This window comes from Gouania willdenowi, chromosome 24, assembly GCF_900634775.1.
Source record: "Gouania willdenowi chromosome 24, fGouWil2.1, whole genome shotgun sequence".
In the NCBI taxonomy this organism is placed as follows: Eukaryota; Metazoa; Chordata; class Actinopteri; order Blenniiformes; family Gobiesocidae; genus Gouania; species Gouania willdenowi.
In genome coordinates this window covers 9,683,123-9,755,062 of record NC_041066.1, presented here as the reverse complement: position 1 = coordinate 9,755,062, position 71,940 = coordinate 9,683,123, and the positions used below count along the sequence as shown (strand labels likewise).

General features: G+C 38.9%; 4 protein-coding genes across 6 annotated transcripts; all 4 read right to left on the bottom strand.

The window, feature by feature from the left end:
- Positions 1–22,086: 22,086 nt before the first annotated feature.
- LOC114458062 (uncharacterized) lies at positions 22,087–26,452 on the bottom strand. Its single transcript, XM_028440306.1, has 8 exons — positions 26,389–26,452; positions 23,549–23,575; positions 23,301–23,472; positions 23,117–23,226; positions 22,833–23,004; positions 22,649–22,758; positions 22,368–22,536; positions 22,087–22,194 (listed from the first exon to the last, which is right to left on the bottom strand). The coding sequence occupies exons 1-8, from the start codon at positions 26,450–26,452 to the stop codon at positions 22,101–22,103; spliced, it is 918 nt and encodes a 305-aa protein (XP_028296107.1). The 3' UTR covers positions 22,087–22,100.
- A 2,236-nt stretch (positions 26,453–28,688) lies between these two features.
- LOC114457704 (mucin-5AC-like) lies at positions 28,689–36,803 on the bottom strand. 3 transcript variants are annotated; one of them, XM_028439728.1, is made up of 15 exons: positions 36,728–36,803; positions 36,605–36,637; positions 36,370–36,442; positions 31,519–31,533; positions 31,403–31,423; positions 31,126–31,297; positions 30,942–31,051; positions 30,616–30,787; positions 30,432–30,541; positions 30,148–30,319; positions 29,964–30,073; positions 29,680–29,851; positions 29,496–29,605; positions 29,166–29,340; positions 28,689–28,987 (listed from the first exon to the last, which is right to left on the bottom strand). In XM_028439728.1, exons 2-15 carry the CDS (start codon positions 36,614–36,616, stop codon positions 28,894–28,896), a joined length of 1,518 nt encoding a protein of 505 aa, XP_028295529.1. In that variant the 5' UTR covers positions 36,617–36,637; positions 36,728–36,803; the 3' UTR covers positions 28,689–28,893. The 3 variants fall into 3 exon arrangements, with proteins under 3 accessions (XP_028295529.1, XP_028295531.1, XP_028295532.1); XM_028439730.1 differs by lacking the exon at positions 31,403–31,423; XM_028439731.1 differs by lacking the exon at positions 28,689–28,987 and having other exon boundaries at positions 29,185–29,340; positions 29,525–29,605.
- A 10,329-nt stretch (positions 36,804–47,132) lies between these two features.
- LOC114458061 (cartilage intermediate layer protein 2-like) lies at positions 47,133–51,393 on the bottom strand. The gene is made up of 5 exons (XM_028440305.1): positions 51,384–51,393; positions 48,972–49,143; positions 48,759–48,868; positions 48,153–48,330; positions 47,133–47,226 (listed from the first exon to the last, which is right to left on the bottom strand). Exons 1-5 carry the CDS (start codon positions 51,391–51,393, stop codon positions 47,133–47,135), a joined length of 564 nt encoding a protein of 187 aa, XP_028296106.1.
- Positions 51,394–54,609: 3,216 nt separating this feature from the next.
- LOC114458058 (cartilage intermediate layer protein 2-like) lies at positions 54,610–58,661 on the bottom strand. The gene is made up of 5 exons (XM_028440303.1): positions 58,589–58,661; positions 55,873–56,044; positions 55,652–55,755; positions 55,271–55,451; positions 54,610–54,703 (listed from the first exon to the last, which is right to left on the bottom strand). The coding sequence occupies exons 1-5, from the start codon at positions 58,659–58,661 to the stop codon at positions 54,610–54,612; spliced, it is 624 nt and encodes a 207-aa protein (XP_028296104.1).
- Positions 58,662–71,940: the final 13,279 nt, after the last annotated feature.

The window sequence follows — 71,940 nt, the reverse complement described above, 5'->3', positions numbered from 1 at the left end:
AGAGATTCCTTGCTTTTATAGAGTGATGCTGCAATGTGCTAACTTGCAGGACTACAAATGAAAACTAGCCTATTGGCTAACTCTGGCATATTCTACTGTTGAGCTGTTATGTTAATATGCACTGTCCTTGTAAATAAATCAAATCTCTTTCTTGACGGGATATTCTTTACCTTCAGGGTAGGAGTATGTCTGTATTTTCACAAACTCCAACTGAACAAGACCCTCAGCCGTCACATACACACTAAACACTAAGAAAAAAAACATATGGACTTAACTGTGGACCTTGTGGTACTCCGCAAATAACCCAAAAAATCCATCATTAAAGCTGCTAGGGACAATAATTTGTTTAGCAAATAAAGAAATCAACATATTCAAGATATTTTGCTTGAAAACAAAAGATCTAAAAGGTTAAAATAGCCATTCGAAAATTTTTGATCTCCACTGTAAATTATTGCTTATTGGCAGTGATGGAAAAGTTTCATGCATTCCACTGTTGGATGTAGAGTCCTTCATTCTTTCAGTGATTTCTTGTGTTTGTCCCCAAAAACTCTGCCAAAGTGACTTCCCAACACTTTTCTGGTGTTTTCACGGACTGAAAGTTGTGGTAAAACTATGGTGAATGTTTATTTTTGGAGTTCACACTGAAAGATCTGAATCTGGCCAAAAATTGAATATCTCATAGATTGAGGTGATAATGGGAATATTTGGAAACAAACTGGAACAAAAATGGTGTCAAGAGAATCAGTTTCCTTTTTGGCTAGCAAAGAAACCACAGTAAGAATGAAGTAAAAACATTTTTATGCCTCCATCTATGTGACTTTACATCCCACAATGCAATGCGCAAAACTTTTGCAATCTTGTCAGTGAGAAAGTCTTTAAAGTGGTGGTGACCCAAGCAAACTTTCTAGTGGCATTTTGAACCTTGTACATCTTTTTTCTCGGACAAATGATCTTTGATTTAGGCCAACACTCTTATCTTAGCTTTAACAAATTATGTATCAATCTTTTTTTTCTCTTTTCATTTTTTTTCCCTTACATGTACCAATGATTAAAAATAGATACAACAAATAGTGAAGCTTTTTTTTTTAGAAATGTACAGTATCTTCATTGTAAACAGAACTTATTCATCCAACGTCTCGCTTCAACAAATAAACACGTTTTTGTACAGGGATACTGTATTTCAAATTCCATTTTTCGATTCATCATGTATCTGAAAGCACAACATCGGAGACATACACATATACTTCTAATTCATTCCAGCCTTTAGAAAAGAACTAAAAGGAGAAAAAATATTTCCCATTGCAGGAGAAGACGTTCTGCACAGCCCCGGCACATTGTGGACAATAGAGCGTCACGCTGACTCAAAGAACATGATTTTAAGGAAGTCTGCGGCAAAATGTCCTCCCACAGAGCCCATTTCCCCTCGTGTCCTTAGTTCACACAGAGCAGCGTTCATACATCTGACAGGCTGTGCTGTCAATGGGAGCTTAGAGTCTGCCTTCTCCCTCTCAGCCAGCTGCTCCTTTCCTCCTTCCTCGCCCTCCTCCTCTTCCTCTTGCTCCTCTATTCATCTGGCTAGAGATGAAGGTGAATCACCACATCCTAACCTGATCGGCTCCCTGCATCATCGCCAACACAGCTGGAGGGCATTCTGCGATCGATTGACTTCAGGATCTGATGTAGTTTGGACGTTGATGCTTTCATTCACCATCTGTGAGCCTTCAAAACTCTTTGCGTGTGTATTTGGTCTGTGTGGTAGGGATTGCTTTTAAATGTATACCAAAATAATAATATGTATAAAAACTTTTTTTTTTCTTCTTATAAATTCACAGATATGCCCTTTAGCAAGAGACACATCCAACAAATGGCAATTATTGGCCAAACTACGTCATTAAATTACAGAACAGATGCTCCCTGGCTTTCAAAACAAACCGCTGACAGGTTTGCTTCTGTCTAATAGAGCCAAACAGTCATTTTAATGCGTCTATAAAGATAAATTGTGACACTTTTACTTCACTCGGGATGGTGCATTTTTCTAGCAATCAGAAATAAAAGAGCAAACACTTCATGTGAATAAATAATCAATGGTCTACAATAAAAGAAAATGAACAGTTTCCAGCATGGTGCGTATATAACACTTGCTTTTAGCTACAGTGTGAATGTTTCACAGATGGGAGAGTGTGAGGTTTTTTTTTTTTTTTTTTTTTTAACTTTCTTTGGTTAAAATTACATTTTTTTTGGTTTTTCCCATTAATTCATTATTTTAACAAAAGAAGAGGGATTTGGATTTAATCCCACCATTTTGGACCATGCTGTACATGTGCACGCAATGGACAGATATCAGGTAAATAACTATATTTTAGGCTTAGATTGAACACATTTCTATTTTAAAAGAGGGCACTGCGCTAACCCCCATCAAGTGCCAAATCTCTTCTATGCCAGATATTGGCAGTTATCTGGATCAGTGATCCTTATCATGGTACTATGATCATTCACACTTTAAAGACTTGGAAGAAATGTAATAACTGTATCGTTATTAACGGAGCATCCCAATTTTATTGAAAAAATCTGAGTGAAAAACTCAATCTGGATCCAAGTTGGATTCAGGTTGTTATTGAGGAACCAACCTGATATTGCTGAGTCAATTTTCATAAATATCATTATTAAGAACTGAGATTTGAATTTTTTGAATTGTCGTCAATGATGAGAGATAGGGATTTTTTGTTTTTTTGAAACTGATCCACTATCATTATATTGAATCTTTGGTTATAATTTGGTCAAAATCCATTTAGTATTTTTGACATAATCCTGCTAATGGACAAACGATTAAATATTACATTCTGGTGAAAACATTACCTCGTTTGTGGAGATAAAAAATTAGGGCTGAACGATTTTGGAAAATAATCCAATTGCGATTTTTTTACTCAATATGGCGACTAAACAATTTAAGATGTATTTAAACTTTAAATAAATATAAAATACAAATTTTAATGCACAGATTACAACAATAAAGCAAACAAATCTGTGGCTTTACCTCTTCAACAGGTCTAACTCACGTCACGTTTCATGAAACATGTAAACATGTGGACTGCACTTCTTAAACGCTCTCTGAACTTAACAGGACAGTACAAGACAGGACAAGTGAAAAATAAAAATAAGAAATTGCAGCCTTTGCGATTAGAAAATCGCGTTTTATGATGTTGCGATAATATCGCAATTTATCGTTCAGCCCTAGTAAAAAATGCCTTTGTCTTTGGGGGAAGACATTGTACACACGGCTTGTCGATGCTAATCTGTTTACATGTTTTCGCAGCACACACTTCAATCCTCTCTGTCTCTTTCTGCAGAAGCCATCAGAAAACAGTAATAAAAGAGCACAACACAGAGTGGGCTGCGAGTGAACTGCTCTGAGGCAAACTAATCTATCTTTACTCTGTATCTGCCGGCCTCAACACTCACTGTTTTTCTTCTCACTCACACTTTACACCGACTCTCTCTCTCTCTCTACTCTAACAAATTTGTTTTTCTTACACCTCTCTGAGGCTTCGGATTCTCCTTTTTTGTCTTTTGTATGAGAAGAAATGCAAGATGAATAGCTTCCTTTAGAACAGTGATTCCCAATCCTTTTTTGTCCCGTGTACCCCCTTTACATTTTTGTCAAATCATGTGTACCCCCCTTCATATCATAAGTACCGCCTCCTTATTTGCATATACTTTTTCAGGGCTTTCCTAAAACCCTTAAATGTGCTTCACAAGGCTTAATCTACAATTTAAAAACAGTGAGTGTAACTTAAAATGGAAATTATTATTATTTTTTAAATATAATGCAACTTTTAAGTGATTACTTCAAAGATAAATAAATATGGTCTCTTTTGTAAAATGTAGCTAATTTTCTCCTATAGTCAGAACAGAAGTGTAATAAAATGGCCTCTTCAGCTTAAAATACTCCTGTTTCAATAAATTACAAGAAAATATAGTATTTTATTGGGCAATTACTACTACTAAAGGAAGGATTTTTTTTTTTTAATTATTTGTTAAATATTTCTAAGAACCCCTTGCAATGGCTCCTGTACTCTTATGGGTACACGTACCCCTGTTTGGAAACCACTGCTTTAGAATAAATAAAGGGGAAACCTAAGTGATAATATTACAGATTACAATTAAGAAACAAACTAAAATAGAGAAACAAAAAAAAAAACACAGTTCCAACATGTTTTCAGTTTGATTAGCGAGATTACAACGCTGTGCTTTAAAAGCTACAATTGGCTACAACTGTCCTCCCTGCAAACAACTGCAAACTGCCTCTTCGATGTGAATAATCTTTTCAAGCGCCGCTAGTAAATCTCTGAAAAGCTGATTTAATGCAACGCACAACGGGAAAACTAATTTCATACCTCACAGATATTTGCCATTTGAAAATGGCAAGAAACGTGCGCCCTGAATTAATCACCAGTGTGTCTTTTGTAACTGAGGCATGACATCGAGACCTTCAAAGACCCGGGACTGTAAACACGTTTGGAAATCCATCTCGATAGCTCTCTGCTTCAAACCCATGTGTGGTGCTGCATGCTAATGTGAGACATATCTCCTCTTTGTTCTTGAAACCCACGGTGGATATTTTTAAACCATGGAAATCATTTGCCAGCAAAGATAGTTTCATAATTCCGTAAACTATGCTGGAGCCGAGTGAAAGAAGATTTCAAGCAGCTTTGTGCCCATTTAAATGTGTGTTTTATTTATTTATTTATTTTCTCTGTTAAATTTGCTGGCATCGGGCCAGGGAACAGGGTGTTATCCATAATTCCAGCAATCCTAAACTAAACTCCAGCTGGGTGATAATTCAGGCTGGCAAAGAGAAACGCAAGTCAATTTACCAACATCCCTAAATACCTTCCACTCTACATGAGGCAAACTCAAAGCCAGCGGGCCAAATTCACTCATTCCTATACTATGTATCTGTGTCGGCTTCTCAACAAGAAACAATGGGTCATATAAATTTGTAAGCTAAAAAAAAAAAAGCTTTGACTTTATTACAAAACTGTGTTTTAGACTCGTAACACATAAGATAAATAAGTCTCACTTTTAAATGACAAATGACCCAAACACCCATAAAATGTCAGAAAAACACACAAAAGGACAATAAATGTACACAAAACGAACAAAAAAAAACCCACGAAAAAACAACAAAAACACACAAATGACTGAAAACCCATGAAAAAATGACAACAAAAACACACAAAATGACAACAAAGATACGGAAAATAATCTCAAAATACACAAAAGGACAATAAATATACACAAAACGAACAAAAAATCCCACAAAAAAACAACAGAAACACACAAATGACTGAAAACCCATGAAAAAATGACAACAAAAACACACAAAATGACAACAAAGATACGGAAAATAATCTCAAAATACACAAAAGGACCCGCAAAACGTATTCAACAACAAAAAAGGAATCCACAAAAAACACAACAGAAACACAAAAACCAACAAAAAATGACATGAAAAAACACAAAACAAAAACAAAAATTCACAAAATGACTCAAAAACCAGTAAAAGGACAGTATTTAATACAAGAACAAACAAAACAACAACAAAAAGACTCCAAAAACACACAAAAGGTCAACAAAAACTACTCAAAAAGCTGAATTCTTTTCAGTCCAATGACAGCAAATTTTGATTTAGTTTTAGTAAGAGTTTTTACTAAAATTCAACTTAGTTTTAGTCAAAATGTAGTCATCAGGACTATTTCAGTTATAGTCTATAGTTTTAGTGAACTAAATAGCATCTTAATCAACAAAATCTGGTAGAGATATAGTCGACTAAATCATAAAGTGTAAGAGTTGATGTGTTTCTTAAAAACAGCGTACTTTATATAGCGAGTTGAATGAAGTCAATGAGATTCTTGGGATTGTTTCCTTGTTTCATTTTGTTTTGTTGCTGCTTTTCTGAAAGACACATAATGAAGTATTTTTTCATATATCTAATTATAATATTTGACATTAAACCCCTGGGGTCGGATAACTTCTCTTTACGACGGTAGAATAGCATTTGTGGTGTGCACATTGATGCAGCAATAAGGTGGCAACAGCGCTGGTGGCTCAAAAAAGGTATGAAGACACTGATGTATTTTTTTTTTTTTTTTTTAATATTGAGTTATCAAAACTTTAACACCACAGCATCGTAGATTGAATGATGTTGGATACGTGAAAGTCCACAACAATAAGCAGTATTTGTGGAACAGCATTTTAGTAAAAGGTTAAACAAATATCCTTTTAACCATGGATGATTACAAGCTACGAAAATACAACTACATCAGCTCGTCATCGTGAGAGACATGTTGACTTTTTAACCATAAGTATTTCCACATTTGTCCGCTTCGGGGGGAATATACGTAAAAGAGCATCTCTGAGTCTATAATGCTTTCAGCAGCAGTCAACAGCCTGGGGACACATGGCATCTGCCAATGCAGTTTGCAGATGCTGTTGATAGTGTTATCACTCACGCTCAGCGACACAGACCAACAGTAGGGGAAATTACCAATTTCTACTGTGTTAGGGAGTTCTCTTTGGTCTTTACTTTTAGAATTTATGGAATTTAATAGAAACTTGTTGGCAAAAATGTGTCATTTCGAACGAGATAACTAGTTTTACGTGTTAGTGTCTATACATTAAATCTATTTATCAAAAATCCTTATGCTTTGAGAGAAGTTGTGCGTCACACCAGGCCTATGACATCACAACCTTCTTGTGCGGCCAACTACCAACTACAGGCATTAAAGACAATTTATTTATTCAATCAATGCATAAATCCCTGATGTTCATCTATCGCAACGTCTTTCATTCTTTAAAGCTTTTAAAAATATTCAGACCCATTAAACCATTGTCCACAGACTGCCTAACCTTGGATTTCCTCCAAAACAGCCCAATCAATAATTCAAATACTAGTGTTATAATTGATCTGAGTTACAGGGAGTTTGAAAAACACTAAAATATTTACAGCATTTAATAATATGTCGCTGTACAGACTACGAGGGAACGCCCATGCACTAGGTCTGTGGCTGATTTATAGCAAAATCTTTGGACGGTCTGATTGAAAATAAGCTATTGAATAACATATCCAACCATGTGTAAAGTGCATATTGTCTTTTTCTTTGTTTCTCATTTCATCAAAACAGGCTGAGAGACAGGAATAACCTTTTGCACTGGTTGTCTGAGTCCCTGAGCTGTGTCTGAACACAATATAAGGTTTCTCAAAGGGTAAGTGTTAAGTTATCATATAAAGTGCGTTCTTTCTTTTTTTTTTTTTGGTTTTTTTTAAATTACACCCAGTCTGTGATGCACCGGGTATGATTCTGTATCCTAATAGATCGCAACGTTGTAGCATTGGTAATGAAATAAATCACTTTAGTGTGTAACGTAGAACAGCATATTTGCCTGCAGCCGGTGGCCCAAACACTTGTTTTGTTTTTTTCTCTCCCATCTCATCCTTTCACTCAAGCACTTGTCGTTCTGCACAGCAAAGACTGATGCAGCGAGCACAAAAGGCTGACTGTGCTCTGGTGTTACAATGTAAGCATGTGTGTAAAGGTCTGAGGCTGACAGGAGAACAGTGGCTGCAACAATGTGAGCCATCTGTCTGTGCTGAGGGGAACTCAGGGGTGGGAAGGAATAGATAGACCCCAGGGGGCTGGGGTGGGGTGGGGGGGGGGGGAACTGACCTCCTCATTTAGCCAGCCTCCTGCAGGAGAACCAGCTGGGATTATCTGCTGAGTAAGCACATCCTGCAGGAAGGGAAGGGCTCTGGATGAAGACCAATAAGCACCATAGTCTCTTGAGCCAAATTATCTTGCGCACACCCACACGCTCACGCACACACACACACACACACACACACACACGCCTATTACTGCAGATTCCTTTACACCAGACATAGGCAACTGGTGGCCCTCGGGAACAAGCACTTAAACACAAAATGACCACAAAAACAACAACATATATAAAAGGACTTCAGAGACACACAAAATGCCAACAAAGTTACCCGACCTGACAGAAAAATACACAAAATGACACAAAAATAACAACAAAAACACACACAATGACTCAAAAAACACACAAAAAGATAACAAAAAGTCACCATATTGACGAGAAAATAGGCAAAAAGAATTCAAAAACACACAAAATGGCTAAAAAATAAAAATAAAAACGCCAAGAAAACCCACACAAAAGGAAACAAAGACAAAACCCTTTGTTTTTTTTCCTGTATTAAAGCTTAAATTGGTGTTTATTCTAAATTCTAACATGAATCTTGAAAATAAAATCCTGCTTTTCCATCCATTGAACCTGCCTTTTATTCTATTAAATTTAGCAGTAGTGATATATATATATATATATATATATATATATATATATATATATATATATATATATATATATATATATATATATACAGTAAACTACAGACCACATTTTAGTTGTCTCCTAATTTTAGTCAACTGAACGCTATTTACATTTTAGTCGACTACAATTTATAGAAGAGTTTTTGCATTTGGTCTGATCAATGCGTAGTTAGACCACATGATCACACAAGTTCTGATTGGATTTGGTCCCATTTAGTTTTTATTAGCTGACGAAAATACCAATATATTTTGATACAGTTTTTGTTCACATGTGATTTTTTTTTTTTTTTTCATTCTTCATAGTCTCACCACTGTGTAAAACAAAACTGTGATGAACATTTTTTAGTGAACAAAATGAACGGTGCTCGGCTGTCACAACACAAAACTATTAAAACCCAAATTACCAACCATTATACATCAAGCAATAAACAGCAGACCCCTTGACAGAGCATGTCGCACTAAAACTGGCAAAAACAAAAGCACTAAAGTGGGATCAGAAGGTGAATAACGTGCTTTTTGTTCAGCAACAGGCAGCCACACTGTCAGACAACCAAGCTGCTGTCCAAGGTGCTGAAAGATTGGTTCAGTGGCCTGTTTAGTCGCTCGGTTGGCTGCTTTGTATAGACTACAAATGGACTCCTGACTTATTATAGTCTCTTTCTTTTTGTTTTTTTCCAGCTGGTTTGGCTCTGTCACTGCCTCCACCAGAAGAGGAAGGAAAATACCAAGCATGAAGTTTACCTCAGAGCAAAAGATCTCCGTGACATGAATCACATCTTATCTCGGTTGATTACATCTGTCTGACTACCCAACGCCACTAGCCTTGCAGTGGCAGGCTGGCTGCACAGGCCACATGTACAGTAATAGAGAGGAAAGTACAACAAGTCCAAGTTGGATCCTGTTTTTATTCAGAGTTGGAGCTTTGTTTAAAGCCTGTCATCTATAATTGCTCTACTTTATTATTTTTCTTGGAGATGTTGCCACCGTGTGCAAACTTTTCATATATCACTGGGACTTGCTGTCCCCTCAGGATTACGTCTGCCAGACAACGTGTGAGACAGGAAATCGCTCATTGGGCTGAGGATGTGGCAGGAAGACAAGCACATCCCGTTGCCATAGCGGCGGCTGCTGCGGACGCTGCCTGACTTTTAAAGAGGACCCTCAGGGGAATTGGGGAATTGTAAGAATGTGTTGTCAACACTTGATGACATCCCCTGTCAGGGAGGGGGGTAGGTGTGTGGGGAGGGGGGTCTCCTGTCACTCCAAGATGTTCTTGTTAAAAGCAATTGAGAGCGACAGAAGCAGCCATTGTGAGAGGGGTCTCATTAAGTATGAAAGTCCCTGATTTTGACACAGAAAAGCACTTTTGGTGTTTCCATGATGCAACAATGCACTGAAGAGAAAACAGTGACAAAGCTGCATTTAATCACAATTAAAAATAATGGGCAAATATACTCACACTCACCCCCATCACTCACACGTTTGCCTCTGTACTCTCTTCTGCACCTGGAGCAACAATAACTTTTACATGTCAACCTGTAGAGTTTATTTTGTTTTAGAACAGATAATCTTTTTTTTTTATTTCCATTTACAATAAGTACAGCATGCTTTTTCACCTTGACGTCCTACTACAACTAGTAAAAGTACCGTAACTAATGAATTTATTTTTTCTATAGAGTGCATTCATACATATTTTATATTCAAAAATATATTTGCTTAAATATTTGGTAGTTTATTAATTGTCAACATGGATTTTTGTAGGAAAATAAGGTGACATTAATGTACTTTAATGTCAATGGGTGGGAAAAAAACTGTCTGGTGGTGTTTACACACAGGATGTAAAATAACTCATTATGTTGGAAATAAATTGTGAGTGAACTGTTGCTTCTGGCTTTATGTGCGTGAGTTTTAGTCCCAGAGAGTTACAGAGGTTTGTAGGTTAAGAGGAATAAAATAATCTGAATTCCTTATTCAAATCTAGCCCAAAAACCCACAATAAACCCAGTGATCTAACAGGACTGTACACATGAAACTATGGACTAACTCGTCTTCCACCAACAATGACTATAGGGCATTTTTGAAATATAAACACATATACAGTATACAATCCTTACCGAATCTTAATACGTGTGGCATCCCGCGAGTGGAACCAAGAAACAGCAGCAGAAACGGGATCAGCCTAAGGTTGGACCTGAAAACGAGACTGGTTATCATCAGATGATGGGAGGTAATCTTCATGTTGTTTAAAAAAAAAAAAAGGAATGCACAGCGGTTAATCCCCCCCACGGTGCGCAGGTTCGATTCCCCCGGGATTCTTCTACTAGTGCTGGGCGAATTGGGGTGAAGGCGGCCCTGGATGCGCAGGATCACGGCATGGTCACTTGCGCTTTGCCTAATTCCATTAGCAGTCCAGGCATGATCCTCCTTCTTCTTCTCCTTCTTCTTCACTGCGCCAGGAAAGAGCAATCCGCTGGGTCGAGGGACGGCGGGACGTCCATGTCGAAGAGGATCCAGCAGTAGCAGGGAGGGGGCACAGCCCGGGCATGAGCTGGAGGTGAGACACCGGAGAGAGGCTGGGGTTACAGCAGCGATACGCAGCCACCTATGAGGCACGATGGGCTGCCTGAGCTCTCATTATACTGCACTGCTGCACAGGCTCTGACGTAGAGCCAAGGTTAGAGAGAGAGAGAGAGAGAGAGAGAGAGAGAGAGAGAGAGAGAGAGAGAGAGAGAGAGAGAGAGAGAGAGAGAGAGAGAGAGAGAGAGAGAGAGAGAGAGAGGTACAAACACATGTAGTGAGGGTAGACACTTAACACATCGTGATGCAAAGACAAGAACAAACTAGTAAAAATAGAATAAAGTCATTCTACATACATACATCGTTCAATATAATTCAAGAGTAAATCCATCCATTCATCCATCCATCCATCCATCCATCCATCCATCGTCTGACTCGCTTGTTCCTGTTTTCAGGGTCACAGGTGTCTGCTGGTGCCCTTCTCCAGCTCTCAATGGGCGTTAGGCGGGGGTACACCCTGGGGCACTAGTGCATCGCAGAACAACACACAGACATATACTGTATATACAGTACAATCTCTCACAACCTCGCCCTTAGCCTGGTTGGTTTGTGCTAAAATCATTGCACACCACCCGTGACCTGGTTAGTTGTTAGTTAAAGTGCAAATGTTATTGCACAGAGCCCATTGCACATGGTTTGTTTATGCATATTATTATTATTGCACTGAGAGAAAGAAAAAAAAAATGAAACTATGTATATGTCATATTGCACAAAATATGGACACAGCTGTATGTAAGTATGTATGCATGGGTATATTAAAATAATTAGGCTTGGTCACAATTCTGGATTGTCCTGAGACACACTGAAATTACCCTTGCAACCTGCAAAGCCGGAGCATTCCCTGACTGAGGGCCGGATTCACATAGATCTGAAATAAAGGGTTGTAAGACGCAGTTTCCTCACTTGCTGCACGGAATTTACTAAGATTGCAGCAATCATTAGTGCACGAGCAGAACTGGTACAGACCGCCCCTATTTAAATGAGCGTTCTGCTCATTTAATGTGGAGACGTCAGTGCACACAAAAGCTGACTTGAGGAAGTTAAAAGTGCACTCCGTAACTTTCAGATCCCTTCCCCACAGCTCTCTTGCCCTGCCTCCAAAGTCCCTCCCTCAGAGGAGCTAACAAGCTAACGTTAGCCAGACAGCAACATCACAGTAATATAACATGCTCTGTTAAAAGCAAATTACTGCAGCGCTTCTCTCTCTCAATGAGCACACACCAATCGAGCAGCAGCAGCAACAACAACAACAACACAGTGTCACTCACAACAGCACACACGGAGGCTGCTGTGATGGTAGCGCATGCACGAACAAACAACACATGCACTACTTAGTTCTAGTGTAATAATTACAAATCAAACATAATGTAAATCAAACAGCAATAATTACCTTTCAAGCAGAAAAGTCGCCAATTCCATCTTCTACTCCTCCAGACCATACACTGTAAAAAAGATGGCACTCCAGGCACTACCTTGCTATGAGCATTGCTGTGTTTTGGCCACAGTGAAAAGGGGCGGGGGCTGTGAGCAACAGTTGTCAGACAGTCCATCAAACACAATCCTGACTCTGATTCTGGTTTTTTGCTCGGTCGCGGTGCATTCTGGCAATCTGCCAAAGGCAGCAGCAGCACCAGGAGACTCAATGAACCTGTTTTTTTTTTGTACATGAAACGACTAGTTTCATGTAAGGCTGTCCTTACATAGTGGCAGCTTTAGCAGATATGACAAAAAGTCACTTTTATAAGATTTACGGACTGCACCTTTAAATTTGAGGTAGATGGACTTTATTTGCATTTCCCCCTCCCATATTTTTGCTCCCCCTGGGAGATCCGCCTACTATGCATATTCATTAGAGTGAAACACGCTAAATTAATTGAGGGTGCATTGGGAAGTGCAGCTCACGCGCGCTCCTGATTCCTGCCCTTTGTCCTCTTTATAAGCGCGTGGAGTGACGTTTGCACATGTTTTATTACTGCTAAACCTTTTGTGAATCCGCCCCTGACAGTGGTAAAGTGTTCCACAGTGAGCTCCATTTGAAAAACAGTTTGACCAAAGGTAGAGCGGCTAAGAGGTATCTTACAGTCTCATCTAACAGTGGCTCTGGTCAGCTAACCCATGCAGGACTTTTATATCAGACAGGCAAATTTGAATTTCTGAAAGTTTCCAGAGCTCAGTAGCTTGTACTTTTGGACCCACTTTCTCCTTATTTCAGGGTTGCGGGGGTCTCCTGGTGCCAATCTCCAGCTCTTAATGAGCGCTAGGCGGGGGTACATCCTGGACAGGGCGCCAGTCCATTGCAGGGAAACTCACACAGACATACAACCTTTCACACTCACATTCACTTCTATGGGCAATTTAGAGACTCCAATCAACCTTATATGTTGGATCGTGAGAGGAAGCCAAAGTACCAGGAGAAAACCCACGTAGCACGTGGAGAACATGTAAACTTCACACAGAAATGACCTAATTGTCCACCCCAGGGCTCGAATCCATGGACATTCTTGCTGTGAGGCGGACGCGCTAACCCATATTTGTCAAACTCAAGGTCCGGGGGCCAATTCCAGCCCTTTGGAGCATCCAAGGTGAAAGTAAAAATGACAGAGAAAACATGAACCACTGTGTAAACTAAACTCAACAATATTTGCAGGGGCTCAGTTTTCTCTGTGCTTATATTGCATGATTGCAGTCATTAGTGAATTCTTACAAAATATTTTAATTTTCCTCAAATTATTACATAACATTTCACTTAATTAAATAGAAATTGGTTACAAATCTAGGAAATTTAAAGTGAAGACCCTGTTGGGACTCATATATGTCACTTATTGCTTGAATATTGTTGGTTTCTTACATATTTTGGATTTTATGTATATGTAGAAGTGCAAACTAGAGCACAATAATGTTGAAATGACTCATTTTCCCACATAAAATATGTGGCCCAATTGAGATCAAACTGCTCTGTATTTGGCTCCTGAACTAAAATGAGTTTGACAATCCTGTGCTAACCACTAAGCCAGCGCTCTCCCATGAGTAAATTTGATATCCAAATAAAATTTGCAAAACACACTATCTTGCTCCTACTAACATGTTAACACCAGTGGAACCAATACTGAACCAATTGTGGTAAGCCACATAAGGCATTCATATATATGAAGTTGCAACATTTTGCAAGGTTTGGCCCCAAAACACATACTTTACTACACAGAACCAAGTTTTTCAAATTAGATTGGAAGAAAATAGTCTGTGACATGAAAGGAAGCATGAGGAAGAAAAACCCATTTCACTATTAAAATTAAAACAAAGTCCAAAATGTCTCATAATAGTAATATTAATAATTAGCATCAAATAAACTGTTAAAATGATAAAAAACAAAAGCACTCAGAGATTGCAAACCTCCACCAAGAGTCAAATATCCTCTTTGCTGGACATTGGCAGTTATCTGGATCAGTGATCATGATCATGGTACAATTATCATTCACACTTTAAAGGCTTGAAGATAATGTCTATCACCATTAAAAACAACACAGTAAGTCCAAATGTATGGGGACCCCCATTTTATTGAGGAAATGCACAATCTGGCACCGATCTGGTGAAACTTGGATGGGTAACTGAAGAACCAACCCATCATAACTAAGTTCAATTTCATAAATATTGGTCAATATGGAACTGAAATATGATTTTTCTATTTATTTCACCATTGATGAAAGATAACAATTTCATTTTTAGTTTTTAGTTTTTACACAGATTCAGAATTAGTATATTCATTCGGATCCCCTACAAAAAGGTCAGTCTTTACTTAAATATCAGTGAAAACCTGTTAGGTGCTTTTGACAAAACAAATACATAAATACCAGTGAAAATATTACCTCTTTAGGTGGAGGTAATATCTATATTCTCTTCTATTTTACTCATTCACATCCCTGCTATCAGAAACTTATACACTGTGTCAAGGATCAACCTTTCATCTTTTTCTACCATCATTCGTGAAATTTAAGAGAAGCGGCATGAAAAAAAAATCAAAATTGGCAGAAAAGCAAATTGGAAGTATCGACAGAAGCTGCTGTGAAACACGAATATCTGACCTTTGCGAATAACTCCACTTTGGACTTGAAAGCCTTCCGGCAACTGACTGTTCTTAAGTGAGAAACGTTCATATGAAGGTGTGTGTAGGTGTGTAGGTGTGTGTGGCGATAACACAAAAGCCCGATTACATTTTCCAGGGAAGGACAGGCAGTTTCTATCACCTTTCAATCTGATTTGATGGCTCAAACAGCCCATAGTCTGCTGAGAAGATGAATATCTGCAGCTCTTTGTGGAAGCCTACACCAATGATTCACCACTACAGCACCATATCAGCATCCATGCCCATTGACCAGATCTTCATGAACCATTGCATTATCATCACTTCACCTCACTCAAATAGGCTTGTGGGCTTTTAAACCCTAGCCTGCAGATATGTGAAAGGACCTTGATCTGCATCACTCGAGGCTGAGCAGACATTAACACGTCACCTACATTGTGTCATATATGTGTTTGGATTGTGATTTAATCTAATTGTGTTGCAGAAGTGTATCAATTTGAAAACACTGTATTATTGGTAATAATAACGAGGGGTTTTTATGTTGTTAAATCTGACGAGAAGGTGCACTTGTAACATAAGGCTGTCACATGGCATTAGGTAGATTAGATGGTGAACGTTGTGTTTGAGCTGCGCGTGAGGGTGTGCACACCAGCACTGTGCAATGTGAGGATATCAAAGAGAGTGGCATCCTCATGCTACCATCTGGACCATTAGCATAATTACGAAGAAATTCTGGGTTTCTCTAGAAGTCAGCAGAGCTTCAAACCAGCATGACTGAGCACACGCAAAACATAGTAACACAGATTCAGTTTTCAAATAAGAGCGCCCCCTGGCCCAAATGCGGAGAGATTACAAAGGCTTGTCGGCTATTCGGAAAAATAACAAATTTGCAAATGTTTGAAAATATTGTCAAATCACTATACACTGGTAAATAAAGGCTTTTGTGACATATTGATAAGCATTTCTTTTATGTAGATGTTTTCGTGAATTTGTTCAATTTTTTTTTTTTTTGCCTGAACCATGAGAGGCAGAGGGAAAGGAAAACTGCATTATTACAATGTTAAAATGAGCCGTGCTTGTAGCGCCCAGTAGCAAAACACCATGATATGTCTAAAAAATGTTTATTGTCCCCTTCATCAATGATCAAACATTGTCATTTTCTGAAGGAGACCACAAATTTGATGAGGTTATACACAACCACTTGATTGTAAGCCACGGAGGATTCCATTGGAGCCGACCTGTGTGCCTATTGAAACCCCATTCATGCATTGGGTAATGCAAATGGGACTTTATGCAAAAGAGCGATAACCACTGCTAAAAGCTCTCAGTCATTCTTTCCCTCTCCCTCTGTCCTTTGCTCAGGCAGACTGCTGGAAAGATAACACTGTCACAAAGAAGGAAACCATGGAAACGAGAAGCTGATGCACTTTGAATGGTAAGACCCTGGAAGAGAAAACAGTCATTCAGTTTAGTAGCTGCTCTAAAGGCTCATTTCTGCCCCTTTATTTTGAATGCTATAGCTTATTTCATTGGCAATGGTGGAAAGTCAACACTGGCTTCACTTAATGATTGTATTATGTCAAGATGCCAGTGGCCAAGGATGTCTTAACACTTTGGCTTATAGGCACACAAAAGAAACCCATGGACCTTTAGAAAATTACTTTATCCACTTAAAATACATTTCCTTTCCAAGCAGTAATTATTTTAAATACTCCTCAATAAGCAGCAATTGACAGTATTAGTATTATTCACCCCTTACTTCTTGCTTCTGTCACTGTCTTTAAACACATCATAGTGAAGTCAGCACAGGCTTACATATCTTGAGCCATACTGTCAGTGAGCTTCCTAAGAACTTACTGGGAATATATTCTTCTGAGATGACAATTAGTCAAGTGAGACAGTAATTAGGACCTCTCTGCACACTGTCACTTCCAGTTAGTGCTGACGGTCGACCCTGAATCGCACCCCCCCCCCACCAGCAGAATTCAGGCAGACTTACATTCAGCGACTGCACTTTGACTTTAGACTGTGACAATCATGTGTATCCTCTGCTCATCACGACAATGCAGTCTTTCACCAATTACTCTATATTGTAGCTTTAGTAACTTTGGTACTGGTGTTTAGGTAAGTGATTATAAAGTACTTCTAGACTCATTCAATCAATCACCTTGTAGAAACGTGAAACAAGGATGCATATTCTCTCTCACTGGACCATTTTTCAGTAGCTGTGTTTCCATTGCCCTTGGAAAGGCGCAAAATCTAAAAAGCGCAAAAAAAAACTAGTAATGGAAACACCTGAATTTTGAAAAAACACCAAAAAAAATTAAAATTTCATGAGGAGGAATTGCAGACGTTTTTGATAATGAAGTGTGTCACAAAAGCACTATGAAAACACTTTTCCCGCAAATACACGTAACAGAACATCCGTCAGATCATTCGTCTTCCTGCAGCAAAGTCTCGCGGGATGAGATTTCATCCCGCGAGACTTACAAAACAACGTTCAATGGAAACACGCTCAAATCGCAATTACAGTAATCTTTCGTTTATTGCGGGGGTTACGTTTTAAAAATAAGAGTCATTGTTGACGATGACGTCAGGCCGTCAACACGGACACTGGTCTGTTCACCCATTCAACCATGGAGTAGACGCTGTGTGTGACCACCTGGAGCTGTATGACACGGCCTTAATAACCGGGACTGGAGTAGGAAAGATTAGGCATGGAGGAGAATCAGTTCTCTCTGTAGCACTGAGCTAGGATAGCATTAGCCGCTAATCACACTGGCCTTTTTCACTGGTGGTTTATGTTTATGAGAGGAGAAAAAGGAGCGTAGTTCCTCGCTTCAGCAGGCAGTGAAACTCTCCGAGTTGGATGTGTTGCTGGTGGGTGAGGCAGGCAGCAACCAAGAACCCAGTGGAACCTGACCAAACAACTTGAAGACTGGATTTCACAGATTATGTCGGCCTTCTTTTTCATGAGCAACAACATGAACTGATGACATTGAGCAAGCTTTTTGAGGAACCCAAGAAGACAGGTCTGAAGATCAACAGGAAAAACTACAAGCAGAAAGACGAACTACAACTATAAGGTAAGAACGTCAACAAAACAGCTCTTTGGGTTGTGTGGTAAGCAAGGACAGTGGAGTAGAAGAAGACATCCAGAGTCAAATCAACAAAGCCAGGCATGAACGTTTGCACACGTTTAGTGAAATTACCCTTCAGTGTTCAGACACTTGTGAAGTAGTAGGGAACGTAATTAGATAATGAAGAACAACTGATGGAAAACATGAGCTAGGAGAGGGAAATAATCAATCTCTCACAGAAGAAAGGTAGTGAACAAACAGACAGGAAACTATTACCAACAAAGACAACACTGAGGACTCACAGAAAGCATGACCAGCCAGATAGTAAACACTTACTAAATCAGCACTTACAGAAATAAAACTAAAAGCCACTGACAAAGGAGCACCATCGTTACTTGAACCAACAACCTCCATACAGCAAGGCTGAAACTAACTTCTCAAGCTAAAATACCAAAAAAAAAAAAAAAAACAACCAAACAAACAATCACAAAACCACCAACCCAAGATCATGCCAGAAACACAATACCAAGAAAGTCCAATATCAGAATTTCATTACTTCATCTATTCACAAGCTAAAATACTCTATTATGTCACTGTATAAGATGGCCTTTATAAGAATTATTGTTTCCCCTCTGCCTTTAAAACAAAAAAACATTCTCTCTGATTGTCCCACAGCTAGGTTGACTGGATGATGACTGGCTGGATTTATTATCAGGGAGAACACAACAGGGTCAGTTTGCAGGACTATAGCTGTTGTTACAGGGCATTTCTCTGTGTGATCAAGGATGGATCAGTCTTTTCTGAAATGAGTATGGGGTCTTCAGAGAGTGAGGGGTGTACTCGAGAGAAACTTTGAATAAGGAATAGACATAATGTGAACAGATGCATCTGCCCACACAGTGGGGCGTTCAAACAGGAATCTTGGCAGTTCTTGCAAAAAAAAGTGACTTTTCCCAGTAGACAAGTCAGTGTCAAGGGTTTTAGAAACTAGACTGAAGAGTAAAAATAATTAAGTATGACAGGGCGCCTCTGAAACCCAAAAGAGCAGATGTGACTCATGCATAGAGTAGTGTGATTTTTTTTTTTTTTTTTATCAAGCATAGAAAAAAACCCAAATCCCACTTATATGGGTAAATATTATCAATCGACACAGTCCAACATGCGGCATTATCTAATTTCCTTTGGTACTTTAAACTCCGACAGCCTCATTCTCAAACATTGTGCTTCAACAATCACAATACCTTATGTTTACGTCATACTTTCACTTCTGTTAATATCCATCAAGCTGATCTAAATTGACATATTTGCTCCCTGCACTACTTTGAAGTGTTTTGATCATCCCTGACATGTTAAAGCTTACATCACAGCATGCCATCCACTCTGAACGTGCACACAAGGATCAGATGTTGCCTCTGTGGGATAAGAAGGACCAACAGTTACTTCGAACACCATCAGAAAATGAATGCAAGCAGTGACAGCACACAGGGGACATACTCTCCCAGGCAGCTATTACCCAGTAGTACCAGCTGCCACAGCAAATATGGCAAGTCAGAGTGCAAATGCACCATGTAGTGCACATACTGCTACAGTATTTGTCCTGTTCATCTCCCTGAGGTCACACTCTAAAACCTTACCAGGCTTGTCTCACCCTTGGCACAAGTGATTTAAATTCACATTTTCACTATCTAAAGAGCATAGCAACAGAGGGGAGATATTCATTTACAGACAATTCAACACAAATCTAATTTGTCCCATCATTAATGTGATTAATGCATGTCTTGAAATGAAATGCCATTTGACGCACAAATCTGAGCTCAATCCGAAAGCTTTTTTGTGGATTTATTATATATAACTTTATGTACATGGACTTTTCTTCTCTTGAGGATTTCATGGAATGCAAAGACAGCAGCTCTAGCTGAATATATGCAACAGATTGAGGTGTTTGTTGGTGTGGCAAATTTCTCATTAATTGTGGCTTTTAGAGTTGTGTAGTATATGCACAAATAAGGGTTGGTTTAGGAAGACGTATTGGAATGTATTCAGTTTGGTATTTGTAGCCCTAGTTGAAGTTTAACTAATTTAAAAACAGACATTGTAATAAACTATGTTAATGATGAAATTCATAATGTTTCTACCACAATCATTTTAAAAGTTAACTGTAATAAGTGGAATGCCTTATTCAGTCAATTTCTTTCACATGATCTCCTAATGCAGAGATTAAGGCCACTTTGTGTGTGTGTGCGTGTGTGTGTGTGTGTGTGTAATTTCTTGCAATATTTGCATACAGTCTTTGTTCTCTGTCGTTGTCTTGACTTCAGGGAGCAAAAATGCTGCCACACCTGCTCTGACTTCAAACTAATAGAGTTTCATTTTGATCGTTTTACAAAGTGTTAGGGATGGGTCCGGACATTGCTAAGTAAATCAGGTGATACGTTTCATTTAGCGCGAGAAAGATGCACAAATTGATGCTGACTCACCTCGGATCATTTCTACATGCACGATCACGGTTGTGAATAGTGTCTGGTTGAAACGGGTTTGGGCTTAAACAGTAACTAAACTCCAAATCCACTTTTTTCTGCTGAATACATGCGTATTTGGGTATTAAGTAATGCTGTTTATAAATCCTTGTCCCGCTCTTCATGTTTTAGTGAAAGTATTTTAATTTTGCGTATTTATTTGTAAAATGTCGGATATACTGGTCTCCAAGGGTTGAACGCCGGCTATTACAAGTGAATTTTGCTATTGGCTGAAACAGATTCTTTAAGATTCCCCTGCCATTTTTGTCTCTGTGGTTCTATAAAGAGCAGATTCTGTGTTAATCGGAGGGTTCATCAATCTATGTGTGTATTTACAGACACATCTATGCTATGAGTGTATTCCCGTCTGTCTCTGCGTGTGCGCCCGTCTTATTGCTCTGTGCGTGAGGTGGTGGGAGAGCAGGGCTGTTTGCCCCTGAGTATGGTGTCTGTAAGGTTGTGTGAGCTTCACTTCGTGATTGTGTGTGCCTGTGGTTGTAGTGGCAAATCTTATTAACTCACTATGTGTGTTGATTACCGTCTGTCTCTGCGCACAGCGGTGTGGGCGTGTCTTACTGCTACCAGTAACGCCCATAATCAAGGCATTTCTTGAATTTCCCTCCTGGTGGCAGGTCAGGAGAAAGCAGTCGTTTAGTTATTCTTTAAAGAGACATCGGCTTCATTCTGGTCAGACAGGTTGGGGTCGTGATCTGTCGACTCGGCCGGTTCAGGTATTCTTTTTTTCAACCGATTAAAACTGTATTGATTTTAATACCCTCTTATTTGCATAGATTTTTAGCCGATTTAGGATATATCTTTACATCCCATCTCCTAATGGTTATTAGGTGCTGATTGTTTTTTCACTGCTGCTTATGTTCCTGAATAGATTTGGCTTGGATAGGCAAACTCTTATTGTGTAGGTTTGCAGCATTTACTGTGAGCTCTATACAAAATGTTTCCACTACTAGTTCTACAACACCCCAAAGAAAAAAAGGATTAAGTCTAGACTGAATTATACTGACAGATATGATCTCACTGCCACTCGTGGTTCCTTCTCTGGCCATGCCACTGCTCTCTTGTCTAATTTCCTCCTCCTTTTTCATCCACTAAATGATCTTTAGTTGTGATGCTGTAAGACATTTCAATGGAAACATATTTCATAACCATTACCACCTCTTAAAGCCTTTGTGTTTCACCTTGCAAGTAACAGACGTGCATTAAAGGACACGGATACACAAATTATCATTGCAGAGAAAACTTGATTTTTAATTGTTGTAATTATAGCCCACATTACATTATTAGTCCACAGTAGTCTACATTAAATTTAGTTGGGAAAGACAGAAACAACATTATACTTATAGTTAATATGATTAAACTAAGAAAATAAGATGTTATTCTACAGAGACAGAAAAATAGGAAAAAATTAGGTTGTTGGAGCTCAGCTTTAACATTTGCATCCAAAGCGAACTTTGTAGTCACGGCATTTGCCCCATTTCTGGTCCTTATTGCGGCAAACGAATCCCTTGGTTGGACTGAACCTGAAAGATATTCAGACAATGATCAGCAGACTGCAAACAGACTTTAGTGTCAAATCATAAAATCATCATATCCATTTGTAATCAGGTAGGATAAAAAAATACATATTTTCAAATCTGCTTGAAAAGACAAACATTTTTACCAGTAATATTGTATGTTTTATGAGTAAACTCACAAATAGAATTTCTGTCCTGTGTTGCGGGCAGGAGTCGGGAAACCAGTGGTTGTAACCTCAATGTGGAGAGGTTTTACACAAATCTTGTATTTTTTCCTCAGGTCTCTCAGAAGCTCCCAGTCTCCAGTTCCACTGGGATTATCGCGATCAAACCACCGGGTCCAGCACACTGCAAAGAGAGAAGAATGCAAAATAGATCTGTACTGGGAAACTCCTTTCGGCTCATCAAATTTAAGTGTTTTTCATCTTAATATTATACAAATAATATATTTATCTAATACCTCCATCATCACAGTAAGGGTGTGAGCACCTGAAGCGCACTTTGTAATCCTCGCACTTCTTATCTGGTTGGTCATTCTTTTTACAGACGAATCCTGTAGTTGTGTCCATCCTGGAAGTTCACAAAACGATTGAATAAAATCTGCATCTTCTGGAATAGTGCAACAAAAGTTAATTTGGGCTTACTTGTAAATCACTTCCCCAGTTTGAACCACACTGTTCCCAGACAGAGTCTCAACCTCAATGTCCGCTGGTTTGGGACAAATTTTCCCTGGGTTCTCATTGCGAAGGTTTGTGAGGGTTTCCCAGTCTCCAGTTCCACTGGGATCATCGCGATCAAACCACTGCGTCCAGCACGCTGCAAAGAGAGAAGAATGCAAAATAGATCTGTACTGGGAAACTCCTTTCGGCTCATCAAATTTAAGTGTTTTTCATCTTAATATTATACAAATAATATATTTATCTAATACCTCCATCATCACAGTAAGGGTGTGAGCACCTGAAGCGCACTTTGTAATCCTCGCACTTCTTATCTGGTTGGTCATTCTTTTTACAGACGAATCCTGTAGTTGTGTCCATCCTGGAAGTTCACAAAACGATTGAATAAAATCTGCATCTTCTGGAATAGTGCAACAAAAGTTAATTTGGGCTTACTTGTAAATCACTTCCCCAGTTTGAACCACACTTTTCCCAGACAGAGTCACAACCTCAATGTCGGCTGGTTTGGGACAAATTTTCCCAGGGTTCTCTCTACGAAGGTCTCTTAATGTTTCCCAGTCCCCAGTACCACTGGGATTATCTCTATCAAACCACTGTGTCCAGCAATCTGAGATAGGAAAAACAAGTTGTTAAGAAGACGAATCTTTGTCTGGAAATTTTTAAATTGGCTGAAATGTGCTTACTGATGTTAGGTTTGTAACTCAGAAGACCTGATTGGAGTTTCAGAAACATTAGAAACAAGATTTAACACATTTTAAAGTTGATAATAGCAATAAATACCTGGAGGTGGAGGTGGAGGTGGAGGTGGAGGTGGAGGTGGAGGTGGAGGCGGAGGCGGAGGTGGTAGAGCTATCCCAATTATTTTTGTAAGACAAACAAAAAGGAGGAGGGACAACAGAAGAACATTGGTTACACCTGGGCTTGTTTGTGTTTTGAAAGTAAAGTCAAAAGAAAAAAAAGAGACAACTTCAATCCCCCTGGCTTCAATTGTCCATTGTCTTTTTAACAAATAAATAGAGTTGGATTTATCCATACCATAATAAATATAAACCATGTAGATGATAAATGGTGAAACACTCTTTGAATGCCCTACCTGGCTTTGTTGCATGTGGAGAAATAGAAAATTAATATAGTCCGAATTTCATTTAATCAACAAAACCCAGGATACACTGAATGCATCACTTCAAATATACAGTATCTGGTTCTCACCTGGTATTGCAGTTGTTTCAAAAATTTGCTGGGTGCTTTCTGTGAGAGAGAAAAAAAAAACCCAAAACAATAAAAGTAGAATTTCACAAATTGTTTTATAGTGTGTGTAGAGTTCAATAGGTTGGCAAGACTGGAAATTTTGATTTTATCGACTCCAATTTCCAATCTGGACCCACCTGCAACCAGAACAGAAACGACGGCAACAAAAAGCTATAAAAAAAACAAAAACAAAGGTCAAACAACTGATTTAGTTTATAAAACCACTGCTTAAAAAATACCCCACAAGAAAATGGATGGATGGATGAAAATGTTAGTCATTCACTACTAAAGACAATACTTTACCAGTCGAAGCATGTTTTTAGTGCAACAGGAATCTTATGTAGGAAAAAAATGTACAACAATTAGTAACCAGCTTTAAAAAAGTGAACAATAACACTTGACATAAGAGGATGATAAACATCTACCCAACAGCCTTCTTAGGGAAACAGTATGGTGAACTTCTTCATCAGTCTGCCTGTTCATAGCCACTCCATGGCTTTTATAGTCACTTCACCTGATAAGGAAATATGTGAAAAAGTGTGTGACTTAAAAGAAATGAGTGAGATAGTCATCAGTGCACAGGTGACATTCTTTGATGAAAGAATGCAATATATATATATATATATATATATATATATATATATATATATATATATATATATATGAGCCTTTTTTCATGGTCACAAGGATATGGTATATAAAATACCGTATATAAAACTATATTGTTTGACACATTTGTGTTAATTTCTATGCTTAGACCGTCATGAGACAGGTTAGTTTTACTCTAATGATGATGTATTGTTGCAATAGTAATAGTAGCTTTTCCTGCTAACTTGGAAACTGACCCAACCAGTTTCTGACCTCATTCACACAAAAGTAATGTAACCATAATCAAGCCTGTCACTGAATTAGAGCAATTTTACTTCAGTTCAAGTGTTTATGCTGTTTTAGAAAACAATTAAATTTTTTGATTCTGCTTTGAATATAATTTGGAAACAAAAATCAAATAAATGGTGTTTGTTTCGATTTTCATGTTTTCGTTACATAATGAAAAATGAATGAACGAATGATACACGGATTCATAGAAGCTGTTATTGTGATTGTGAGTGAGACAAAATTGTTGCTCCAAGGTGTGTGTTTATCACAGTCAGCTGTTTCAAACACTCATCAGAGCCGCTACGATGCTTTCTTGTCATCTGCACATGTTCTAACCACAGAACTAGTCCATTTAGGATGATAGTCAGTGTTGGGAGTAACTCATTACAAAAGTAACAAGTTACTGTAATATGTTACTTTTATAAGTAACTCAGTAATACAACGCATTACTGACACAAAAATCAGCAATATATTACTCGTTACAATGCCACCCCACAACAAATCCTTGCCAGCCTAATTTGTACACAAGGCATGGAACTATGCGGCCGGTAATTCCTCGCTCCTGACTGCAGAGCCAATGTTCTAAAACACCAACGAAGAAGACGCGGAAGCATCGCGAGAGCGGCACGGAAGTGCTTACATTGGCCCACGAGAGGAAAGAGGTAAAAACATAGCTGCCAACCCTTAAACATTTGCCGTGAGCACACATTTGTATCAGAAAAAAAGTCGTTCCAAAACAGAGTAACAGCCCCGGACTCTCTTCCCCCTCCCTTCCTCTGTGACTGACGTTCCACTGTCTTCAGACATCGGTGAGTGTTTGTGCACATGCAGGTTTTGCTTGTGTGAGTGTGTTTTGTGTGGATTATGTAGGTTCGAGTGTGTGTGAGGCAATGTGCACTGGTGTGGTTGTGTCAGGTGTGTGCTGAATGTGCACATGTTTGGGGGGTGTGCTGTATACACTTGGCTGTCATTCAAGTGAAATTGATTGACAGTGTTTTGTAATTTCTGTGAAATGGATTCAGTGCAGTAGATACATTCTGAATTTCTTCAGTGACAGTTATTGTGATGTATCTTGGATTAATTTTCCTGCAATATATTGATTATTGTGATATTGTTATTGCAGGCAAAAAATATCGCAATATATCGCATTGCGAGGTACCTGACAGTACCCTGGCAATTCAGTGTGCTTTATGTATACTGTCTGCTATATGTTGACACCTCTAAAAAATTCCTGCCCCCCTCTAGCCACCCATTGAATTTTTTCTAGATCCGCCCCAGACTTTAATGAATTCTACTGATATTCCAATGAAAATGAAAAAAAAAAAAGAGTCAAAAAAGTGTTGAAGACACCATCGTAAATTCTACCTATTTCTGTGGCGTAGAAGAAGAAACTCCCCACCGACTTCTTTCCTGCAGAGCGGAGTGTTGCAAACGCATACTCTCACGATTTCAAATTCATTCATCATACCTAATTATACATTTTTGTTTGTATATTCTTATTTAAAAGGAAAAAGAAAGTGTTTTGTGGTGTCACATTTGTAGACATTAATTTGTAATGTCATCAACGTGATAGGATTATTATTTTAAAATTACTTCACATAACATAAATGTGCGATTAGCTAAAAGTAACTTAATTTTGGAGGTGGTGTTATTGTTTTTTATTTTTATTTATTCAGTTCATTTCCGACATGGTTGCAATCACAGAAATTCATTTTGACATTCAGAGCAAAATCACATCATTGTTTTTTTTTTTTTTTTGTCCTTTTTCATGCCGGAAAGGGCGACGGAAAAAAGCATTATGCTTATCTAGATCCGTCCCCTAATTTGAACACAGATAATTTTACATCCAACCTCGTTTCTTCCCTTTTTTTTTTTTTTTTTTTTTTTTTTTTGTGATGTGTTCTCGTCTGCAGTCATTGTTCCTGCTGTTACTCCTCTTCACAGTCTTTTTCCCCCGTATTTCCACGAGCTTTCTTTTCCAGTCGTTGTTTACGTTCCTCCAACTCTCCAAACGTGAAGTTCTTCTTCTCTCTGAGAACCTTCATATCCTCTGATATCCTCCTTGTAATACATTTATGTTACATTTTTTATGCCTGTAACTAGTAATATAAAATGTATTACAATTTTAGAGTAACTTGTCCAACACTGATGATAGTCCACTGTTTGGTCAGCATCACATCAGATCAAGTCAAAGGCGATACGAGGCAATATAACAGCTACTAAAAATGGAACTGCTCCCCTGGTGCTACACCGTGGCTGCCCACTTCTTCTCAGGGAGGGGTTAAATGCAGAGATTAATGAAAAACGATGTGTAAGCAAGTTAGGTAGCATCCCTAATCAAGTGCCATCACAGTGGTAAGCTTACTCTATGTACACTGAACAAATCCCTAATATAAACGTTTGAAATCATCTCTTCCACTTTCAGTTGCCACTTCATCTCCTCCCATTAAGCTTTTAATGAGTAGATTAGTAACATTTAGCAGTCCAATGTTGTCACTGTGATCAATCAATTAATCAATCAATCTTTTGTTTGTATAGCGCCAAATCATAACCAATGGTATCTCAAGACACTTTTACAGTAGAGCAGTCTTAAGGACGGACTCTTCATTTTATGGATACACACATATGCATATATACGTATATACACATACATATGTATCCCACACCCAACATGATGGCTGACATGGGCCTGACTTAGTTTGACTTTATTGACTATGTTTTTTTCTTATATTAATAGGAGGATGTACAGAGACATAAAGGCAAAGCAGAGGAAGATAGACTCATCTTTTAAGGCCAGTTGTCATGTAATTGTTAAATTGAAAATGCTTATGTTTTTAATAACAGGTGTGTGAAAGGGGCTTTGAAGCTAATTTGTAATCTATGATTTTAATAATGACATGTTCTGGCAGTAAATACGTGTTATTATTTATTTCAGTTTGTGCAGTATGTATCCATTTATGGACTGTAACTTAAACCAATTTCTTATTGTTTTAATGAGTATTCTAAAAAAAAAATGTCAGTGTTTTACCTGCTGTGTTCTGTCTGTTTATATATCTCATATGTACAATACTGCCAGAATCTAGAAAGCTGGTATTCTCAAAAAAAAAAAAAAAAAGTATGAATTGCTGTTAGAGTTATTGGACTGTTTAGTCAGCTATTTTGTATTTGACATTTATTTGTTGATTCATTTTGTACCAGATGTAGCAGCTAAAATGAATAAAGCCGTAAACATTGTACTGTAATGTCAACTAACTGTAAGACTTGATGTTAAGGTATTTGCATATTATTGTAATAATTAGCAAAAATGCATTCATTTTGAATTAGAGTTTGGTAAAAACTAAATTAGGGAGTTAATGGTTGACCTAATCTTAGAACACCCTCACTTTTAAAATAGCTGCTCTACCCCTACACACAGGTGAAACTGTTGGTATTCATCAAAACGTTCACACGCAGACAAGGTCGTACCAGCAGAACAGGTTGTAGAGATTCACATTTTACTCACGGCAAGACACGAAACATCATAACTAAAAGTCCACCTTGTTCCTTTTGAGGAATAGTTTGTTGGTTTGCTTGATCTTTAGTTGTGATGCTGTAAGACATTTCAATGGAAACATATTTCATAACCATTACCACCTCTTAAAGCCTTTGTGTTTCACCTTGCAAGTAACAGACGTGTATTAAAGGACACGGATACACAAATTATCATTGCAGAGAAAACTTGATTTTTAATTGTTGTAATTATAGCCCACATTACATTATTAGTCCACAGTAGTCTACATTAAATTTAGTTGGGAAAGACAGAAACAACATTATACTTATAGCTAATATGATTAAACTAAGAAAATAAGATGTTATTCTACAGAGACAGAAAAATAGGAAAAAATTAGGTTGTTGGAGCTCAGCTTTAACATTTGCATCCAAAGCGAACTTTGTAGTCAAGGCATTTGCCCCATTTCTGGTCCTTATTGCGGCAAACGAATCCCTCGATTGGGCTGAACCTGAAAGATATTCAGACAATGATCAGCACACTGCAAACAGACTTTAGTGTCAAATCATAAAATCATCATATCCATTTGTAATCAGGTAGGATAAAAAAATATATATTTTTGAATCTGCTTGAAAAGACAAACATTTTTACCAGTGATATTGTATATATTTTCTTATGAGTAAACTCACAAATAGAAGTTCTGCCCTGTGTTGCTGGCTGGAATCAGGAAACCAGTGTTTTTAACCTCAATGTGGAGAGGCTTTTCACAAATTTGTCCTGGGTTTTCATTCCTCAGGTATGTCAGAAGCTCCCAGTCTCCAGTTCCACCGGGATTATCGCGATCAAACCACTGCGTCCAGCACACTGCAAAGAGAGAAGAAGGCTAAATAGATCTGTACTGGGAAACTCCATTGTCTTTTTTTTTTTTTTTTTTTTACAAACTATTCACAGATTTACATCTAAACAAATGAGAGTGTTTTTCATCTTAATATTATACATATAACATATTTATATAATACCTTCATCATCACAGTAAGGGTGTGAGCACCTGAAGCGCACTTTGTAATCCTCGCACTTCTTATCTGGTTGGTCATTCTTTTTACAGACGAATCCTGTAGTTGTGTCCATCCTGGAAGTTCACAAAACGATTGAATAAAATCTGCATCTTCTGGAATAGTGCAACAAAAGTTAATTTGGGCTTACTTGTAAATCACTTCCCCAGTTTGAACCACACTGTTCCCAGACAGAGTCACAACCTCAATGTCCGCTGGTTTGGGACAAATTTTCCCAGGGTTCTCATTGCGAAGGTTTGTGAGGGTTTCCCAGTCTCCAGTTCCACTGGGATCATCGCGATCAAACCACCGGGTCCAGCACACTGCAAAGAGAGAAGAATGCAAAATAGATCTGTACTGGGAAACTCCTTTCGGCTCATCAAATTTAAGTGTTTTTCATCTTAATATTATACAAATAATATATTTATCTAATACCTCCATCATCACAGTAAGGGTGTGAGCACCTGAAGCGCACTTTGTAATCCTCGCACTTCTTATCTGGTTGGTCATTCTTTTTACAGACGAATCCTGTAGTTGTGTCCATCCTGGAAGTTCACAAAACGATTGAATAAAATCTGCATCTTCTGGAATAGTGCAACAAAAGTTAATTTGGGCTTACTTGTAAATCACTTCCCCAGTTTGAACGACACTGTTCCCTGACAGAGTCTCAACCTCAATGTCCGCTGGTTTGGGACAAATTTTCCCAGGGTTCTCATTGCGAAGGTTTGTGAGGGTTTCCCAGTCTCCACTTCCACTGGGATCATCGCGATCAAACCACTGGGTCCAGCACGCTGCAAAGAGAGAAGAATGCAAAATAGATCTGTACTGGGAAACTCCTTTCGGCTCATCAAATTTAAGTGTTTTTCATCTTAATATTATACAAATAATATATTTATCTAATACCTCCATCATCACAGTAAGGGTGTGAGCACCTGAAGCGCACTTTGTAATCCTCGCACTTCTTATCTGGTTGGTCATTCTTTTTACAGACGAATCCTGTAGTTGTGTCCATCCTGGAAGTTCACAAAACGATTGAATAAAATCTGCATCTTCTGGAATAGTGCAACAAAAGTTAATTTGGGCTTACTTGTAAATCACTTCCCCAGTTTGAATCACACTGTTCCCAGACAGAGTCACAACCTCAATGTTCGCTGGTTTGGGACAAATTTTCCCAGGGTTCTCATTGCGAAGGTTTGTGAGGGTTTCCCAGTCTCCAGTTCCACTGGGATCATCGCGATCAAACCACTGGGTCCAGCACGCTGCAAAGAGAGAAGAATGAATGCAAAATAGATCTGTACTGGGAAACTCCTTTGTCTTTTTTTTTTTTTTTTACAAACTATTCACAGATTTACATCTAAACAAATTTGAGTGTTTTTCATCTTATTTTATACATATAACATATTTATATAATACCTTCATCATCACAGTAAGGGTGTGAGCACCTGAAGCGCACTTTGTAATCCTCGCACTTCTTATCTGGTTGGTCATTCTTTTTACAGACGAATCCTGTAGTTGTGTCCATCCTGGAAGTTCACAAAACGATTGAATAAAATCTGCATCTTCTGGAATAGTGCAACAAAAGTTAATTTGGGCTTACTTGTAAATCACTTCCCCAGTTTGAACCACACTGTTCCCAGACAGAGTCACAACCTCAATGTCCGTTGGTTTGGGACAAATTTTCCCAGGGTTCTCATTGCGAAGGTTTGTGAGGGTTTCCCAGTCTCCACTTCCACTGGGATCATCGCGATCAAACCACTGGGTCCAACAGACTGAAATATGGAAAATGAGGAGGGACAACAGAAGAACATTGGTTACACCTGTGCTTGTTTGTGTTTTAAAAGTGAAGTCAAAGGAAAAAAGAGAAAACTTTGTACCTGGCTTCAATTGTCCAAAGCCTTTATAACAAATACATTTAGTCCAATTTATCCATTCCATAATAAATATGAACCATGTAGATGATATATGGTGAAACACTCTTTGAACATCTTACCTGGCTTTGATGTATCTGTGGAGTAAAAGAAAATTAGAAAAGTCCGAATTTATTCATCAACAAAACCCAGGTTACACTGAATGCATCACTTCAAAAATACAGTATCTGGTTCTGACCTGGTTTGTACGGAAGAGTATTAGGGTCACAAAAGAAAAAAACAATTTGGTTGCTAAAAAAAAGAAAACAGCTTTTTAGTCTGATTCAGTCTTTCGTATTAATTATATTTTTGCAAATGCAATTACAAATCTACAAAATGGTGACTTGTACCTGCAAGCCGACTGTATAAAAATGGAGATGTCCAATTGTGTCTATACAAACAGTCAGCATAATGAAAAAAAAAATTTACAGCGATTTTCGACTTTTTGCTTCAAGTGCATGAATTTTTTTTTTTTTACCTCTGAAATTTTTTTGTCTTCAGTGTCCCTAAAAAATCTCAATATTGATTTTCATCTTTCTTTTTTTTTCCCGCTCCAAAAAAAAATCTTAACTTTTTTTTTCGCCTCCAATTCTTTTTTTTTCTTTTTTCTGTGGCCCTAATACTCTTCCGTAGGTTTGCCACTTGGTAGAGCAAGTGTCTTTTTTAAAATTTAGAGCAAAGATTAAAAAAAAAAATAATGGAACAAAAGAAAAATACTTTGTGTGGATAATGTCTGAACTGCAAAGTGAGATTTTTTTTATGTGTCGACAAGACGTAAAAGGATTTTAGACTGCCGTAATTTACGGACTATAAAGCGCACTGCTGTATTGGGCGCATTCCAATAATTTAACAGTTTTCGAAGAAAGATCCACACAAAGTCACATAGGCCGCCTCACTCTATTGGCTGATGAGGGTGCCCTTCAGACGACTCGGCCAATCAGAACGGGCAGCAGTGGCAGCTGGTGCATTTTTCTACAGGGGGGCTATAACTCCAAAATAGGCAAATGCCAAAAACAGGGTTTGTGTAGATATGAACAAATAAGTAAGGTAAATGGCAGTTACAGAACTGCCTTTAAACTAACCACATTTATTGCCACGGAACACATAAACAAGTAAGAACAAATGTAATATATACTGTAACAGTGGTTCTCAAACTTTTTGGGGTTCAAGTACCCCCTTTCTCTAATTTCTGAATGCAAATATCCCCTTATACCACACATGATAACACACATTTTCAAAAATCTCTTTTTGTAAATAAGTGGAACGAAACATTATTTAGTGCCTCCTGAATATATCTAATTCTATAGTTTTTTATATATATGGTCGTCTCCCTCCTGATGTGGGACCAAGGACAATGATTATTGTTTTTTTCAGTTCATGTTCTAATCAGTATCATTTCTATCATCATTTGGTGTGTTTTCTGTGTCAATTTGTGTGTTTCTGGTGTCCTTTCGTGTATTTCGTTTTTGTGTGTGGTTGGTATAATTTAAATTATTCTATCTCAGTGTGTGTGTTTTTGTTTTATTTAGTGTGTCTTTGTTGTCATGTTGTGCGTTGCTGGTAATAGTCAGTGTCTTTCTCTCTTAGTGTGTTTTTGGTGTCATTTTGCATGTTTTGTTGTTGGTTGTCTGTTCTTTTTCTTATTCAGCATATTTTTCTCTTATTTGGTGTTTTTGTTGTCGTTTTGTTAATTTCTGGTAATATTTAGTATCATTATCATTTTGAACTAAACATAAACATTATAAAAGGCCATATTTTTAAAGCTTTCATTTGTTAATTTTCCTTCTTCTCTCTCTCTTAAGTACCTCATAATGTATTTTTAAACGTATTTTAACGCACTCCTCCTAGGGCATTTCACTGACGGGCTCAAAATTGCTGGAGATCATCTAGAGAAGTGGGACAATTTTGATAACTTGCATTTTGGCCAAAACTTTTTGAAAATTAAAAGTTTTTTGAAAAAGTAAATCAGTTGTTAATAAACTCTTGGCCCTAAACCATTTCAATGTGGAAATACGGAAATTGGCGTGTTAGCACCCCCTACAGAGTGAAGAAAATTTAATATGGGGGAAAAAAATCTAAAATGTTTGGAATTTTTCACGAACTTCGGTTTTGGCCTTTCGATCAAAAATGTCAATGAGACGCATGCTTTATTTTTTATCGTGTTATTTTGTATCGAGATACTCTCCATTTTGTGTTAATAGAAAATTGGCCAAATCTTGAAAATCGTCTGCTCAAACTTTAACACACTCCTCCTGGAACTGCTACTACTACTACTACAACTCCAGCAATGTTCTTGAATGTGTTAGTACAACAACAAAAATCATAAATATGGCTAAATTTATATCTAAATAGTACATTTCTGTCTAAACAAATCCATAATAATGCATTGATAGTATATGAACTTGAGGCAGCGCAGGCGGCAAAGCAAAAGCGGTGCCGCAAAGGCGGCGCAGATTACGGAAGGTGGCGCAACAAAGGCTGCGCGGCGAAAGCGAGGGCCGTTCATTGCCACTTGGGGCTATATTTTGTTTTATTTTTTATTTTGTGTTCAGATTTTACCTATTTTTTTTTTTTGTTATTTTTTTTAGCTTTAATTAGTTCAAGTTGTAATTAAATACAAACAGGGGTGGCAAAGGAAGTTGTAAATAAGTATAAATAATTTGAGACATGACAAAATACAATTTAGGACCTAGTTTACAAAATATGGACATGTTCAAGATTTGAAATTATCAAATTTAGTTTGTTCCTAATTTGTTCATGTTTCTTTGCTTTTTCTGAAAAGTGCTTTAAATGGGTCCTACCTGTCTCTATCCATGCTGAGTTTGCAGGTAGGCAGGGAAAGCAGAATTGTTTAATTTCACTTTCTTCATTTTGCTTCTCCTTCTATCGTCCCAGTTTCACCTGTCAAAGCCACTTTATGACGGACAACAGTGACGTCAGCCCCTCCCATGGCGGGAGGTGGTGTTTTGTAAATGATCCGGCTGCATTCAACTCTGCACAGCCGCAGAGTGTCTCTGGGCGCCAGTAAGCTGTGCCCAGAGTCACTCCATTGACTAGTATTGAAGAGGAGTTATTGCGAATGCGCAACTTTTACCGAAAGTGGACGGTAAAGATTTTTGCGCTCCAAAAAGAAAACACGTCACCAATCAGACACAGATGAACAAAGCAACTTCACACATCATTCAATTCAATTCAATTCAACTGTATTTATATAGCGCAAAATACAACAAAGTCATGTCAAAGCGCTGAACAAAATATAAAGTCCATAGTAAAAAAGAAGAAAGATGTGGTGTGAAGCAGTGTGAGCAGTATGATGGGTATGCAACAAGGAACAGAAGTGGGGGGTTGTCTACAACCTGGCACAACTGTGTCCCTGGACAAAACATCTCATTGTAGCCCATTAGAACTATGTGTAGATGGTGGATCGTGTTTGAATATAATGTTGGTGTTCTACTATATAATCTTAGTTCTTAGTTCCTATTTTTAAGTTTAGAGCTTTTTCCTAGTGTTTAGGTTAACGCCATTATACGGTATATGCTTCAGCAAATAAGTAGGTTTTGAGTTTACTTTTAAAGGTGGAGAGAGTAGCAGCCTCCCATATTAAGACTGGGAGCTGGTTCCAAATGTGAGGCGCCTGGTAGCTGAATGATCTGCCTCCTGTTCTACTTCTAGATAATTTAGGAACTTCCAGGAGACCAGCAGATTGAGAGCGGAGTGTTCTGCCCGCACGATAGGGCACTAACAGGTCTTTAAGATACACAGGAGCTTGATCATGTAGAGCTTTGTATGCTAACAGGAGGCTTTTAAACACTATTCTAGATTTTACAGGAAGCCAATGAAGATAAGCCAATACTGGAGAAATATGCTCTCTCCTGTTAGTACCTGTTAATATTCTAGCTGCAGCATTCTGAAATAACTGGAGACTTTTTAGTGAGTTACTAGAACATCCTGACAGTAGGGAGTTACAATAATCTAGTCCATATGTAACAAATGCATGGATTAATTTTGCAGCATCACTTTGGGCCAAGATATTCCTGATTTTAGAGATATTACGGAGGTGGAAGAAAGCTATCCTTGTGATTTGTTTAGTATGAGAATTAAAGGATAGTATCAAAGATAAGTTTTTTACTGTGGTGAGGGGTGACAGAGTAATGCCATCCAGAGACACTATTTGCTCTGATAATTTATCTCTGAGGTGTTTTGGACCAAATGAAATCACTTCGGTTTTATCCTGATTAAGAAGGAGAAAGTTGTGACTCATCCAGGATGTGATGTCTTTAACACAACACACTGGAGTTTTAATAACTGATGAGTTTCATCTGATTTCATTGAGAGATAAAGCTGTGTATCATCTGCATAGCAATGGAAATTTATATTATGTTCTCTGATAATGTAAAGATCATCATCTATATAATATTTAATCTGATTATCTAAATACAGATATACATTTGCTTCGTTGTTTTTTTAAATTAATTTTTACTTTTTTTATTTCTTACTCAAACGAACGTGGTGAGTAATGGGGCGGCGCCCTAGCGCCATCTATTGGCCAGCCGCCACTGACGGGCAGGTAGGCTGCTGTACTCAAGTTTAACAGAGATTTTCGTGTTTCAACTGATAAGTTTCCTTCTCCACATGATGTCTCCTCCTCACTGCTCCACATCTACATATCAGTCCATTTACAGCTTTTTATGGTCAGTTTTTACTAGAACCAGACTCATACACCACTACCTCCGCTCTTCTTATCCTGAACTACCGTAGAACAATTACGCCGAGCTCAGACTCTGAGTCAGAATACGGATGCAATCGATTCTAACCAAATCCAACGTGGTGATTTAACAACTTCATGCTGTTTAGCCTTCTATTACAAACTGGATGACTTTTATTTTATTCATACACTGGATATATCACTCAATATTTAAACATCTGGTTCTCACCTGGTTTGTCAGTTGGCGCAGCTTGTTTCTGGATGCTTTCTGTGAGAACCCCCCCACCCAAAAAAAAAAACACCTGCAACCAGAACAGCAATAATGGCAGCAAAGAAAAAAAAAACAAAACAAAGGACAAACAACTTGTTTTAAAAGTGCTTGAAAATAATTGAAAAGGAGCAAAGCGGGTCAGAAAATGAATGGATGGAAATGTTAGTCATTCACGACTAAAGATATACTTTACCAGCTGAAGCATGTTTGCAGAGCAACAGAAATCCTGTATAGGAAAAAAGCAACAACAATTAGTGAACATATTGAAAATAACCAGCATTAAAAAGTGAACAATTTGAGGATGATAAATATTTACCCAACAGCCTTCTTAGGGAAACAGTATGGTGAACCTCTTCACCAGTCTGCCTGTTCATAGCCACTCCATGGCTTTTATGGTCACTTCACCTGATGAAGAAAATAAGTGTAATATAATCCAGCAAAAGGATGTGACCCCAAAGACTAAAGGGAGCATGAAATGCAAAGCATGAGTGAGATAGTCATCAGTGCTCAGGTGACATAATTCAAAGGAAAAAAAAGGACTACAGATTTAATACAGATTTTATTGTCACTTAATCGCTTGTGCAGGTCCATGTTGTCACAAAATCAGTCAGGTTGTCTGTTCTAGATGTGGTATTATTGATAAAATTTAAGTGTCAACATGTTTCATTAAGATACAAGCATATTTTTGTCATTTTATCATTTGTTATATTGGTAAAACGAGTTAGACAGGTCATTGCAAAACAAGTGGTGGCGTGGCATTTTTCCAACAGTAATTTCACACGGCATTGATAACAACCACCATATTGTTTATCCCATTTTTGGGACGCCTGCTAATTTGTAAGCTGACCTATGTGTGAAAGTGATCCTCCAGTGTTTATACAAGTTTGGCCTAAATCCTTTGAAACGTTCTTATTAAAAGATCTATGCCCAACAAAACACATTATTATGCACCAAATTTGTTTTTATTAACTTTTAAAAAGGGGATTACTTTACAGTTAAGGACTGTTGAAGACACAAAAGTCCTCTTGCCTGGAAATCTTTCAACAGTCCATGATTTACTCGCTGCTTCAGTCACGCACTGTTTAAGGGAGAGTTTAAAGTTCCCTCAAGAGAGCTCTTCTTTGCTTCATTGTCAACTCCAAAACTGCTGAGTTGGAACTGTTGCCCCCTGCAGTCACAGATCTAACTGTTTTTGGTAAACAAAAATAGGTTTACATCAACATCTTAAACTTTTCCTGATTATTTAGAGCAACCAATGCTGAAAATGCTGCTAAATGATCTAAAACGCAGGATAAATGCTTCACTCCAATAGAAAACAATGGGCTGTTTGACATCATCAATCGCGTGATTTCAAGATGGCAAACACATGCTCTAAAACTGAAAAGTAGTTCCATTTTTAAAAGTTAATAAAATTAATATGATGCAAAATAATGTGTTCTGTTAGGCATAGATCTTCTAATAAGGACATTTTAAAGGTTTATGGTCACATTTGTAAAAACAGTGGAGGATCCCTTTAACAGAGCCAGTTACTGACACCATTCAGTTTATGTTCCTACCTGGTTAACAAAGAGTTAAACAAGCAAACTTTTGGTATTCATCAAAACCTTCACACAGAGATACAGTAAGTTGTAACCAGAAGAACAAGTTGTAGAGACCCAGATTCCTGCAAAAGCATTTTGGAATGGCAAGACACGTAACAGCATTACTAAAAATCCACTTTACCTGATTCTCTTTGTGGAATAGTTTTGTTTGTTGCTTAGCTTGTCATGCTAATCTGCTAAAATCAGTTTTATATTTGTCAATCTTTTCAGAATGGACACAAGGAAGGGATTGAATTACATAAATAGGGAGTATGAATACAAAGTTTCTTTTAGTTGTTTTTAGTCTTTCACATTATCTTCACTCACACACATTTTACACTACTGACTACTGATATACACGTTTCATGATGTTAAAATCTAATTTGGTTTGCTTTGATGGAACTTGGTTTAATTTTAATTAAAGTTAATTCCATGTAATCCAGACCAACTTGGTTTATTTGATTTATTAACTGGAAAACTTGATTTTGCTTATTTAAAAGATACAGATTTATTGAATGTTTGCCATGATCTCGTCTCCCTTTGTTGTTGTTGTGACCTTTCAAGCCAAGTCATGACAGCAGTAAGAAGAGAGAAATAGTTTTCCTGAATATTTTTTGAAGATGTCATGACATGACAAGATGGAGGTGATTGTCTTTGGTAACAGGGAAAAAAGGACTGCTGTCAGCGAGTATCTTGAGTCTCTGTCTTTAAAAGCGAATGGCTAAGTCCGAAACTATGGTGTTCTGATTGATTCAGATCTCACATTAAGCATTCAGATGAAATCTATCACAAAAACAGCCTTCTACCGCCTAAAGAACATCTCCAGAGTGAAAGGTTTAATGACTCAGAAAGATCAGGAGAAACTGGTCCATGCTTTTATCTCCAGCAGACTGGACTATTGTAATGGTCTTCTTACAGAAATCCCCCAAAAGAGCATCAAACATCTACAGCTGGTTCAGAACGCTGCAGCTTGGGTCTTAACCAGAACAAAGAGGTCAGAACACATTACTCCAGTTTTAAAGTCTGTACACTGGCTCCCAGTCAGCCTCAGAATAGACTTTAAAGTTCTGCTGCTGGTGTATAAATCTGTGAATGGGTTTGGTCCAGAATACATCAGTGAGATGTTAGTCAGGTATGAACCCAGCAGGTCTCTCAGATCTATGGACAGTTAACATGGTGACGCTGCTTTTAGTTGTTATGCTGCAAAGAAGTGGAACAAACTGCATCAATATTGAGTGAGTAATTAGACTTTTGTTTGAAAGAAGATTTTAAATGTAGATCAAGTTACAGTAGTTAATTAAACTAATTGCTTTGCTGTACGGCTGTAACTCGTGTTATGCTTCACTGGCACTGAAATTTGGAGATCAGTCAAGCTGAACAGACACCCAAGTATTTATATACATACTCACCGAGTACACAAACTTTACATAGAGCAATGACCAGTGAGGCATGCTGACAGCCTCAATGTCTGCTGGTTTATAACAAATCATATTCAAGTTTGTGAAGGATTTTTGAGTCTCCATAACCTTAAGGATCATCACCGTAAAACTATTATAGGATGTGAAATGCAAGAAGTTGCAAAGACAAAACGACTTCCACCTTTGCAGTTATATGAAATAATGATATATGCTTTTTTTGTGTATCATAAAGAAAATGTTCAAATTCCTCAGCCTGTAAGAGTCTGACTTCCTTAAACTTTGACCTAGCTGTCATTCTGCTTCATTGTTTGACTATTTTACCGTATATTATTGTAATAAGTATGACTGGGATCATCCATTTGATCGAAATGAAAAGCAAGGTCCCCAGGTTCTCCAGTTGGTCCAACAATGTCCTGCTTGTTTTCAGCAAGAAAAGAAAGAAAATGTGTGTTCAAGCTGTTTTTAGCACTTGCAGTGATATAATTAAACTTTTATTTTTTTGATAAAAAATTGAGATTTTATTTTGTTAGCAGGACCCACATCAGACTAGACCAGCAAAAATGGCAAAAAAAATTAAAATGTTTTTTTTCCGAGAATTAGAATAATAACTGGAGAATTGAGAAACAAGCGGTAACGATAAATGGTTCAATTAAATGTGAGCAAGCAATTTTTTATAACAGAAAATATGTTTTGCACCTTTACACCTAAACAAAACCAAAGAACAAAGAAAGATGTCAAACCAAATCACAAGGAATGAGAAATCACTGAAAATATGTTCTCATTTCTTTTGTTTATGTTAATTGGTTTAACAGACGTAAATACTTATTTGATTGTTGCAATAAAACTTTAAGAAAGACTGCATATCTAACATCTTTTGTAACTTAGGCTATCAACTTTTTTTTCACGTGCTTAACTTTGGCCTTACCAATTTTTCTTTTTTTTTTTTTTTACCAATGAATATATTGATTATGATCCCCTCATTGGCGTAATTCATGAAGTACTTTTGATGTAATCCTGCGAATATAAAACAAATAAACAGTAGTGAAAATATTAGACATGGAATAATGCAATGACCATAAAAGTTTCTTAACGTTACTCATCAAAGGGGGTTAGAGTTGAAGATAGAGTTGAAAGGTCAATGACTTCCACTCTGACAGTCATGCTCGAGTCTTTCTGTGATTGAGTAAGTAAGGATGTTTTACTTTAAAGGGGCAGTATTATGAAAAAATTCAGTGATATACATTGCTTTAGCCTCAGTCAGAGTGCCAAAGTTGAAAAACTTTTGTTTCATCCCTCCCTTGCTATTCCACATTTTGTAAAAAGTCTGCTCCAAATGGGCAAGTTGGATTTTTGCCCCCTTATGAGTCATAAGGAGGAAACTCCTCCTCCTGACAATCCCGGCTCCTCCTAGAATCAGAATCAGAATCAACTTTATTGGCCATGTAATGTATTTTATACACACAAGGAATTTGACTTGGTGAACTGTGCTCTCTCTAACAATGTAGACATTAATCAAATGAGTCATTAGTTGTCGATGAATAAAGCCGATGAGCTGTGGCAAACAAGACATGACTGTAAATGACAAAAGTATCTAAAACAGAGGTAGCTGTGACAGGAGAATAACCCTCTACAGACACTGTGTTGCCAGGTTGGCTTTAGAGTTTCTGAATAAGGCATCTAGGCTACATTTTAGTGAATTTTTGACAAAAATTTTGGAAAAAAAGCTAAAAATCAAATCCCTTTTTCAAAATAAAAGCATCTCTTCTTGTCTTCCATTAATTTTTTAACTCTTTTGTAATTAGGGCTCTTGTTTTGAAGTTAACAGGAAGTTTAGTCAGTCTACACTTTTGGAACCAGTCGCTATGGCGATTGTGTAACATTCTCTAATTTTGAGGTTCTCCTTTAAAGTAGAGCTTCAGTTTGACTGTCATATAGTGAGAACAACACACATACAGCTATAGCCTGAGAAGACAATATTATCTCTGGAAAACAATCTAAACATGACTGATACGATGGATAAGATGAATGCACCTGAGAAAGTTCAACTGGACAAAACAGTGTTTCTAGAAGACCTGGAGAAGAAGGACAAAGAGCTCACACAGTACCCTTCAGAAGACCAGAAGGGTACACAGACCCAGAGGGAGTCCTTCATCAATGAGCTGGAGGACAATCAGAGTCAGTGGAATGAATGGAAGACCAAAATGCTGAGTCACCAACATGAGATTGATTCTCTGCTAGACCAGCAGAAGAAGGACATTGCTGTCCTCAAGGAGTCTCTGCGCCTGGCCCTACAAACCGTCATGGACCAGCAGAGCCAGTGGGAGAAAAACATGAACATCTTCCTGGAAACACAGGAGAAACACAGGGAGATGATCCAGCTCCTTCACAATGAGCTGATGAACAGGGAAGAAGAACGTCCCACACGAAAAAGTTGCTTTTCGCGACTCATCAAAAAAGTGTAGCTGCTATGGCAAAAAATGAAAAAGAGATTTTCATTGGCTAAAAGCCGCCTGTGGTAAAACATGGATCACAGGCAGCAGCTCTGCAGCTAGAGGGCAACCATTGGACGTTTGACCATCCTTTAATAAATGTGTGTGTGTTAAGAAGAGACACTGCGCAGTAAACACTTTGTTGTACTTGTCTGTCATTCATGTGAAATTCATTGACAATGTTTTGCAATTCCTGTGAAATGGATTCAGTGCAGTCAATAAATTCTGAATTTCTTCAGTGACACATATCGTAATGTATCGTGGATGAAATTTCTTGCAATATATTGATTATCGCAGAATCGCTGTATCGTGATATTATCTTTACCGTGGGCAAAATATTGTGACGGTATCGTATCGTGAGGTACCTGGCGATACCCAACCCTAATATACAGAGGTGGACTGGCCATCTGGCATACATGGCCATCTGGGCTGGTCTGGTCTGCTATGTTTTTTTTTTTTTTTTTTATCTATTTTAAGCCAATATTGGCTTAAAATTGGCAGGAATGTAAAAACAATTTTAACTGGCAAATAATGGGCATGACAAATCATGAATGTGGATAAATTGGCAAAAATAAGTGATAAAAAAAATTTTAAATATTGAAAGTTTGGTGTAGTTACAGGAAAAGGGTAAAAATACGCCAAAATGGGCTCAAATTGTTAAAAAAAATTACTTAATAACTTGTGCAGATATGTTAATTATACAAGGTACATTTTAATGACACACTTATGTTTGGCTTCCATTCAGCTACAATAACATGTACGTGCTGAATGATGTTAATCAAATGAGTCATTAGTTGTCGATGAATAAAGACGATGAGCTGTGGCAAACAAGACATGACTGTAAATGACAAAAGTATCTAAAACAGAGGTAGCTGTGACAGGAGAATAACCCTCTACAGACACTGTGTTGCCAGGTTGGCTTTAGAGTTTCTGAATAAGGCATCTAGGCTACATTTTAGTGAATTTTTGACAGATAATGTGTCAAGTTACCAGCTCTAACTGGCAACGCTGAGCAGACTGAGTCATGTGTGAGGAACATCAAACAAACACTGATAAATTGTTGAAGGGAAACGGTAAATAAACAGATAACAGAAGCTGCACATTCATGTGCGTATTAAATAGTTTATTTATCACTCTGTTGGTCAGTTTAAAGAGCTTAAAATGCTAAATGAGAGCTCATTTTGATAGCGTTTAGAAGCACAGGCTACATACCTGAGTGAATGTCATTGAGCTCTATAAGACAACTGCTTTATGAATGAATAAAGATGTTACTTTTGAGGGTTCTCTGCCTGAAAACAGCTGTTGGTTTAAAAGTAAATGTGTGCAGAAAATAACTTTTGTATGTGTGAAGAGTGATAAAAACTGAATTTTAAATTTCAAAGTGTAATTTCTAAACGTATCAGGAATTGTCAAGTTTGTACAAATTGTCCTTAATTTTGTTGTTTTAAAATGGCCGCCCTGAAGCTAACATGTATTTTTGAGCTCCAATGTGTACGTTGTTTTTTGTGTCAGGCTTTAAAGCATGTCTTTGATCGAGTCCATGTCTCCCATTGTTTACAGTCAAAAAAAATGTCTCATATTTATTGGGCAAAAGGGAAGCTTATTAGGAGGAAAAATGGACAAAACAAATAAAGAAAGGACAGATAATGGATAAAAGTGTCAAAAAGAACTTGCCAAAATGGACAAAAAAAGGAAAAAAAGCTAAAAATCAAATCCCTTTTTCAAAATAAAAGCATCTCTTCTTGTCTTCCATTAATTTTTTAACTCTTTTGTAGTAGGGCTCTTGTTTTGAAGTTAACAGGAAGTTTAGTCAGTCTACACTTTTGGAACCAGTCGCTATGGCGATTGTGTAACATTCTATAATTTTGAGGTTCTCCTTTAAAGTAGAGCTTTAGTTTGACTGTCATATAGTGAGAACAACACACATACAGCTACAGCCTGAGAAGACAATATTATCTCTGGAAAACAATCTAAACATGACTGATACGATGGATAAGATGAATGCACCTGAGAAGGTTCAACTGGACAAAACAGTGGTTCTAGAAGACCTGGAGAAGAAGGACAAAGAGCTCACACAGTACCCTTCAGAAGACCAGAAGGGTACACAGACCCAATGGGAGTCCTTCATCAATGAGCTGGAGGACAAGCAGAGTCAGTGGAATGAATGGACGACCAAAATGCTGAGTCACCAACATGAGACTGATTCTCTGCTAGACCAGCAGAAGGAGGACATTGCTGTCCTCAAGGAGTCTCTGCGCCTGGCCCTACAAACCGTCATGGACCAGCAGAGCCAGTGGGAGAAAAACATGAACATCTTCCTGGAAACACATGAGAAAAACAGGGAGATGATCCAGCTCCTTCACATTGAGCTGATGAACAGGGAAGAAGAACGTCCCACACGGAAAAGTTGCTTTTCGCGACTCATCAAAAAAGTGAAGCTGCTATGGCAAAAAATGAAAAAGCGCTTTTCATTGGCTAAAAGCCGCCTGTGGTAAAACATGGATCACAGGCAGCAGCTCTGCAGCTAGAGGGCAACCATTGGACGTTTGACCATCCTTTAATAAATGTGTGTGTGTTAAGAAGAGACACTGCACAGTAAACACTTTGTTTTACTTGTCTGTCATTCATGTGAAATTCATTGACAATGTTTTGCAATTCCTGTGAAATGGATCCAGTGCAGTGAATAAATTCTGAATTTCTTCAGTGACACATATCGTAATGTATCGTGGATGAAATTTCTTGCAATATATTGATTATCGTGATATTATCTTTACCGTGGGCAAAATATTGTGACGGTATCGTATCGTGAGGTACCTGGCGATACCCAACCCTAATATACAGAGGTGGACTGGCCATCTGGCATACATGGCCATCTGGGCTGGTCTGGTCTGCTATGTTTTATTTTAAGCCAATATTGGCTTAAAATTGGCAGGAATGTAAAAAACTATTTTAACTAGCAAATAATGGGCATGACAAATCATGAATGTGGATAAATTGGCAAAAATAAGCATGAAATATGGTGAAAATAAATTAAAAGTAACAATAATGGGTCAACATATGTAACATTAGGTGGAAAAGTGGTGGAAAGGTTTTATCAGTGCAGAAAATGTCTTGAAAGTGTAAAAAATGTGCAGAAAAGGCATTTAAATGTGATGGAGAAGTGGCAGAAATGGGAGTAATTTAGCAAAAATGCATTAAAAAAGCAAAAATAAGAAAAACAAGAAAAAGTGATAAAAAAAATTTTTAAATATGGAAAGTTTGGTGTAGTTACAGGAAAAGGGTAAAAATATGCCAAAATGTGCAAATGAGTAGTGCAGGTGAACATTTAAATTAAATAGTATACGTATATGTACATGTACATTCAAGTGACAGTTTGTTCCAGGGTTGTTACATGTTTAGTTCGAGGATTATATCCCAGCAACAGGTCTGACACGCTTTGACTGTTTAGGGTTGATCAGAGTGACAGCATGGGGGAAGAAACTGTTCTTATGGCGGGTTGTTTTGGCATGTCACATCTGCCGGAGGGGAGGAGTTTGAACAGATTGTATACCTTGCATAAGAATGTGAGCTGCTCCTTCTCAAATTACCTCACAGGTAAAAAAAACATAGTGAAGGGAGATTGTTATTACAGTTAATATCACAATATATAGATGATTCAATATATGGATAAACCTAAGAGTGCTCGCAACAGTTTCACTTTTAGCAGCCGTTATACCACCTTGTATCACTTTTATGGGATGATCTGACGTGTTTGTAACCCAATGCAACCCAGCAGTCGGACAAAACAATGGACTATCGTCTTAAATGGACTATTTATGGGACCAGAAAGGGTGAAGAGGAGAAGAACGCTACATAGCAGCTCATGTGAGTGTTTGAAACAGCTGACTCCAGAAAACCGGCGATTTTGGGGGAAAAAAACTCAAAAACTATGTTGTTGGGGTTCTGACAACAAATGGAGATGGGTGAAAAATACCATAATACTGGACCTTTAAGGCTTGTGTAAGTTACTCTTTAAGTGTTCTAGGTTTGTACCATAGTTCTCAAAAGTGTGTATTGGGGTTATGTATGTTGTTGAATTGACTTAGTGTGTGAGTTCACATGTGTATGATTGTGTACGTGTGTGGACTTGTAATAGACAAGGTGGTATTGAACTATGTGTAAATTGGGATGGGCTTTACTGCCCTCTGACCAATGAGAAGAGAGACACATAGCGCTGCTAGAATTTTTTCATAGCCGCTGTTTATTTATTGATGAGTATGTCAAGTAAAATGCAAATGAATTCAACATCCCACAACACAATAAAACGCTAGTGAAGTCTGCATCCAACATAGCTGAACCATGGATACAATGTGATTGAAGTATAAATATGTGCATTGTTATGGAAATACAACATTAACCATTTTGACACAAGTCTAGCTTTTTTAAGACAATTATTACTCATGCACACTAACCCTTATATGTATTTAAAAAAAAAAAAAACAATTAAGTAATATGAACTTTGAAATGTGTAACTTTCGTTTTCTTATAATTTTAGGTTTTGACGGAGCATAAATTGTGTTCCTTTTTCATTTACACCAGATGGAGGATGATTTCTCATGCTATCACTGAAAAACAGGATGATAATATTTAAAGGCAGTGAACAATGGAAACTGTAACCAATTTAAATCCGTGGCAAAGTTTATTCAGGGTTTTTCATTGTTAAAGAAAGTTGAAATGTTGGTTTCAACTCAAATGATGTAATATACCACTTTTTTGTGAAGTAGTCAAGGTAATTTGCCTCATTGTATTTGTTCTGTGGATTGTTTTACATCTGTTGTCATATATACAGTAGCAGTACCTGCCTGCACTTCCAATGGATGTCAAATCAGAGAGCAGATACTGCCACACAGTGTGTGTGCCAGGTAAGTGCTTAAATACAAGACACAAGACCAAATTATTTGCTTCTTGGTTACATTTTTATTGGGTGTGATTGTTCACACTGATTTAGTTTGTTCACTAAAACTAAAAGACAGAAAAAAACAATTTCAGGTACCAATCATGTTTGGTTGGTAAAGCACAAACTTGAGTTATATTATTAAGATAAAGGTTAATCTGCATTTCCTAACAAATCATTGCTATTAAGGCAACAGGCACAAAGTCTGTTCAATAAATCAAGGTTAGTAAAATAAAATTTAAAAAAAGCAGGTTTTATTTGCTCGTCATCGGTTGGGGTGTTGGAAAGTGAGACCTCAGTGTTAGCATTTGCATCCAAAGCGAACTTTGTAGTCACGACACTGGCTAAATTTCTGATCCTGTTGACGGCAAACGAATCCCATGGTTGGGTTGTACCTGAAGAAGAAAATATATAGATCCATTAACTTTGATTACGTCTGTGATATTCAAGAATTTGCCCTCCTTTGTCATAGACATAGACAGTAACCAGCCATGTTCCTTTATTGAAGGGTACGTGTAGTGAAAATGTACAGTATATAACAAAAAATGTGTTTAATGTATTACCAATAAACTAAATATGCGCACCAATTTATAAAAAAAAAAAAAAAATTAAAAGGACTTTTTTAGAACAATCTTATACCTTTTTGGCATAAACTATGGAGAGCTGCCATTTTGGTCAGAACATGACACACTTTCGTTGATCGGTCTGGCCTGGCGCTTTAAATAAATGGTGCATTGTGGGAGATGAAGGCACAACAGGTCTGTTTAGATTGTGGAAGGTGTAGTTTTTGTTAGCTCTTGGAGCTAAGCAGCAGTGTGTCACCACTTCTTCAGTGATAAAAGTGCACCATCCAAGTTGTATGTTAGGAGAGGATTAAATATCACCTTTCCACAAGGAAATAAAAGGGAACAATCTGGTGGGGGCGCAATTAGTGCCATGACACTCGCCCATGTAAGCAGAAATGTAGTAGTGTCGTGAACAAGTGCATTTACAAGCTGCATTGAGACTTTCTGTGAAGAAATTCTGTCTCAATCGCATTTGATTTCAGACGTAACTTTGGCTTCAGGGCCATTAACTTAGCCCATTAGCTTAGCTTGAAGCGGTCCTCGCTTACCACCAAATTCTCACTCCAGTAACGCTAAAATCTTTTACGCAGTTATGAAAGATTGTTGACCGTTTAATCCGATTCAAAGGTGGATTACAAAAAGGAGTTTTGTATCTTCTCAATGCCTTGCTCAATGGCCAGTGCTGTTCCTATTGCAAAAGGGCTTAAACACATTTAACCCTAACCTTGAATCTTGTGTCCTGTGAGTAAACTTACACATAGAAGTTCTGTCCTGTGCTGATGGCTGGAGTGGAGTTGTCAGTGGTAACAGCCTCAATGAGCAGGGGCTTTGCACAAATCTGCCCTGGGTTTTTTTTCCTCAGGTCATTTAAAAGCTCCCAGTCTCCTGTTCCACTGGGATTATCTCGATCAAACCACTTGGTCCAGCACACTGCTGTAAAACAATCAAATATGTTGTTTTTAAACTTACACAAAGAATGACCATTTTTTTTTTGGATTGACATCAATCTTTGGTCAAAAAAAATCAGAGGTAAGGCTATATAGTAAGGCATAAAAATGGAAAAAAATTGGATTTTTTTTTTTCTGAGATAAGGCTATCACATGACCCTAAAAACATCTTACAAATGTGATGTGCACACTTAAACTGGGATGAAAATGCAGTAAAGCCATAAAAATGAGAAAAAAAGTGACCGATACCCAAAATCAGAGGTAAGGCTATAGTAAGGCATAAAAATGGAAACATTTTGGATTTTTCTTTTCTGAGATAATGCTTTCACATGACCCTTAAAACTAGTACAAATATGATGTGCACACACACACACATATATATAGTGTATGTGGAACGCATATTTTATCTTGTACCTCCATCATCACAGAAAGACGGGTGGCAACTGAAGCGGACTTTGTAATCCTTGCACTTCTTATCTGGTTGATCTGAATTTCTACAGATAAATCCTGAAGTTGTGTCCATCCTGAAAGTTGGCCAAAAACATGGAAAGGCATTGATGTGAAGTTTTTTGAATAAGTAAATGATGAAGCACCGTCTGTGATTAGTTGTAATTAATTTGGGCTTACTTATAAATCACTTCCCCTGCTGCAGCCACACTTAACCCATATAGAGTTGTGGCTTCAATGTCCGTTGGTTTGGGACAAATCTTTCCAGGGTTTGTTTTTTGAAGGCTCTTGAGAGTTTCCCAGTCCCCTGTACCACTGGGATCATCTCTATCAAACCACTGCGTCCAGCACTCTGAGATAAAAAAGACAAGTTGATAAGGACCTTCATCTGTAAATGTTTAAAAAGGCTGAGATGTGCAACTGATAAGGCCCTTTCACACTCTTGATTTGGTTCAGTTTGTGCATTTGGTCAAAGGTCAAGAGGGATAAACTCGTCATAGCTAACGGTGTAAACAGTGAGTCTGACAGAGATTTAGATTATTTTTTCCCCATTGGAGCATTAATTCTTTGAAAAAAAAAAATGAGTAAATGTGATATCGGTCTCCAAGGTAGAAATACAGAGTTAGCTGCTAAAGCTAATGCAGCACACAACCTAAAAATTCAGGTTTTTCCTGGATGTTCAAAAGTGATCAATCAGCTAAACAGTGTTGTTTCACTTATCGGCTTGTCCATCTTGTGCACTTCCTTCTAATTTGTAAATTTAACACAATGAAAATAATCATGGACCTGGTTAGTGAATGGGGGACCTCGTAGATTTACCTTTTCAAAGTCAGAACTCATACTATCCTTCAACCAGGGGTCACCTGTGTGGAAGCAAGGGGACTGCACTTGCTTTTATACTGCTGCTGAGCTGCTCCCATCGGTTTTTAAAAGTGCTCGGATTGGCCGAAAGTGGCATCAGCGGAAAACCCTGGTCACCTCCTCGAGTCCGAATATGTGTACTACTAATAATATAACAATCAACAGAGTGAATGAGCTTCTTCACGTTTATATCCCTCTTGACCTATGACCCCCCCAGGTCACGCATGTGCAAGTTCCAGAGTGTGAAAAGGCTTATTAGGAGAGCGCGTAAAATCTGAATGGAGTTTAAGAAATAGTAGAAACAAGCATCAACAATGTTTAGTATGTATGAAGCAGGCAGAAGAGGGAGTGGCTTGACTATTTTTGAGAGACAAACAGAAAGGAGGTCGGACAACAGAAGAACATTTGTTACACCTGGGCTTGTTTGTGTTTTGAAAGTGAAGTCAAAGGAGAAAAAAAAGAGCAAACCTGAATAGTTTATAAAGGGACTACTTGACAGATATGTGTGTGAACTCAGAAAAACAAACGAACAAAACCCCTCCTACTTGGATTTTGTTTTTGCATTTCAGAGCAAAACTATTGGAGAAAATTTTAGTGTTCAAAAGTGTCAAAAGCTAAGACAAGAAAGCTTTGCTTGAGTTGAGGTGGTAGCGGTGTTGACTGTTGACTATAAATGGTAAAATAAACAAGTATCTGAACATCCAACCTAGCTTTGCTGCATATACATAAAAGAAAAGAAAAAAAGTAGATGTAAGTAGAATTATTCAATGTTAATAAGGGATAAACTTTACCCAAGGCTCTCACCTGGTTTCTTACTTGGCACTGGAAGCTGCAGACTGGCTATTCAAAGAAAGTAAAGCATATTATGTGTTAAGTTTATACTCAGGGCAAGGTTGTTCATACTGAAAACAGGGACTGTAGAGTTGCTGTACTTTCTCAGATAAGGATTTAGTAAATCCTTTACCCAATAAAGTACAAAATCCAGTTTTGTGAACAAAAGAAGTGTGAAGGATTATGTAGCTCTAAATGATCCAATAAAACCTGTTCGTAACAATGACTCATTTCAGTTTGATTGATAAACATCTCTATCTATCCATTTTCATTTTCACTGCAGGGGTCTGCTGGTGCCTATCTCCAGCTCTCGTTACAGAAACAACATTATTTTTCTGGGTAACGAAGTAAAGTAACGCACTAAACTTAAACTATTAAAAACTACATTACTATTCTGTATGTGGCAACCCACATGAGTGGAAGGGATGGGTGGCTGATCTGTCTGCTGTCTGTGCATCTGCACGCAGGACTTGATCAGCCAATCAGAAGGAGCTCTGCGAGGACGAAGACGGAGGAAGACGTTTGCAGTATAAGCCGACGGAGCGAGAATTCGTAGCGAACAAAGTTACCTCAGCTGTTGGTGCAGCAGCCTAACAACCTCGCGTACAAGGGGCGGAGTTTACAGCGTCAGACCAATCACAAACACTGGGAAATCATGCAGAGCAACTTACGTTACAATTGAGGAGTAATTATTTATTTATTTTTTTTATCTAAAAAAAAATGTGATCGATAATTCAGACCAAAAACAACACTGATGCTGTAGAAAAAGCAGGAAGGAAAGAATGCAGACAGGAAGCTGCAGACGCTGTTCATGTGTAAAATTGTGACGTTATAAAATATCAATTCATCGGATGATAAATCTCACTTATATAAACATTAGAATCTATAAAACTTCCTTACCTGGCTTCATAGCTTCATTGACGCATGAGAAGGAGAAAGAATGGAAATTATTATTGGTTCCAAATCTATAGATTTTTGATTAGGTCTTGATTTTATCAGGTCTCAGTGAATATTGTGACTCACCATTCCAAATGTCCAACGCTAAAAGAGTCAAAACAAAAGACAAAGGATTTCTGTGCAATGTCAACATTAAAAATTCAAAATGAAAAAGTAAAAACAGACATATAGTCTTTAAACATCTTACCATTGTATGTTGTGTCTGTGGATTAAAAAAAAAAAATTAAAAAAAAAAGAACAACATTCTACAAACGCATCTAAAACATGGATTTACCAATAGTGGAAAATACAAATGAGTCTCACCTGGTTTTTTAGTGGATGCAGCTAACCTCTGGCTGCTCTCTGTATGAAACATAACAAAAAATGGTTACAATGTGTTGTGGATTGTGGTCATTTGTATTTGAAGTTTGGACGCACCTGAAATCAGAACAGCAAAAATGGCAACAAAAAGCTGTAATTAAAAATCTAATTACTCATTTTAAAAACAGACGTTCAAAATGCCAGGTGTATATTAAAAGAAGGTAAATTCTTACCAATTGAAGCATGTTTACAGAACTATAGAAATCCTGTTGGAAAAGAAGTTATTCAAAAACGGGAATGAAAACAATAAGTAGTCTAAATTTAAAAAAATTACCAAAAAGATTTACCGGAAAGTCTTCTCAGTGTGAACCTCTTCACTTGTCTGCGTATTTTAAACCACCCTGTGGTTTTTATAGTCACTTCACCCCTCCAGGAGTTTTGTGTAATATGGCACATCTATAGATTGTAACTAAGTTATCAGTGCCGAGGAGATGTTCTTGAATTTCAAAGGCTTGAATGAAAAAATGGGGGCCTGGAGATATGGTATGCAGCTCCTGCATTATTTCGCTGTCACGTAATACTTTACTTTGCTCACATGATTGTTCTCTATAACAAAAAATATGGCTGGATTAAGGTTGGAGGCATCATATTTCCTAAGCCACAAAACTATAGGTTATTTACATTACCCCCGTTCTCTGAGGAATATGAGAACGATGACTCACCAGAACAAATGTTATGAAAAAGAACAGGTTGTGAAGGAAAATATTAGTACAAAGGTAAATAGCTTTACACAAGGTATTACTTTTCCATAATGTAACAATAGAACACACACACACACACCAACTAACAATACAAGACACACGTGCACACACAAAGTACATGTGACTCACAATCACGTTACCACACACACGCACGCATACACGTGGAAAACACAAGCAGGGACAGACACAATACAGAGGGAGAAAGAGTGAACCATGAACAGATGAACCTTTTAGACCTCCTTTTTTATGACATTAATAGAGTAAATAAATGTATTTTGATACAGGGGGTTTACTTGAGCCCTAAGCAGAGCAAGCTCTTTTATTTTGGTGAGTCTATGATTTCGTTGTCAGATCAAAGTTTTGTGTAGGGAAAAAGGTGGACATAGGTGCTTAAAAGTTTGTTTTGGTCTCCACTGTAAAGATGCTCTTATTGGCATTTTTGGAGAAGTATTGCTCATTGCATTGTGGGATGTGGGGTCCTGTAAACGGATGCATAGAAGTGTTTTTACTTCATTCATACTGTGACTTATGTTTCTTTGCCAAACAAGGAGGTCTGTGTGAATATGAGCTTATCACAAAGCGTAAGGCATGCCAGTGAATCCACCACCGATGTGCATGCAAGAGCCACTATTGTGAACCAAGGTGCCGCCCTGGGCTTGAATGACCAGCCAGGCCGGCAGCACCAATGGGAGCCAAGGAGGCACAGGCCACTCCCCACGACCGACCAGCCCTCCCAGACGCCCCGGAGACCCGAGGACGAGAGACGGCAACCGCCACCACACACACACCCAAGCAAGCCACAGGGAGTCGAGGACCCAACACACCTCGCCGCCACCCCGAGGCCGATTGTCAGTGCCCATCTCCCACACACAGCCACGGCCCAACACCGCACCCCCCTGGGGGATGGCCCAGGGAGCCCCCTGTCCGAAACCCCAGGAAGAGCGCAAAGACCCACTCCCAGGAGGAAACCAGCACTGTGCCGGACAGGCAGCCAGTGGGCGCCCCCCAGCGGTCAGATCCAGAGCCAGCAGATGCCGGGCCCCAGGCCAGGGAGAATTTCTCCAGAGGCAGCAGTCCGACCCGGGAGGCCAGTTGCACCGCAGGCTGCCAAGGTAACCAGGGGTATGCTGCCCCTCCGAAAACACAGGCCCCAACAAGGCCCCAGAAAGCCCGCTATTCCGGTTTGCAGCGCACTCAGCACCAAGAGGGCGAAACCGCGGACCGCAACACAACTGTCAAGTGCAGTGCAAGTGGAGGAGAAAGCCAGACTTTAAAAACACTTTTATGTATCCGTAGGAAGAGACCGTAGCAGCCTACTCTGGCTTTATAAAAAAAAAACCTTTTCCTTCAGCAGCAAAGCAAACACACAATGCAAAACTTGTCCTCTCACAGGAGACATGAACAAATACTCTGATAGCTCTAAATAAAGGTGCTATCCAGCTCTGCCAAGTCTCAGACCCTGCATCTATCAGTGTGCATTGGTCAAAAGAAGAAATCTTTCTAATCTAATAAAGGTGCTTTCCATTTCAATTGTTCACTGAAAAGAAAATACTAGTACTAGGTCATATTTTTACTCCAGATTTCTGACCCTTAAATCTTAACGAACAACAATTCTCTACAACAGTACTCATTTAACCTAATTATTTATGGAAAGTAAAACAACCCAGTTTTACTGGTGTAGAGGACAACAGGTACATCAAATAAATATGTCTATCTGATCTCTTTATTGACATCAAGGCCACCTCTACTTTTTTTTTCTGTTAACAGTGCGTGTGTTTACTATAAAGCATAACAGTACCAGTACTAAACATTGAGTTAAAGCAATAATATAAAAAAAAAACAAGCTGAAATAAAAACCCCCATGACTTGCTGCTAAATTATTTTATTTTTGTCACTTTATCATTGTTACCAGGAAATAACAATAGACAGCACAAGCAGTTTTTGTAAGATAACAACCAGGCACCCGGAAATATTGATTATGTAACTTCCACAAGTCAATCATAAAGAGAGGCATGAAAGATGATAGATAGAAAAAAAAATCAAGCAAGTGATAATAGGAGTTTCTCTCTCTCTTCTCATTGGTGGTGTTGCAGAGTCAGATCTCAGGATCAGCATGGGCATGCAAAGCGAACTTTGTAGTCACGGCAGGCTAAAGATTTTTGGTCCTTATTCCGGCAAACAAATCCCTTGTCCGGTTTGTTCCTGGAAATTGATTATAAGTAATTAAATTAAATCCTGAATAAAAACGATTAAGACAGAGAGAATGCATCAGCTGTAACACATTGCCAAGGTGTCATGGAAAATTGTATCATATACAGTATATGGCGTGATTGTATGCCATGTGCCTTTATAACCACAGGGAATTAAACCCAGGTCTTCAAACACCTCTACCTCTGTCCATAAAACTTGTGTCTGCAGAGTAAATTTAGCACAATACAAAAAACACACACATCACTTTTTGAGGCAGTGTGCTGGATCAAAAAAGTCCAAAGATGCAATGAAAAAAAGGTCAGCACAACTGCGTGGTTAGCTCCAAATTTTAATTTGCACCAAAAAACGTGACGTTTCGGGCTAAACACCCACATGTCTGATGAAGGGCGTTTAGTCGTTTTTGGTGCAAATTGAAATTGGGAGCTAACCACGCAGTTGTGCGGACCTTTTTTCATTGCATGCAAGAGTAAACTTGCTCATAGAAAATATGTGTCCTGTGCAGTGGTAACAACCTAAATGTCAAGAAGTTCAAATGTTTTGTCCTGTTAGTAAACTTACAGATAAAAGTTCTGTCCTGTGTTTCCAGCTGCAATGGGTGGGTTATCGGTGGTAACAACCTCCATGTCATGAGGTTTTTCACAAATCTGTCCTGGGTTTTCATTCCTCAGGTCTTTCAAAAGCTCCCAGTCTCCTGTTCCACTGGGATTATCTCGATCAAACCACTTGGTCCAGCACACTGCTGTGATAAACAAGAAGAGTGAAATAGATTGGATAGCGGGGAAACTGCTCAGTACTTTTTCCAAATTGAACATATGTTAAAAATATATATATATATATATATATAGTGTATATATATATGTACATATTTTTTCTTTTTTTTATTTTATTTTTTCCTCCAGTATATTGTCCATGTTAATGGTTATTTACATCATACATTACCTGCACAGTAAGGGGCGGAGCAGCGAAAACGAACTCTATAATCCTCACACTTCTTATCCTTCTGGTCTTTATTTTTGCAGATCAATCCTACAGTTGGCCAAATCCTAGAACATTACAAACAAAACAAAGATCTACTTTTTAAACAAACATTTTGTTTCATTAACTGAACAAAAATGCAACACCATCCTTTTTTATAAAGACAAAGAATGACTAATACTCACAAAATAGATTCATCCCCTGGTGCAGGTGCGTTTTGGCCACTCAGAGTTCGGGCCTCAATGTCAGTTGGTTGGGGACAAATCTTTCCAGGGTTCTCTTTGCGAAGGTCTTTTAATGTTTCCCAGTCTCCAGAACCACTGGGATTATCTCTATCAAACCACTGCGTCCAGCATGCTGACAAGACATATAAAAAGTTCTCATAATTAAGACTGTACATTATTGAGTCTTTTGTGTATTCGCCTTATTTTCCTTGGAAAACCAAAGTATAGACACAAATGTCTGAGAAATTAAGGATGAGCAAATGAAGGATGTTGGTTAAACCAGGCTGTGACAATGAATTGTTTGCTCAAGAATGTAAAAATACTTTTCATAAGAATTTTTGACGACTATTAAATGTTTCAGGTGTTTTCTCTCTGAAACATACGTCTTTAAATTTTGCTTTATCTCTTACCATTCCTAAATATCAACGTCACAGCTGTAGACAGAGTTAGCATTGATCTATATCCTCACAACAGACAAAGCTCACGTTCTCCCTGCAGCAGTGATCTCTTAAACACAGCAGCTCCAGAAATAACTCCAACATGCAGCTTTTATCGACACAGTGGTCCAATAGTAACACTTCTATTTCTACTTTACCTACAGAACAAAAAAAATCAAGTATGTAATTCAAAACACAACTCACCTTGTTCTATGGGTTCTTCATCCAAGATAATTCTCCGGTCGACTATTCAAGAAAAAAACTCATTTTTTTATTTATATAAACAGTTTTTGTTTTATTAATTACAGTGTAGACACAAAAAGAAAAAAAGAAATGTTCAACTTTTTAAAATATATGAAGTTATCATTTCATATTTTTTAATCTCTAAAAACAAATGTTCAATGATGGAATACAATCATAAAAGTCAGGTTTACAGTTTTTATAGCTCAACACTTACATGTAGATAATGTCAGATTTAAAAATTTAATGATTTTTATGTAAATTCTCAAAGGTAAAAGTCTTCAATGAGAATGCCTTTATTTCTATTTTACCCACGCAACCCAAAAATCAACAAGTGTGTAATTCAAAAAGAATCCACCTGGTGAAAAGTGGAGTCCACGTCTTGACTTTTTCCTAATGTCTGTTGAAGAAAAAAACTCAGTATTTAACTAAATTGTCAGTGTTGATTTATTACATTTGATTTTTTAATTGTAGACACAATTGGGAAAGAGATGTAGATTTAAAAAAATAAATAAATAAACATTCCTATCTGCTAATCCTTTGGGATGAATGAAAAAGTAAAAACATGTTCAACGTTTAAAAATACATGAAAAAACAAATGTTCAATAATACTTTAATGGAATATGAAAACCAAAGTCCGGGTTATAGTTTTTAAAGCTCAACACTTTACATGTGGATAATAAAGTCTGATTTAAAAATTTACAGATTTTTCTGTAATTTGTAAAAGGTGAAAGTTTTGAACCATGAATGTAAGATTGAAACAGGCTTGGAAACATCATTTAAAATTTTTTTTAGAATTTTTTGTCCCAATATTTTGCAGATTAGATTTTGACTATTTTGTGTAATTTAACACACAGATATCAATGATAACTTGTTTCTATGCAATGTCTAATGTAAAAGATACAACATTTACAAATGAAAACAGACATTCTTCACACATCCTACCTTTGTCTGTTGTTTCTGTGGAATAAACAAATAAATTGGAACATTTTAGCAAACGTTTTGAACTTTAACAACACAGCCTGAGTCATTGATGTGTCAGAACTGAATAATACATCTACATCTCACCTGGAGCTTCAGTTGGTCCAGCATTTATTTGGTTTATTTCTGTAAGAAATAAATGTGTACATCCTTTCAATGTGTTTGTTTTTTATAGCTACAGTGATCAGAAAATGTTTAGAAAGTGTAAAATTGCTTTTTATTTGGTAATTTACAAGATGAACCCACCTGAAACCAGAATGGCAACAATGGCAACAAAGATCTATAACAAAAAAAGAAATTTAAGTCATTTAAATTACAGGTGTTTGAAAGTTATTGGCATTTAATAAACAAATTAATACGTTACCAAGCGAAGCATATTTGCAGATCAGCAGAAATCCTGTGAAAAGATGAATGATAAATGGTAAATGATTTATATAGCGCTTAATAACCACAGAGGTAGTCCCAAAGCGCTATCGGTTGGGATCAAACCCCCAACCACTGGATCAGAAGACAATCCCTCTACCACCTGAGCCACGGTCACCCAAATTAAGTTAATCTTTGGTAAAAAAAAATAATAATACATAAAACTGGAATGAAGAAGATCAGCAAAATTACAGATTATAAAAAGAGAGCAGAGATATTTACCAAAAGCCTTCTCAGAGGAACAGTGATGTGACCCTGTTCACCTGACTGAGTATCGCAACAGCACCGGCCACTTTATAGTCACTTAAACGCCTCAGGATATACGTGTCAGAAAAAACACCTAAAAGATCATGACCCTAAGGACTGAAAGACCCTTTGTTGAAAACCAGACAGACCTGAACCTGTCATGCCCTCTACCTCTGGCATCTCCTGAATTGGTCCGTTGGCACCATCTGGTGGTCTCCATTCATCACTGTCCGGACTACTCACCTCTGATCATCAGGATTGCTTCCAGCTGCGGCGGGGAGTGGTCTCCCCACCTGCAAGTATTCACACCACTACTTAAGACATCGGCAGACCACAAACCAACGCCAAACCATAAACAGTGTTCACTTTGACCCTCTCTGCCGCTGGGATCTCTCCTGCCTCCTTCCCACCTGCAACTACCATCACCTCTGAAATCCCTCAGCTCACTCCACCCTTCAGCTGGTTCTTCCCCACTCCTGTGCCAGGCTCCGTCGTTTCTTCCGTGTTGGCTGCAGCTCGAGCGTCTCCGTGTTCCTGCCCATTTGGGGTTCAGAGGTTTTCTTTGTTAGTTTAGCCCATTCTGAGTTTATGCCTTTAGACCTAGGATTTTGTTTGTTCGTCAGTAGTTTCCTGATCGTTTTTATTTAATCTTAGTATTAGGTCTCCCTCAGTTTGCTCAGCACTTCTTTAGTTTCTCCACCACCCCACTTAGGGCGCTGGTAGGTTTTCTGTTATATTCTGTTTATGGAATAAATCATTTAATTGTATCTGTGCCTCCTGTTGTGTTGTCTGCGCTTGAGCCTCAGTTCAGTCCCGTGACAGTATGGTTTGGCCATAATGAGCTCAGCAGACCGCACTACAGATGAGGCCTCAGCCGCTCATCATGCTGTAGTTAGTCATGAAGCGATTCTAGGCCGGCATGAGGAGCTACTCAAGACTCTCGTGTCTAGCGTTAAAGCTCTAATCAGCCAAATGTCTCACCTGACTGGTCAGCAGTCCGTGTTAGCATCTTCACTAGCTGCGTCAGGTTGCCAGCCTACCCCCATTAATGTCCCCGAGACGACGGTTGTAGGTTCTCCCTCTGCTCTGGCCACAGTAGGCCGTGAACCCACGGTTCCGGTTCCTGAGCGCTATGCTGGAGATCTCGGCTCGTGCCAGGCCTTCCTGACTCAGGTTTCACTTGTCTTTGAGTTACAACCGACCTCCTACGCGTCCGATAGGGCTAAAATCGCATATCTAATTGGCCTTCTACGAGGGCCTGCACGGGACTGGGGAACAGCTGTGTGGGAGAAACAGGGGGAGATCTGCACCTCCTACTCCCGCTTCTCTGCAGACATGAGGCGCGTCTTCGATCACCCAGTTCGGGGGCGAGACGCTGGAGATCGCCTCATGGCCCTGAGGCAGGGGGTCCGCAGTGTTGCAGAGTACTCCGTGGAATTCCAGGCCCTTGCAGCTACCAGTGGGTTCAACGATCCGGCCCTCCAGAGGTCATTCTATGGGGGACTGTCCGAGGCTCTGAAAGATGAACTCGCCACCAAGGAGGAGGTGGGCAGCCTGGAGGCCCTAATCTCCCTCGCCATCCGGCTTGACAATCGCTTGAGGGAGAGGCGCAGAGAGCGCTCACACTGGAGGGACTCTGCACCCTCCCGCCGACTGAGTCCCACTCTCCAGCCTGCTACGCCCACACCGTGCCCTGAGGCTGCCTCCGAGGTCATGGAGGCACTTCATTGCTTCCTGCCCCAAGGGACCAGCAAAAAAGAGGGCTCACTCGTGACAGGGAGTCTACGAGTGAGTCGGACTGCTTCCACCTCCCCTCATCTGCTACAGCTACCCGCTACACTCAGCTACCAGAACCAATCACTTTCTGTGACCGTGCTGGTGGATTCTGGGGCCGAGGAGAACTTCCTGGACTCGGCCCTCGCCAGGCAGCTCCACATCCCGTCAATGCCACTGGATTCTCCCGTAGAGGCCCGTTCTCTCAACGGCCTCCCCTTGGCCACGATCCGCCGGAAGACAGTTCCTGTTACCCTCCGGTTAGCAGGTAACCATCACGAAACACTAACTTTTCACTTGCTGGAGCATTCTCGCCCACAGTTGGTGCTGGGGCACCCCTGGTTGATTAAACATAACCCCTCTATTGACTGGTGCGGCAGCCAGGTTAAGTCCTGGAGTACTGGGTGTCATGCTAACTGTCTCCGTTCAGCCCCATCCCCTGCTCCTGTAAATCCCAGGCCAGATCCTCGGCCTCCAGACCTGTCCGGCGTTCCTGAGGTTTACCATGACCTAGTTCCAGTCTTCAGTAAGGAGGATGCCCTATCCTTGCCTCCTCACCGGCCCTACGACTGTGCCATTGAGCTCCTGCCTGGAGCCACCTTGCCCTCTGGCCGTCTGTACAACCTCTCTAAACCCGAGCAGGCTGCCATGGAGACATACATCAGGGACGCCCTGGCAGCAGGTATCATTCGGCCCTCCACTTCTCCGGTAGGTGCGGGATTCTTTTTTGTAAATAAGAAGGACGGGTCCCTGCGACCCTGTATTGACTTTCGGGGCCTAAATAATATAACCGTGAAGAACAAGTACCCTCTACCTCTGATAAACTCTGCCTTCACCCTTCTCCACGGGGCCAAAGTGTTCTCCAAACTAGACCTGAGAAATGCTTATCATTTAGTGAGAATAAGAGAGGGAGATGAGTGGAAGACGGGTTTTAATACCCCCCTGGGACACTTTGAGTACTTAGTAATGCCCTTTGGCCTCACGAATGCTCCCGCCGTCTTCCAGAACCTGGTTAACGATGTGCTCCGGGATATGATCAACCGCTTTGTGTTTGTCTACATAGACGATATCCTGATTTATTCCAGAGACCAGGAGGAACACGTCCGCCATGTCCGCTTGGTTTTGGAGCGCCTGTGGAAGAACCGCCTTTTTGCTAAAGCGGAGAAGTGTGAGTTTCACATTACTACTGTATCATTCTTGGGTTTTGTCATCTCCCCAGGACGTGTGATGATGGACCCGGCCAAGCTATCGGCTGTCTCCGAGTGGCCCCAGCCAGAGACCCGGAAACAGTTACAGCGTTTTTTGGGCTTCGCTAACTTTTACCGCCGCTTCATCCGTGATTATAGTAGGGTGGCAGCCCCTCTCACAGCCCTGACCTCCACCTCAATTCCCTTCCAGTGGACCCCCAAGGCCGAGCAAGCATTCCAGTCCCTCAAGGTACGCTTTACCTCTGCTCCTATCCTTGTTCAGCCAGATCCCCACCTTCAGTTTGTGGTCGAGGTGGATGCATCTGACTCCGGGGTTGGGGCCGTACTCTCCCAGAGGACCCCATCTGACCAAAAGCTGCATCCCTGTGCCTTCTTCTCTCGCCGCCTGACCCCAGCAGAACGGAACTACGATGTGGGGAACCGGGAACTGCTGGCGGTCAAGCTCGCTCTAGAGGAGTGGCGTCACTGGCTGGAGGGGGCAGAGCACCCATTCATTGTCTGGACAGACCATAAAAACTTGGAGTACATTCGTTCAGCCAGGAGATTGAACTCTCGGCAGGCCCGCTGGGCGCTGTTTTTTGGTCGCTTCCAGTTTTCCCTCACGTATCGCCCGGGGTCCCGTAACATCAAGCCGGATGCCCTGTCTCGTCAGTTCTCCTGCGACGAACCCTCTGGTGACCCTGAATCTATCCTTCCCCCTGCTCGTCTTGTCGCCTCTCTAACCTGGCAAGTGGAGGATCAGGTCCGTCAAGCACAGTCCCAACAGCCAATCCCAGGTAACTGCCCGCCTAATGTTCTCTATGTTCCTGAGTCTGTGCGTACCCAGGTGCTCCAGTGGGCTCATACCTCTCGCTTCGCCTGCCACCCTGGGGGCTTCCGGACCACAGCCATCCTTCGGCAGAGGTTTTGGTGGCCCTCTCTCGAAAGGGACACTCGGGACTTTGTCGCCACTTGCCCCACCTGCTCCCGGGGCAAGACCCCTTCCAGACCCAGCTCGGGTCTCCTTCAACCACTCCCGGTGCCCTCTCGGCCTTGGTCACACATCGCTGTGGATTTCGTCACGGGGCTACCCCCCTCTGGAGGTAACACGGTCATCCTCACCATTGTTGATCGTTTTTCCAAAGCAGCACACTTCGTCGCCCTTCCCAAACTCCCCTCAGCCAGGGAGACGGCATCCCTCCTAGTTGACCACGTCTTCCGGTTGCATGGGATACCAGCAGACATTGTCTCGGACCGTGGTCCACAGTTCATCTCCGGAGTCTGGAAGGCCTTCTGCGCTGCCCTAGGGGCCACCCTCAGTCTCACCTCTGGCTTTCACCCCCAGTCTAATGGCCAAGCGGAGCGGGCCAATCAGTCTCTGGAGACGTACCTCCGGTGTCTGGTCTCCTCCAACCCCACTGCCTGGGTTGAGCATCTGGCCTGGGTGGAGTATGCACACAATTCACAAATAAACTCTTCTCTGGGGATGTCTCCTTTTCAGTGCTCCCTCGGCTACCAACCTCCGTTGTTCCCCTCCCAGGAACAAGAACTCTCCGTTCCCTCTGTTCAAGCCTTCGTCAGCCAGATCAAAAGGGTCTGGGACAGGGCCAGGGCCGGACTTATACAATCAACTGAGAGGATGGAGCGGCAGGCCAACCGCCGTCGCTGCCCGGCACCAACCTACTCTGTGGGCCAACGAGTCTGGTTGAGGGCCAAGGACCTCCCTCTGAAGGTCGAATCTAGAAAGCTGGCACCCCGGTTCATCGGTCCCTTCCCCGTGGAGAGGATCATCAGTCCGACAGCGGTACGTCTCACCCTTCCCAGAACTTTGAAAATTCACCCCACGTTCCATGTCTCGCAGGTCAGGCCCGCCAGGGACTCCCCCCTGGCTCCTCCTGTCCCCCCCCCCCCTCCTCCCAGGATGGTGGATGACTCGCCCGCCTACTCGGTTCGGCGCTTGCTGGATGTCCGCCGCAGGGGTCGCGGCCTCCAGTTTCTCGTGGACTGGGAGGGTTACGGGCCTGAGGAGAGGAGCTGGGTCCCCCGCAGTCAGATCCTTTGCCCTGACCTAATCAGGGATCTCAAGCGGCGGCGTCCTGAACGTTTTGGTCGTGCGCCTGGAGGCGCACGTAGGAGGGGGGGTACTGTCATGCCCTCTACCTCTGGCATCTCCTGAATTGGTCCGTTGGCACCATCTGGTGGTCTCCATTCATCACTGTCCGGACTACTCACCTCTGATCATCAGGATTGCTTCCAGCTGCGGCGGGGAGTGGTCTCCCCACCTGCAAGTATTCACACCACTACTTAAGACATCGGCAGACCACAAACCAACGCCAAACCATAAACAGTGTTCACTTTGACCCTCTCTGCCGCTGGGATCTCTCCTGCCTCCTTCCCACCTGCAACTACCATCACCTCTGAAATCCCTCAGCTCACTCCACCCTTCAGCTGGTTCTTCCCCACTCCTGTGCCAGGCTCCGTCGTTTCTTCCGTGTTGGCTGCAGCTCGAGCGTCTCCGTGTTCCTGCCCATTTGGGGTTCAGAGGTTTTCTTTGTTAGTTTAGCCCATTCTGAGTTTATGCCTTTAGACCTAGGATTTTGTTTGTTCGTCAGTAGTTTCCTGATCGTTTTTATTTAATCTTAGTATTAGGTCTCCCTCAGTTTGCTCAGCACTTCTTTAGTTTCTCCACCACCCCACTTAGGGCGCTGGTAGGTTTTCTGTTATATTCTGTTTATGGAATAAATCATTTAATTGTATCTGTGCCTCCTGTTGTGTTGTCTGCGCTTGAGCCTCAGTTCAGTCCCGTGACAGAACCAGCAAAACAAGTTGTAGAGATGTATTCTTAAGATATTTGTGTTAAGCTATACCATTATACCATTTGTTTTCAAGCTGGTCATTTATTCCTTGGTATAAGTCCACTAGCCCAGGGGTTCTCAACTGGTATCACTCTGGGATCCACATATGCCACGTTAAATCGTGGGACCCACATATGGGTCATTAAATTGTGAGCCACTTTATTTTTTAGAATTCAACAACAAAATGTATTTGTTCAAAATTAGATGTTGAAAACACACATGCATAATTTTTTTTTTTAAAACATAAATCTAATTTTTTTCCTGTGCAATATGCATTTCACAGCATGCCTGTCAAAAGGAAAGTTTCTTTCAAAATAAAAGACAAGTCCAACATGAGACATTATTTATTTTTGAGTCCGTGTGGCTTCAAATGTAACTAAGTCCATATTTCTAGTAATGCTTTACCTTATCGGGGCGCTGCACTTATTCCAGGGTTAGAAGCGCATAATAGGAAAAGGACTTACGCACACCGGAGAATGCGCATAAAGCCAGATTTGAATGGGAACACCCACATTTCAGGGCTGCTCCACCCGTAGTGCGTAATTGGGATGAAGGCGCGCAGCGACTGACTTAAGTTCAGGGGGAGAATAGCGTGCAGCCAAAAACAGCGCCGCTGCATGGCTTTTTGGACTCACGCGCATGGGAGAATAGAGTCCCATAATACTCAGGGGCAAACAGCCATGTTCTCCCACCATCAGCCTCCCCCCACGTCACGCACACAGCGATAAGACCTAGACGCACGTCTTCGCACACAGATGGGAATACACACACATGATGTGTCTGTACATACACACATAGCTTGATGAACTCTCTGATTAGAGCAGAATCAGCTCTTAATAGAAGCACAGAGTCAAAAACATCACAGCTGAAAAAAGGAGTTCCATATGAGAGCTGTCGATCAATGCTCATTGAAGGCTGTGATTGGTGGAAACCCTCCTCCCTCCTCTCAGCTTTTCTAGGAGGGGCGGGGCCAACAGTGAAAGTTGATGACGCACGATGGTCACAATAATCTGTCTCAGCCAATAGCAAAATCCAGTTGTAATAGATTCAGATTCCCCTAGGGACAATTCAGTTTCAGTTACATCTGACCAAGAAATATGAAAGACAGTAACATATCACATGGGGGACAGGTACGGGAGTAATGGGGAGCAGCGCTCCGTTTCATAGATGAGAAATATGAAACAATGGGTAAGAAGAAGAAGTCAAAAAAGGCAGAAACCAAACTGGGCCCTTGTAGAGAGGGGCGGAGTTTGGGATCATGAAAAAACTCTTCAGCAAACATTGCAACGAAAACCAACAAACACATCATTCATGATTTAGATTCAGGATCGGGATGTAGATAGAGGCTCTTGTTAGATTAAAACAAGACAAAAACAAGACAAAGAGCAGCAAGCGGGGAAAATAGCCAGTGTTCAACCCTTAGAGAGCAGTGACTATGGCATTTTACAACTAAAATGCAAAATGAAAATAATTTTACTCAAATGTGAAGAGTGGTACTAGGATTACTAAACAGCACTATTTAATACAAAAATACATATGTATGTATTCAGCAGAGAAAAGTGGGTTTGGGGTTTAGTTACTCTTTAGGTAAAATGCACTTGCACTCAGGATCCCACAACACAATATAATGACTGCAAAGTCTGTATTCAGCTGAACAATGGATCAATTGTGATGGAAGCAAAATAATGTGTAATTTTATTTTCATTTTTGCAAAATACCCCATTGTAAGTCTAGCATTTTAAAGGTTTGAGAAATTTAAACATAAAGCAATAAAAGATTACTTATCCTACCACTCAAAATCTACGTGCCAGGAATGTGTATAAGACAAACTCTACTGGCAAAACTGGTTGTTGAGAGTAGATATTTTAGATAAACTATCTTTGGGCAAAATCCACCCAACAGAAAAATGTTACTGATCTCGTGAAGTTACTTTAAAACAAGAAAAACAAGCTGCTACACTTTAGATAACAGACTGAGAATATTTTGGAGTTTTACAAATGTTCATACTATATATGAAATTGTTGCAATGGATCAAGGTGTAAAGAAGAATGTATTGAAAGTTGAACAAATTATTTACCTAATTGAACGGGACACTAATGCACACAACATCAGTCCAGAAATCACTGATTGTAATTGTAGGGAACAAAATAGATTTGAAATACAAAAGGCTATTAAAATGAATTGTTTAATTATTTGGTATATCTGCTGCTAATACCAGCTAACTTCAGGCAGGAGGAATGGCACACCCTAGACAGGACTCTGGGCCCTCTCAGGGCTAACACACACACAGATGGACCATTTTGTTAACATATTTCAACATGTTCAAAATTGCGACATAAAAATACACCTAAACTTTGACTTTTTGTAAGAAGGAGAACTGAACTTGTTACGATTAAATTTGGTTCTGAGCATGTTGCAAAAAATGTGCAGTTTTTGAATTGCACAACACTGGTAAAAAAACGAAAAAACAAAAGAAAAAAACAGGTTTAGTACCCTAACGTCCTCTATTTGGTGGATTTCTGGCATTCCTGAATGACGAGTGCTGTATGTTGAACCACCAAGCTAAGAACAAAAGAATACCAACATGTCCTGCCAGGAGTGGTGCAGCGTTTGCTTTTACTTTGAAAATTTTAAAAATACTCTTCACCAAAAGAGAAAATTTAGCTCTTTCTCATTTTTTTTCCCCCAATCTTTTTGAAGTAAATAAAGTTTGATTCATTGATTGATGAGATATACACTATGATTTTAACAATCAAAAAGTTATCGGTGGTGGCAGCTTTAAACTTAAGAGGTGAATGAAGAAAAAACTAAACTAAACATGAACAACAGCATTAAACTCCTTTAATATTGGATAAAACTCTGAAGGCCCTGACTGATGTTTTACCCTAAAGTCATATTAGTCTCACTGAAATTAAGTCATTTCTCATTTTATTTGATAACCCTGTTCTCTTGTGATCCATAACCAACTCTCCATTGGCCCTGAACTGGTTTGCAACCCATTGGTTGGAAGAGACAGCTGACTGTCTTTATGATGATAACACCCTTTTCCTTCAGTAGCAAAGCAAATACACAATGCAGAACTTGTCCTCTCACTTCAATAGCATTACATTGGTTTATTAATACTGCAGAGACATGAACAAATACTCTGATAGCTCTAAATAAAGGTGCTTTCCAGCTCTGCCTAGTCTCAGACCCTGCATCTATCAGCGTACATTGGTCAAGAGAAAAAACATATCTAAACTAATAAAGGTGCTTTAAGTTTTAACGGTTCACTGAAAAGAAAAGGATAATACTAGTTTGTGTTTTTATTTTTTAGAGAAGAGCAATTCTCTACAACTGTACTGTAGAGACACGCTCATGAAATGCCATCAATGATGTGAAGTAAAACAAGATAATAGGCACATCAACTCAATATGTCTTCAACATCTCCTTATTGACTACAATAAACATCAGGGCCACCTCTGCTTTTTGTTCTGTAAACACTGTGCGTGTTTACCAAAAACCACAATAGTACTTAACACTGAGTTAAAGCAATAATATAATTAAAAAAAACAAGCTGAAATAAAGACCCCCATGATTTGCTGCTAAATTGTTTTATTTTGTCGATTAGAACAAGATCATTATTCTTTCATCGCTAACAGGAATGTTAGAACGATAAACGGTACAAGCAATTTAAAGAGAGGCATGAGAAATGATTGATAGAAAGAAAAATCAAGCAAGTGATAATAGGAGTTTGTCTCTTTCTTCTCATTGGTGGTGTTGAGACACATCTCAGTTATCTGCATGGGCATGCAAAGCTAACTTTATAGTCATAGCAGTCTTCAAATTCCTGGTCCATATTCCGGCAAACAAATCCCTTGTGCGGGTTGTTTCTGGAAAATATTTTCGAGCAATTAAATTCCGTCCTAAATAAAGACGATTAAGACAAACAGATAACTTGAGCTGTAACACATTGACAAGGTGTCATGAAAACATTTACCATATACATGGTTTGATTGTATGCCATGTGCCCTTATAACCACAGGGAATTGAACCCAGGTCTTCAAGCACCTCCACCTCTGTCCATATAACCTGTGTCTGCAGAGTTAACTTATTCATAGAATATATGTGTCCTGTGCTGGAAGCTGATTCTGCTGCTTTACAGTGGTAACAACCTCGATGTCAAGAGGTTTATAACAAACACTTTACCATAAGCTTGAATATTTTGTCCTGCTAGTAAACTTACATATAAAAGATCTGTCCTGTGTTGATGGCAGCAATGGATGGGTTGCCAGTGGTAACAACCTCCATGGCAAGAGGTTTTTCACAAATCTGTCCTGGATTTTCATTCCTCAGGTCTTTCAAAAGCTCAGAGTCTCCTTTTTCACTGGGACCACCTCGATCAAACCACTCTGTCCAGCACACTGCAGTGAAAAGGTTGAGGCCGAGACTTAAATAGTAACGCTTCTATTTCTAATTTACCAACACAACTCAAAAATCAACAACTATCTACTTTAAAACACAATCCACCTTCGCCAATGGGTTGTAGGCCAGTGCGAGTTTTCTGTGTGTCTGTTTAAGAAAAAGAAACAAATCATCAGAATTTATTTGAATTTGCAGTGTTGTTTTTTTAAATTATAGACACAAATGGAAAAGAGAGATTGTAGATTTGATAAAAACTAATGTTCCTACCTGTAAATCCTTGGGGACAGATGAAAAAGGGAAGAAAAATGTTCAATGGTTAAAAATATACAAATTGATCCAATCCAATTTTTGTTATTCCTATACATAAAGCACATGTAAATCTATAAGGGAAGTTTTGTATTTTCTTCAGTATCTGCTTAATATTGTCCATGTTAAGGATTATTTATATCATACATTACCTGCACAGTAAGGGGCAGAGCAGCGAAAACGAACTCTGTAATCCTCACACTTCCCATCTTTCTGGTCTTTGTTTTTACAGATCAATCCTATAGTTGGCCAAATCCTAGAAAATGACAAAAAAGTTGAGATTGAAACTTTAAACATTTTGTTATTTTGTCATTATTTGAACAAACAAGCAATGCCATCCTTTTTCAAAAAGACAAAGAATGACTAATACTCACAGAATAACTTCATCTCCTGGTGCAGGTGCCTTTTGGCCACTTAAAGTTTGGGCTTCAATGCTCCTTGGATGGGGACAAATCTTTCCAGGGTTCTCTTTGTAAAGGTCTTTAAATGTTTCCCAGTCTCCAGAACCACTGGGATCATCTCTATCAAACCACTCTGTCCAGCATACTAACACAAGACATAAAATACATTATCATGACTAACAATTTCCGTTAAGTAAGTATTGTTGATAAAACACACAAGGACAAGGGAAGTGTTAGGTTGCGTAATTTCTAAATTATTTTCAAAATGTATTTTCTGTATTTTCCTTGGAAAACCAAAGTATAGCAACTTATGTCTGAGAAAGATGAGATGAGAGATATGGGTGAAACCAGGTTCTGCCAATGATTTGTTTGTTTAAGAATTAAAAAATACTTTCCATTACATTAAAAAACAAAACAAAACAAAAAAAAAACTATTAAATGTATTAGGTTTTTTCTTTCCAAAACTCAAGTCTTCTAATTTTCCTTCCTCTCTTACCAGTTACAAAGATTAACAGCTGTAAACAGAGTTAGCATTGATCTAGATCCACAAAGCAGTGAAAAACTTAAATAGAAATGCTTCTATGTTTTACTCACGCAACAAAAACAACAAAAATCAACAAGTATATCATATAAAACACAATCCACCTGGTTTCAATAGAAGATCATCCAAGGGCCATCTCTTGATCTCTGTTTAAGAAAAGAACTCAGTATATATTTAGATGTACAGTGCTAATCTTATCGATAAATGTGGAGACAAAATTGGAAAGGAGGAAAATAGAGATGAAAGAAAAAGAAGTGTTCCTACCTGTTAGTCCTTTGGGACAAATGAAAGAGAGAGGAAACATGTATAAATTCATTGTATCATACATTTAATCTCCAAAAACAAATGTTCAAACAAACTTCAATGGAATACAAAGATAAGAGTCAGGTTTACAGTTTTTTTTTTTTTTTTTAATATATATATAGCTTAACACTTTATGTGGAAAAAGTTAGATTTAAAAATGTACAGATTTTTCTGTAACTTGTAAAAGGTGAAAGTCTTGGACCATGAATGTAAGATAGAAACAGGCTTCGCTAGAAACTTCATTTTAAATGCAGATTGTTTGTTAATTCTGGATTGTCAGGATTGTTATTGGATCAACGTAAAGGTTTTCAGAATATATTTATTCCCAATATTTCCAGATGACTATACAGTGAAAATATACATACAGAATTCAATAATAAATTGTTTCTATGGAACGCCTAATATGAAAGATACAACATTTAAAGATAAATACAGACATACATCCTACCTTGCTCTGTTGTTTCTGTGGAATAAACAAACATTTTAGCAACGTTTTGAACTTTAACAACACAGCCTGAGTCATTATTGTGTCAGAACTAAATAATACATCTACATCTCACCTGGAGCTTCAGTTGGTCCAGCATATATTTTGTTTCGTTCTGTAAGAAATACATATGTACATCCTTTAAATGAGTTTTTTTTTTTTTTTTTTTATAGCTACAGTGATCAGAAAATTATGGAAGCCCGTTTCCGCCACTAAAAAAAAAAAAAAAAAAAATCACCAAGGAAAGTAATAATTATGAGTTAGAAAGTCATAATTATGAGTTAGTAAAGTCATAATTATGAGTAAGAAAGTCATAATTATGATATAGGAAGTCATAATTATGAGAAACAAAGTCATAATTATGAGTTAGTAAAGTCATAATCATGAGATAGAAACATTTTTGGTACATCCATCTCTACCCATGGCACTGACCAGAAATCTCCATGTGTTGTTCAATAACCTGTGCTACTTCAGCCACATCAGTTTTATCCTTTCGACGCCAGAGCCTCTTTTTGCTTAGTAGCTTTTCAAGGTTGCGTTTACTCAGCATATTTCTATGTGAATTTGCAAGCAAACAAAGTATTTCATCATTTGTAAAGCCCTGTCTAAAGTAGTCTTTGATAGTCTTATCAGCCATCTCTCAGTGTCAGCTCACCACATGAACAAGTTGCTGTGAATGTGTTTAAGTATCTCATAATTATGACTTTCTATCTCATAATTATGACTTTCTATCTCATAATTTTGACTTTACTAACTCATAATTATGACTTTCTATCTCATAATTATGACTTTACTAACTCATAATTATGACTTTTTTTCTCATAATTATGACTTTCTAACTCATAGTTATGACATTCCTTGGTGATTTTTTTTTTTTTTTTAGTGGCGGAAACGGGCTTCCATAGAAAATGTTTAGAAATTGTAAAATAGTTTTTTTTTTTTTTTTATTTTGAAATTTAGAAGATGAACCCACCTAAAACCAGAATGGCAACAATGGCAAAAAGGATCTATAACAAAAAAAGAAATGTAACTCATTTGAATTACATTTGTTTGTGAATGATTGGCATTTAATAGAAGAGTTAATACGTTACCAAGCGAAGCATGTTTGCAGATCAGCAGAAATCCTGTGAAAAGATGAATGGTAATCTTTGGTAAAAACTGGCATGAAAGAAATCAGCAATAATATAGATTATAAAAAGAGAGCAGAGATCTTTACCAAATGTGGTGATGTGACCCTGTCCACCTGACTGAGTATGGCAACAGCACCGGCCACTTTATAGTCACTTCAACGCCTCAGGATATACGTGTCAGAGGCCACACCTGAAAGATCATGACCCTAAGGACAAAAGGACTTTTCCTCTAAAAAATTCCAGTGTATAGATCTAAAAGCCTTTCTGTGCACAATGAGAATCCTTACTTATCAGAGAAAAATGATTTAGACAGAGCTT

Bases quoted from the DNA above. Each gene is read 5' to 3' on its own strand.
- LOC114458062 (XM_028440306.1), bottom strand. From the start codon at position 26,452: ATGAATGAATTTGAAATCGTGAGAGTATGCGTTTGCAACACTCCGCTC. The intron at 22,537-22,648 runs GTATTAGATAAA...CTCTCTTTGCAG, and splicing joins CCCTTACTGTGATGATGGAG to TGTGCTGGACCCGGTGGTTT. The intron at 22,195-22,367 runs GTGAGTTTACTC...AATATCTTTCAG, and splicing joins ACAGGACAGAAATTCTATTT to GTTCAGTCCAACCAAGGGAT.
- LOC114458058 (XM_028440303.1), bottom strand. From the start codon at position 58,661: ATGGTAGTTGCAGGTGGGAAGGAGGCAGGAGAGATCCCAGCGGCAGAG. The intron at 55,756-55,872 runs GTGAGTATTAGT...GTAATGTTCTAG, and splicing joins CCAGGGGATGAATCTATTTT to GATTTGGCCAACTGTAGGAT. The intron at 55,452-55,651 runs GTAATGTATGAT...TGTTTATCACAG, and splicing joins CTCCGCCCCTTACTGTGCAG to CAGTGTGCTGGACCAAGTGG.
- LOC114457704 (XM_028439728.1), bottom strand. The intron at 30,320-30,431 runs GTATTAGATAAA...CTCTCTTTGCAG, and splicing joins CCCTTACTGTGATGATGGAG to CGTGCTGGACCCAGTGGTTT. The intron at 28,988-29,165 runs GTGAGTTTACTC...AATATCTTTCAG, and splicing joins ACAGGGCAGAACTTCTATTT to GTTCAGCCCAATCGAGGGAT.
- LOC114458061 (XM_028440305.1), bottom strand. The intron at 48,869-48,971 runs GTAAGCCCAAAT...GCCAACTTTCAG, and splicing joins GCAGGGGAAGTGATTTATAA to GATGGACACAACTTCAGGAT. The intron at 47,227-48,152 runs GTAAGTTTACTC...TTTCTTCTTCAG, and splicing joins ACAGGACAGAACTTCTATGT to GTACAACCCAACCATGGGAT.